The sequence below is a fragment of the Halichoerus grypus genome, chromosome 14, assembly GCF_964656455.1.
Source record: "Halichoerus grypus chromosome 14, mHalGry1.hap1.1, whole genome shotgun sequence".
NCBI lineage: Eukaryota > Metazoa > Chordata > Mammalia > Carnivora > Phocidae > Halichoerus > Halichoerus grypus.
This window is the reverse complement of record NC_135725.1, coordinates 79,680,613-79,752,701: the sequence shown is the minus strand read 5'-3', so window position 1 is coordinate 79,752,701 and position 72,089 is coordinate 79,680,613. Positions and strand designations below refer to the sequence as shown.

Here is a 72,089-nt window from a genome sequence, read left to right as displayed (position 1 = left end):
TATTTAAATATTCCAGACAATTTCAAGACTTAATAATGATGAATAAGATTAAGATTAGGGTTTAATAAGAGTGTTAAGAAAAGATTTTTCATGCGGATGGAGGTGGGCTGCTGTGAAAATTGAATTGGCACCAGGCTTCCTGGGCCACTCGGACCAGGATGGTTCCTCACCTTTACCAGTGTGTTAACTCTCTCGGTCCAGAATCCTAGGAGGAATCCGATGCATGCTTTCATATCCCTTGCAGAGAAGACCCTCTGCTACTTGCCCTGTTGGGTTGGCCACCCTCATGCTGGGCAACAAGGAGATCATCCTCATACACAAACCTCAGCTGGCCACTCCTTTGCTTAATCTTTGTTATGGTTTGTGCGGAAGGCTTTGACAGAGAGACATGGGAACCTGGACACTAGGAATATCTGTCCCAAACCAGACCCACTCTTCTCTACAAGGGAATCCACGTGAGATGTAGCGGTGGTGAACTACAAAGTAAAATCATTCGAAACCTGGTACCTTGAGCCTCCCTCTTAGCCCCTACCTGAATTAGGGATTTTTATGTACCTGGGCTTCACCATATGAGAGAGGTGAAAACAGAGACAAGCCCTGAGTTCAAGGGAGAAAGGCCTAGACCAGAGTGAGCAAAATTCTTCTCTACATATTTAGGCTTGGTGGACCTCATAGTCTCCAGGGCAACTCCTCAACCCTGCCCTTGACTGCCATGGACAATACCCAATCACATGGGTGCAGCTGTGACCCTGTACGACTTTATTTATGGACTCATGAAATTTAAATTTCATTTCAAAAGAAATATTATTCTTTTGATTTTTCCTCAACTTTCAAAAATGTAAAAACTATTCTCAGTGGGCAGGATTTGGCTTATGGGCTGTAGTTTGTAGACCCCTAGTCTAAACTTTTTAAATTAGAATTGCTTCCACCCACATATATATACAATGGAATATTATGCAGCCATCAAAAGGAATAAGATCTTGCCATTTGCAACGACGTGGATGGAACTGGAGGGTATTATGCTGAGCGAAATAAGTCAAACAGAGAAAGACATGTATCATATGACCTCACTGATATGAGGAATTCTTAATCTCAGGAAACAAACTGAGGGTTGCTGGAGTGGGGGGTGGGGTGGGAGGGATGGGGTGACTGGGTGATGGACACTGGGGAGGGTATGTGTTCTGGTAAGCGCTGTGAATTGTGCAAGACTGTTGAATCTCAGATCTGTACCTCTGAAACAAATAATGCAATATATGTTAAGAAAGAAAAAAAGAAGAAGAATGTAGCAGGAGGGGAAGAATGAAGGGGGGGAAATCGGAGGGGGAGAAGAACCATGAGAGACAATGGACTCTGAAAAACAAACTGAGGGTTCTAGAGGGGAGGGGGGTGGGAGGATGGGTCAGCCTGGTGATGGGTATTGAGGAGGGCACGTTCTGCATGGAGCACTGGGTGTTATGCACAAACAATGAATCATGGAACACTATATCTAAAACTAATGATGTAATGTATGGGGATTAACATAACAATAAAAAAATTAAAAAAAAGAATTGCTTCCACCCACTGGTAAATGTGGCCCATCTATTGTCCTGGAAACTGGAACAATCCAATTGGCAAGTATTCTTTCCTAGGGTTTGGGAGCTGCAGTGAGGTAAATGACACGCAGGGCTCCTGATCTGGTCTTCAGTTGCTTGGGCCTCCTGCCCCTCCCCAGAACCTAACATGAGCTCTGCCCATTCTGACCTGGCTCTTGATTCCCTAGACATTTCACCTGGATGACAACAGCCGCCTCTTGATGTCTCTCTTGTCTTTCTCTCTGATTCCCAACATCCAGCCCACTACCTTCCAAACAGTGTTCTGTGGGCTTCTTCCTTTCTCCAGAATCTACAAAGACTCCCCCATGTATTGTGGATCAACCATGAGTCCTCCTTCTGTCTTTCAGGGACCCCTGGACTGAAGACCTGCCTTGTCTACCCAACTATCTCTCCCACAGCTCTTGAGAGCAAATCCTTCCTTTCTGTCTGGTCAGTGTCCCTGATGCACGTCCGTCCGTGACCTTTCTCTCTATTGCACATACAACTCCCACTCCCTGCAATGCTCTTCCCTTCCTCCTGCCCATCCTCAGGGAAGGCTTCCTGACCACCATTTCTCCGCCTCGGTCTGCGGACCTCTCCACCTTTCTTGGCCTGTGCTGCTGCCTTTGTCACATGACCACACCTTTTGCTTTCATCCATCCACAGCTTAGCAGGGACTATTCTGTGCTAAGCATTGTGCCAGATGGCCAGACAAAATCAGCTATGTCCCCTGCTTTTCAGGGTCCTGAAATTGTCCCATATTTGAAGACCTGCTTAAAGAATAACCTTGTCCTGCCCACGGAGAAATCAATGGTCATGTTTTATGCTGCATTTGTATTCTCCCTCCTCCCTCACCCACGGTGCCTAGGGGAGGATTGTACACATGGAAAGTATTCAGTGATGATACATTAAATTGGATGGTTATTCTGTGCATACAAATAGGTGGCTTCCCACTGAGCTTAGTCAAAAGCCCCCACTCTTTAAAATGATCAATTATGAGACCTTTTGTGATCTAGTCCTTGCTTAATTCTCTGGCCTCATCTCTTTCACACCTTCCCTCTCTCTCCATCAGAGATTTGAAGTCGTCTCGCTTTGGGATTCAGAAAAAAACTGGATCATACCTACTAATTGGGTCAGAAAGCCTGGAGAGATTGTAGCACTTTTCTAGACTTACTTTACCCAGCTGGACTTGACCCCCCCCCCCCCAGGCTCCTTCTTGGTTGGCCCTTGATCCTCCATGATGGTGGAAGAGCCACACTGGCACCAAATCCCTTCCAGTTCTTACCCACCTTGTTTGAGCCACTACACCTCCCATGAGCCCTTGCACCAGTGGTCTTGAATGCCATGTCAAGACTTTTTTCTATAGCTGATAGCTGGAGGACTGGGTTCTTCAGCCCAGTACCATAGACATTTTGAACCAGATAACTCTTGTGTGTGGGGGGGGCTGTCTTGTGTGCACTGTGAGATATTTAGCAGTATCCCTGACCCACTGGATGCCAGTAGCATGCCCTCCTTCCCACAGCTGTGACAACTTAAACTGTCTCTAGACATTGCCAAACATCTCTTGGGGAGAGAGGATCACTCTACTTTGAGAATCACTGCTGGGAGTGATTCTGACACTGGGAGTCAATAGGCATTCTTTTCAAATCCCAAAATGTGCCGATTCTCCAGATCCTTTATTCACACCCCCTCACTTTGGAGACAAGGAAGCTATGAAGCCCAGCGAGGAGACAGAGCTTCCTCAGAGACTCCGCCATCTTACCGCGTCACTGCCCAATGTTCCCTCACACGTCCCACGGTTGAACCACACTCAGATGCTCACACCAGCCCCATTCCTTCAGGTCTTCATGGCTTTGCACATGCTGTTCCTTCCATTTTCCCCTTTTACCCTGCAGGTAGAGAATTCTAACACAACCTTCAAGACACAGCTGATACTGTGCTGTCCTCTTCCATTAGTGCAGCCATCGTGGTGCATCTGAATGACTGACTCGCTCTTCCTCTCTTCCCTCTCAACTGTGAGCTCCCAGGAAAGAGGGTCTATGTCTGACTCAGCTTTGATTTGGCACAGAGGCTGGTATGTAGCAGACACTCAGTAACTACTTATTGATTAAATAAATTAAAGGTCATATAGTTCAGCCACTTTCAAGCTTTTTAAACTAGAGCATCCTTTGTTCAAATGCATCCTGCATGGAAGCATAAATGAACAAAAGAGATAAAAGTAGGGTGCTCTGATTAAAATTGGGAGGTGGGGTCTAGACACTCTACTTTCCTTCCCATCACCACCCCTTTCCCCTACCTCCTGCCCCTTGCCCTCACCACCATCATGCAGCAGCCCCAAGGGAGCTTCAGGGAAGAGTTGGGTTTAAAAATCACTTATCTGGTCCAACCTCGATTTGATGCTTGAATTCTTGCCAATTAAGTTCATGATTCTCCAGCTTGACTGTCCATCAAAATCTCCTGGGACAGTGAAAGATACAGATTCACAGATCCTCTGGTTAGAGATTCTGATTCAATAAGTCTGTGGCTGGGCCTGAGAATATGTATTTTAAAGAATCTCAACCAGGTAATTTGACAACACAGCTAGGTTTGGGGAACCTCTACATACATATCCTATGGTGACTACTTCCTGCAGCCCATTCCTTTTTAAACTGCTCTGACGATTAGAAATTTCTTGTTACTGGGCGCCTGGGTGGCTCAGTCGTTAAGCGTCTGCCTTCGGCTCAGGTCATGATCCCAGGGTCCTGGGATCGAGCCCCGCATCAGGCTCCCTGCTCCGCGGGAAGCCTGCCTTCCCTCTCCTACTCCCCCTGCTTGTGTTCCCTCTCTCGCTGTGTCTCTCTGTCAAATAAATAAAATCTTTAAAAAAAAAAAAGAAATTTCTTGTTACTCATAAGGCTATAAACTTCTGAGCATCCTCCATGGCCCCTCGAAGTTCACACATTCTAGAACATACTGCCTGGTTGGTTGAACCTTGGCTGTCAGCAACTATAAAAAGGGAAGGCCAGAAGGAAGGGCAGGATTTCATTGGATGTTATTTTGGTTATCCTTCCATATCGTCTTTGTTCCACCCAGGAAATGAAATGGCTCACCGGCTTGGGAGAGATATGTGAGCTCTGGAGTGTTTCCATGAGGCAGAAGAGTCCATCTAGAAGGTGGCAGTTTGTCAGCAGCTCCAGCAGCCCCCAAGCCTCCACGTCTCTCCCAGAGGCTCTGACTTCCTTTGACAGCTCAATTCACTCTGAGGGCTGGTGAAACTGCTGCAGAGGGAAAAGTACCCAGAAAGAAGAAGATTCTAGCCAATGTGATCCTGTACCCAGGTGTAGCTGAAGAGCGAATGTTCACGGAAGCAAATGGATCCCAGGGGTTCTGGTTCGGGTTCCCTCATCAGCTGGCTGTGTGATCCTGGATTCACCACTTCACCTCTCTGAGTCTGTTTTCTCATCTGTGAACAAGTAATGATACACTTCCCTTCTAAACTCACAGGAAGCATGGGACGCGGTTGTGGACACGTCAGCTGTAGTGTGAAGCACAGAGGTATGGAAGCTCTTCCTCCGGGGTTCAAAGGAGAGGCCGATAATCATGAGAATGGCAGTAGCTGCTATTTATTGAACACTTATGTTCCAGATGCTAAATTCAAATATTCCCTAGATTATAATGGGATTGCAACAATCCCATGCAGGTCTTTGTCCCCATTTCACAGATAAGAAATAGACTTTGAAGGGTTAAGTAACTCATCTGAGCTGGTAAGTGACAATCTTTGGTTGGATTCAGAGGCTACCTATCTCTAAAGCTTAGATTCCTATGTACTACATGGTACAAAGAGGCAGGATTTTGACAAGGAGCATTCTAGTTGGAAGGAAGGTCATGGAGAGAGAGACTGAGGTGAGAAGGTAACAGATGTAGATGGGGAACAAAGGTCATTGGGGAAGAAGGGGCAGATGAGGCTGAAGAACAGGATAAAAGGAGAATATGGAGAGTCTTGATTGCACCATTAAGTATGGATTTGACCAAACATGCAGTAGGGAGCTACAGAAGGCTCTAACTGTTGCCTGACCAGTGGTGAGCCCTCAAAGATTTAATGGACAGAAGGATAGATGGATGGATGGATGGATGGATCTGGATTTTATCTATCCCTGTGTAATGAATCACTTCCTGGCATTCCTGCTTTTGTGTAATTTCCTCCCCTTAAGCATGGGTTGCCCTAGTCATTTGCTTCAAACAAAGAGAACACAACAAAAGTGATAGGATATTCCTCCTGAGATTAGGTTACAAAAACTTTGATATCTCTCTTGCTCCACTCCTTCCCTCTTGTTCTCTCACGTGCTTGCTCTGATGTTGTAAATTACCACACCAACATGGCAAAAAAAATTTGAGATCAGTCTGTGGCCAAATACCTGTGAAGGACAGAATCCTGCCAGCCTCATGAGTGAGCTTGCAAAGCATCTTTCCTCAGTCAAATGTTGAGATGAAATGGCAGGCCTGGCTGAGTCAGAGGATCTAGCAAAAGATGGAAAGAAGGAAGGAAGGAAGGAAGGAAGGAAGGAAGGAAGACAGGGAAGGAGGGAGGGAGAGAAAGAAGGGAGGAAGGAAGGAAGAAAGGAAGGAAGGAGAGAAAGAAAGATGGATGCAAGAGAAAGAAGCCATAGACTTCTTTTTTTTTTTTTTAATTTTTTTTATTGTTATGTTAATCCCCATACATTACATCATTAGTTTTAGATATAGTGTTCCATGATTCATTGTTTGTGCATAACACCCAGTGCTCCATGCAGAACGTGCCCTCCTCAATACCCATCACCAGGCTAACCCATCCTCCCAACCCCCTCCCCTCTAGAACCCTCAGTTTGTTTTTCAGAGTCCATCGTCTCTCATGGTTCTTCTCCCCCTCCGATTTCCCCCCCTTCATTCTTCCCCTCCTGCTACATTCTTCTTCTTCTTTTTTTCTTTCTTAACATATATTGCATTATTTGTTTCAGAGGTACAGATCTGAGATTCAACAGTCTTGCACAATTCACAGCGCTTACCAGAGCACATACCCTCCCCAGTGTCCATCACCCAGTCACCCCATCCCTCCCACCCCACCCCCCACTCCAGCAACCCTCAGTTTGTTTCCTGAGATTAAGAATTCCTCATATCAGTGAGGTCATATGATACATGTCTTTCTCTGTTTGACTTATTTCGCTCAGCATAATACCCTCCAGTTCCATCCACGTCGTTGCAAATGGCAAGATCTTATTCCTTTTGATGGCTGCATAATATTCCATTGTATATATATACCACATCTTCTTTATCCATTCATCTGTTGATGGACATCTTGGCTCTTTCCACAGTTTGGCTATTGTGGACATTGCTGCTATAAACATCGGGGTGCACGTAGCCTTTCGGGTCCCTACTTTTGTATCTTTGGGGTAAATACCCAGTAGTGCAATTGCTGGATCATATGGTAGCTCTATTTTCAACTTTTTGAGGAACCTCCATACTGTTTTCCAGAGTAAGAAGCCATAGACTTCTACTTCCCAGACGGGGAAGGGAGAAAATAGTCCTGTGCATGAAGATTCCAGAGAACAGGACAAGGCTACCTATAATTTAAGATAAAATTATTTGCTAAGAATAATATATGCTACAGGAATCCAGAGAAAGGCATTAGGTATCCAGAGTGTTGGTTAGAAATACAGGCTTCTAAGTCAGATGACATGGGTTTGATTACATTTCAGTGCGTATGCAATGGAACAGAGATGATTCGTTGTCTCCTGTCATCTGTTCTCTCTTTTCTTCTCTGTAACAGAACTCCCAAGTGTTAGCTAGTGAATTTTATCTATCACTGTGTAATGAATCACCCTACAACTTAGTGGCTTAAAACATCAACAATTACTAATTAGTTTTCATGGTTTCTGTGCATCAGAAATTTGGGAGCAGCCTGGCTGGTGTTTCTGGCTCAGGATCTACCATAACCATTGGAGCTGAAGGTATCGGAAAGGTGACTCTCTCTGCAGACTTAATGCTTCCAAGCTGGCTCACTTGCATGGCTCCTCTACATGTGGACATCCCTGCAGGGCAATTGGAGTGTCTTCATGGCATAATGGTGGGCTTTCCCTAAAGTAAGTCATCTAAGGGACCAAAGCAGAAGCTGCCTTTTATGCTTTAGTCTTGGAAGACACTTAGTATTATATTATATTATATTATATTATATTATATTATATTATATTATATCATATTATATTATATTAGTCACACAGACAAACCCCAATCAAGTGTAAGAGAGGACTGCACAAGGCCATTAATAGCAGGAGGTAAAGATCATTGGAGGCCATCTTGGAGGCTGGCTTCCCTCGGTGGACACATTCTTCCTCAGAATAAAGGATTGCATTTCCCAACATCCACAGAAGTTAGGTGTGGCCATGTGACCAAGTTCTGACCAATAGGGATTGAACTGAAGCACTGTGCCCACCTTCTGAGACTTGTCCTCACAGTGAGGGGGCATTCCATTCTCCTTCCGTTTTCTTCTTCCTTAAATTTAGAATGTGAACTCCATGGCTGAAGCTGAAGTAGCCACCTTGGACCGTGAGGTGAAAACCGTGTGTTGAAGATGCTGGAGGAACAAATAGAAAGAGCTAGAACGATGAACATGAAGCCACTGAGAATGCTCTGGATTGTCTAGATGTACGGAAGAGAAATGAGCTTATCTTACATTTAAGTCACTGTTGCATTACATTTTGTATCACACACAGGCAAATCCCATCTGGGCTAATACTGGCAGTGCTTACTTTCTCTGAACTTCAGTTTCCCTCTACAAAAGGGACCCAGCTACACAGAGATGTTGTGAGGAGTCAATGATGCCATGTATCTGAAGTGCATGGGACAAAACCAGGCTCATAGGAAGAAGCACCTGATACATTTTTGAGTTATTATGATCCCCATCTTACAGATTGCAACACTGAGCCAGGTGACAAAGCTAAGGCTTGAACACAAGGCCTTTCTTAAAACCTGTTCTCCTAACTATTACAATATAATGAGTCACTCTTTCGGTAAAGGTGGGTTTGGAAGAGGGAGGGTGAGTCTTTGGGGAGTGTGTGGGGGGTTTCAAATGCTCTTGGAAGAGGAGAGGCAGGATGAGAGCCAAAGCAATGAAGGAAGGCTCTGTGCCTTCCCTTATGGAGGTCCCTTCCAAGCTTAGCCTCACAGTCCTGGGATGCTCAAAGGACATATTTTTCGTGTTACTGGGTTCTTGATTTTGCCTCCCAAATATCCTCCGAGGGCAAGAGATGGGAGAGGCACCGAAGCAGTAACTTGAACGTGACTTACTTTTGACTGGACTCAGTGCCAACACTCATAACCAACCCTGAAATCAGTGTTTTCACCCTTGTTTGGATGATCAGGTGTAAATATACATTTTAATTATTTACATAATTAAGTCAGTGATTTGCTGCTGATCCGATATGTTTGACAATATTTCAGTGCCATCTGTCTCTAATTGGACTTAATCTCCAAAAGATGTTACCAAAATAGCCACCAAATAATTAAAAAAAAAAAAATCAAGCCACAAAAAACCTCCACTCTCCTCACTGCATTCATAGATAACACACACAACACAATCTATCCCGACATTTGTAGTGGTTTTAGGCATTCTGTGCATGTAACTTGATGGCTTACAGGAAAATATTGAAGGCATTGAGGGATATAGAGAAAAGCACATTAGCCCAGGGAGGCGAGTTCCAGCGCTGACTGTGTGACCTTGGGCAGGTCAATTTCCTTCTCTGGGCCTTAGCTCTGATGTGCACACAACCCTTGTCCCCATCTGATGCTCATTGCCTGCTACCCCATCATATGGTTGCTATTCCATTGTTGGGTACTTTTTATACCAAAAAGTTGTTCTTGAAATAGGTTCTGGAAACCAATATGAGGGCTGACTTTTGCACCGGGACCTTGGGTGACCCTCTTCCCTTCTGTGAACCTGAGGTTTCATGTTCTATAAAACAGAAGTAATGATGTCCAGTTGGATTAGGTAATGCTTACGGTGTGTCAGGGTCATGAAAGGTAACATTTGTGCTGAGAGTGGGTTGTGAAATCAAATTGTCTGGGTTGGAATCCCTGTTTCCCACTTACGAACCAGAAGCCTCAGTTTCCACACCTGACAAATGGCGTTCATGATAGTACCTTCCTCCTAGGAATATTGGAGGTTTAAATGAGAGAGCGTTTAAAAAGTCCCTGGCCGGCAGCAAGCTCTCAATTACGATTAATTGTCATTATTACAAGGTCATCATAAGGGTGTCACGTGAAAACCTGCTTTGAAGGACTATGAAAAATAAGGATTTTAAAAGATTTCGCACAGTGTGGGACACTTGTACCTCAATTTAGAAACACTGTTCTGTAGACTTTGAAAAACTTGATCCACATTTTATAGATGAAAAACAAGGCAAAGAAGGTTCAAATGATTTAGGTGGGGGGTGACTTTAGAAACTGCTTTTTCCACAAACCAAGCAATAGCTCTGGTAGTCCGAGAAGACTTCATTTCTGTTTGCCAGAAAATCATTCTCATAGGCTGCTTTGTTTTCGGCTTTTACTGAGGGAAGTGGCCCCGTCTCTGGAGAGAATTAATTAATTAATTCAACAAATAGTTTTGAGCACCTATTAAGTACCGGGCACTTTGGGCAAGGGGAACACGTTCTAATGAGGGAACCGCAAGCGCAGGCGCACACACACATGCCCACGAACCACGTGATGTCTGATGGTAAATCAAGGCACGGGATTAGATCGCCACCGCAAGGGTTACATTTGCAGCCGGGCAGCAAGAGAGGGACTTTATGAAAAGGTGCTTTTCAAGAAACTTGATTGGAGTAAGGGAATATGCATGTGGGTATCAGAAAGAAGAGTGCTCCAGGCTGAGGCCACAGCAAATGAAGTCCCGGAGGTGCAAGCTTGCTCAGTAGAGAGCCCCCAGGAGGCCAGTGTAGCTGGAAATGAGCGAGGGAGAAGTGGGAGTAAACGAAGTCAGAGAGACAGCCCAGGACTGGACTTGGGGCCATGGCGGGGGCTTACGACTTCATTTTACGGGAGGATGTGAGGCCTTTGGAGGGTCCTTAGCATGGGAAGGGCAAGGTTGGATTTATGATTTAACGTGATGATTCTGGCTCTTGTGTTGAGAAGAGCCAGTAAAAGCTGAGAACAGTAGAGAGACCAGGATGGATCTCACCGCAGCACCTTCACCTAAGCAGGACAATAGCAACCAGCCCCTGCGTGAGAGGCGGGTGAAGGTGGGGCCACGGTTGCAACTCTGGACGTGCTTTAAAGATGCATCTGCCAGCATTTTAATTGGATTGGTGGGGTGTGTTGAGGAAATGAGAGGACTCGGGGATGACTCCTGGACTTTTGACCTCAGCAACCCGGGGGGGGGGGGGGGGGGGCGGATAGCTCATTCCTGAGATGGAGGGTGCTAGGTGAGGGGCAGAACATTTCTTCAAAAGAGAAGATTTGTTTTTACGATGGGATCAAAGGTTCCATTTTGGACATACTGAGTCCATCTTAAATATGCATTGTGGACCCAGGAGCACCTAGGAGATATTGAAGCCAAGGTCTTGGTTCTGACCATTCTGTAGTAACTGGGCTACAACAGAGCTAAGAAAGAGCCAAGGCCGTCCACCTGGGGCACCCCAATATTTAATGGTCAGGAAAGGAGACTGAGAAGGAGCAAACAGTACTGAAGAGAAAAATCTGGTAGGCAAGTACATTGGATTCCCTGGGCTTGCCATAACCAAGTACCACCAACTGGGGGGCTTAAAACAACTGAAATTTATTCTCTCACAGTCCTGGAGATCAGGAGTCCACAGTCAAGTTAGTGGCAGTGCTTCACTCCTCTGAAGCCTCTATGGGAAGAGTCTTCCTTGCCTCTGCCAGCTTCTGGTGGTAGCCGGAAATCCTGGGTGCTCCTCGGCTTGTGGCTACATCCCTCCCATCTCTGCTCTGTTTTCACATAGGTCTCTTTCCTGGGTCTGCTCTGTGTGTCTTTAAGTCTCTCTCTCCTCATCAGGACACCAGTCATTGGGCTTAGGGTCCACCCTAATCCAGCATGACCTCATCTTAACTTGACTTTGTTTCCAAGGAAGGTCACATTCACAGATATCACGGGGTTAGGATTTCAACCTATGTTTTCGGGAACACAACTCACCCCACAAAGGAAGGTAATACAGTCTCCGGTTGACTGCATGTTGTGTCTTCTGTCAGCACAGCCTGACAATCATAGTGAATATTCAGATTTTAATTCCTCCTTCATTGGTTAATTCGGAGAATTCAGCATAATGACGTTTTTCAAATAGTAATTATGTGGGATGTGAAGAAGGTGTTAACCTGAAAAAAAGTTTTCTGTGATTAGATATAATGGAGCAATCCTGCGTTAAACACACATATTTTTAAAAATTGCAGGACTTTTCAGTGCCTTTATTAGGTGAATGGGCATTAGGAATCTCTAAGAAAGGGAACAGAACGTAGAGCATTCCCAGTAATTCCCAGAACCTTTAGGTCACAGAGCATATTATGCTGAAAAGGAGGGGAGAGCGTGGGTGACAAGAATGTGGGATTTTGTGGGAAAGTTAACATACTGAGAAATCAGGGGAGACAGTCTTACAAATGACATATAAATAACCTTCAGTCCTTTATCCTCTGGAAAATGCTCCTGTGCATATTGCACCATCTATTCAAAATCAGCAAATTCCATTATGCAGATGAAATCCTGTGGAAACAAATCTGACATGAGGAGAGAGAGAAAGAAAAAAGTTTAATCTACCTCAGACATTTGATTTCATTTTAACCTTCTCAGGAAAATGTTTCTTCTGTAATGTTTCCAATAGATTTGAGTTGATCCTATTATGCTCAATATTCATTCATTCTTTTCCAATGAATATTTGAAAGGAGCCCACCAAGGGCCAAATACATTATGTATATTATCCCATTTAATCCTCCCCATGTCCTAAAAGGTTTTCCTCCTTTTATCAGTGAGGAAACTGAGTCTAAGAGGGTGGGGACAACTTGCTGAATGCCACACAATTAGCGATAGCAGTAATGGTATTCAATCCTAGGGCTGTCTGTCTCTAAAACCCATGATTCTTCTACATGATGCAGAATATTTTTTGCTTATTTGTTCACTTGTTTGGAAGGAGGAAGGAAAGGAGATAACCTTACAGTGAACATCAAATACAGGGAAGCAAGTTATTAATAATGATAGTAGCTAATAATGATTGCATTTTTACTCTTCAGCAGACATCTGATTGAAAATCACCACTCTCCAACAGAGTGGACGTTTGTATTAATTACCAGTAAATGCTACTGTTGGGATTGACTCCAGAGTTCAGAATTTCACCCTGTTTATCTTTGGTTTTGGTAACTTTGAGTGGGGACTTCCATTCGATGGCGGGGGAGGTAGTGAATATAAATGGTGGTGGTTACTCGGGGCACTGTGTTGCGAAGGATCCTGAAGCTCTTTCTGGGCTCAGTGAGAGAGAGTGACTGATGTCTGCCTTGGGGCCGGACATCATAGGCACCTGCTCATCATCGTTACTCTGGATTTGTACCTCCTGGTTCTGAGGCACCTGCCTTATTTTCTCCTTTTTCCTTTTCTTGAAAGTGCAAAGCCCAGAATAGATAGTTCACCGAGGGAGGGCTAGGTTAGAATCATTATGAGCGTGGTTTTGATTTAAAGGTGTATCGCCATGGGAGATGGGGTCAGAGTGGGTTCCAAAGGCAACGGCAATGCGGCCAAACAACGCCTTGACTGGGCCCTATCATCTCAGGACACTTCCATACACGTTTGAGTTAGCTGATCCCCCACGATGGGCTGGTGAGGTGGGCAGGATGGAGGAAATCATCCCGCTTCATGCATTAGGCTCAAGGAGCACGGTGACTTCTTGGCGCCCGCACAGTTTCTAAGTAGCAGTAACAGGTTTGGACGCAGGTGCTCAGCCCTCCAATCCGGCAGTCTTGCCACTGCCTTGCCCTTTTCCTGGTGTGGTGCAGTCATAACTGCTGGTGAGGTCGGAGCTGAGATAAGACCCAGAGACAGGTGACGTTGGCCCTGGCGCTATTGTTTGGATGGAAGGAATGACGGGCACGGCCAGGAAGGAGTCAAGTTTGGAGATAAAACCATTTCAGTATCTTTCCTTCTCTTCACAGCCATCAATTCTTTCCTATATTGAATAATAACAATAGGATATTAATAACCATGAGTTAGGAGGGGCTTACTATGAACTAGGAAGTGTGCTAAATGGCTTGACTAGCTGATATAATTTAATCCTGCAAATGAAGCCCAAATTGCCCCCCTACACCCATTTTACGGTGACAAAACTGAGTCACACTGAGGTTTACTATTTGCCCCGGCTGGGAAGTTTCTGAGCTGGGATCAGAACGTGGGGGCTTCCACAGCATGCTCCTTTGCCCCTCTCAGCTCCACCGTCAGACTAGCTGGGAACCATGGACACCCTTTGGGTATCTATTTTAAGATTCTAAAGCTGTTGTTTGCTCATAAACATCAGATCTGCTGCGGATGTAACAGGCAAGCACAGACTCACAGCAGAGCACGGAGCTGAGTGCACCAGGCCGGGCAGGGCCCCAGCCAGGCAGTCACGCGCCTGCTATAAATACAGCCGTACCGGCTGATCCAGACGGAGACTCGATGTCTCCCTGTCCAGTATTCGGACTTCAAATACATTTTCCCCCCCCTTAGGCCTCTGTCTTTTCTCAAATATCCATATAAATCCTCAAATTTGTTGTTACTCTTCCTCGGATCTATTTCTTGTTTCCTTCCTAGGTAATGTTTTAAATAGGAAGAAAACTGCTTTTTTAACCCAATGTAATACCTCCTTTAGAGTTGTCTTGCCAATCAGGAAATGAAATACAACCACATCAGGCCAGGCTTTAAATTCAGCCCTGTCTTCCTATTTTGCCATTTGAGTCCTGAAATTTACACAGCCTCGTTCCCACTCTAATTGATTCTTCTAACCTGACCATGACTTTTACCATCCTGTGGTGAGGACACCCGGCTGGCCTTATTTCTCTGCTGTCAGGCCATAGATCACCTTTAAAGGGACCCACGCTGTCAGGAAGTTTATGTCTCAAATTTAAGATTTCTTAAATGAAACAAAAACTGCCAGGCAGTTTAAAGAACTTAATACGAATAATAAACATTCAAACATGAGGTTTGTTTTTTTTTTCTGAAAACTTTATAAAAAAAGACATTAACATTTCTCTGCATCACGGACACACCAAATGTAGCCAGCACGTGAAATGACCAAAATAGGACTTTCACCTTATGAAGAGAACTTGCAACTATAAAATCCACCCTACCTTGAACGCTGGTATCATTTGATGTGCATCTGCAAAGGGTGACACTTGCCCTACCTGTTAAAATAAGAAGAAATGAGCTGTGATGATTGAGGCTCTAAGAGGACACAGATAGTAGGTTTAGTCTGCTTCAGAAATCACAGTGTTTAGACTTAGGGAACGCCATGCACATTGCATTATGTCATTATGTCTGCAGATAGGACCACAAATTGCAAGGGGAGCTGTGTGTCTTGCTGGGACACACACCAGGCTGGGAGACAAGTATCCTGGACTCAAATTCAGTTGCGGCCCTAAGAGCCACCGTTTACTATATGAATTGAACTGTCACAAAAATCTACAGACAGCATTATTATCCTCAGAGGAGTGAGCTGTGCCCTTTACCAGAGTGGTTTCAGAATGGTTCACAAGGACGTGCAGCAAGAATATGCGAAAGTGGGATTTGAGCACAAATCTGTCTGAGGCTCCGTCTCTCCTCACAGCCATGGCGTGCGCTTGGACCAGTCACTTCCCGTCTGGACCTCAGCTTCCTTATAGTGGACCAAGGAAATTGACCTAGGTAATCTTACGGTTGATTACAAAGCTGAAATGGACTTGCATTCAGAAGACCTGCTCTTGAGACCCAGAATGCATTTACTGGTTGTGCAGCCTTGGGTGAGCTGTTCAACGCCCCCCCGAGCTTCAGTTTCTGCATCTATGAAATGGGGGTAAAATCCTTCACTAGAGATCAAATTCAATAATCAGAAATAACAGTACTCTTATTTATTATTAGTCAATTATTAATAACAGTGTTATTTTTAAGCCCAGGCTTATTTTTATTCATTAAAAATTATTGCAGTAGGACCTAAACCTGAAAAAATATGTCATATTCATCGTGCTGGTGGCTACTTGAAAATACCTGTCTGTCTTTCATCTTGCACTCATATCTAAGACACAGCTGTCTGGAAGAGGAGTATTGTGGAGTGATTAAAAGCGAGGGCTTCAAAATCAGACACTTATCTGCTCTGTTATGTACTAGTGATATTATCCTGGGCAAGGGGCTAAACCTCTCTAAGGCTTGGTGTCCCCTGTGAACAGCGGGGCAACCCCACGTGGCTGATGTCAGAATGACATGGGACACTAATCCCTGTGAGAACCACTAAGCTCAGTGCCTGGTACAGAGCAGGTGCTCAGTTACCGCTGGTGAATGAGAGAACACCCAGCTTGGTGGCGCATGAAACACGCTGGATCACTTTCTTTATTAAATTAAATAATCCACTTAACCTCCCAGGGCTGTTTGATTCCATGGCCCTCCCTGTTGTCCTTCCAGCTGGCAGTGATATTAAACCTGCATGAATTGAATCTTCCTGAAGGGAAGAACCAGGACAGGGCAGCTGGATGCAGCAGAAGACAGGGATGATTTAAATTTCAAATTCAGAGCTAATTCACCACTAATTAATTCTTAGTTTCATCTAGTCCTTTGCTCTATACGAGGTTGTGTGTGCAAGATCCCATTTGTCTGTAGAGGACCCCATGAATAGCAGGAATGACACTATGGACTCCATTGGATCAGCTGGAAGGCTGAGGCTCAGCGGAGGATGAGTGACTTGTCCAGGAGCATTCAGGTAATCAGCATTGGAACCAGAATGCAAATCCAAGCATTCAACCACACACACACACACATACTCACATGCACACATGCACACACACACACAATTATGTATGTATATACATAAATACACGCACATGCATACGGTTATGCATGTGGATACATATATATATTTCTATATAATAAGTCAAGCTTTCAACTGCACTTATATACATACATGTACATATGTAACTTATGTACATATGGTATGCACATACATATACATACATATATACGTGCATGTGTGTATATGTATGTATACATATTTTTCCCCTTTTTGCTTTTCACTTTTCCCCTGTTTGCTTGCTGGAGTGCTCCTCTCATTTAAAAGATGGGACTATAATGTAAAAAATCCTTGAAATTTTTGGAAGAGACATCTGGAAAAGTGCCTGGAATCTATAGCATACAGGAGATGCACCTCTAAAATATATACAAAATCTAACCTTTCCATCCTCATTGTCTCTGCCTGTAGTGGGCAGAATAATCGCCCCCCAAAGTTGTCAACACTCGGGAGCATATGAATGTTACCCTCTGTGGCAAAAGGATCTTTGCAGGTGTGATTAAGTTAAAAATGTTGAAGCAGGAGATTGTCCTGGATTTTCTAAGCTGGCTCCGTGGAAGCACAAGAGTTCCTACAAGAGAGATGTGGGAGAGTCAGAGTCTGGGAGATATGAAGATGCTGTGGCACTAGATCTGCGGATGGAGGAAGGGGTCACGAGCCAAGGGATGGAGGCAGCCTCTAGAAGCTGGGAAGTGGAAGGAAATGGATTCTCTCCTAGAGCCTCTGGAAGGAACACAGCCCGGCCCACTCCTTGATTTTAGCCAGTAAGACCCACCTCGGACTTCTGATCTCCATTGGGAACTAACCACCACCATCTCTTGCAGGGCGACTTCAGCTACATTCACACTGGTCTCTCTCCCTCTATTCCTCCCAGCCCCCACCCACAAAATCTCTTCTCCATGCAGCCTCCAGAGGGGTCATTTCAAACCTAATCTGCTAATGTCCCTCATGTGCTTAAAACCCTCAATGGCTTTCTGTCACACTTGTAATAAAATCCATGCCCTTTATGGTGGCCTCATTTTTCCAGCTGAGGCTTGAAGGTTAATGGACTTGCCCAACCAGTCCTGGGAGGACAGAGGGAGAGCTGAGCTCAGAACCCCAAAATCTGGCCTAAGTTCCCCCACTCTGAGGTATATATATGTCTATATACTTTGATCTGGAACTATCTCCTCAAGAGAAAGGAAGGGAAGAGCTTTCCCAGAGAAATGTCAGGGTGATTGCCACAATGTTTGAGGTTTTTAGAAGAAAGGCTGGAAGAAGTTGGAACACTCTTTCTGGAAACTTCTCTTTCCTGCTCTCAGAATTTCCTGTCCTCAAAAGTATACAAAGTGTTGCAAAATCAATGACTCAGAGGAGTTCTCCAGGAAAAACAAGTTTGTCCATTTGAACAAACTACTCACTCTCTAAATGCATGAATAGGAAATAATGACAATAAAATATATACTTATATATTTTATATCAGGTTATAAACTCAAATGCCTGCAGGACCAGACTGGAAACATATGGGTGGGGATTCAGGCCAAGTGTTGCTAGATCTTCTGATTTTTCAAGAGAAAATAGAAATCTGGAGTTATATGTGAAAACTCCCAGTTTTTAAGTACAGGCAATGGATTTTAACAATTATTTTCACCATGTGAGGACCAAACAACATTTCTGTGAGCTGGATAGGACCCATAGCCATCTGCCTGAGATGCTGGTCCTACATACTCAGAGCCACATCACCTCTGCCATGCTGGAGTTTTATGGTCAGGTATGGCCCCATTCCACTTAAATGTCTTTCTGGCCTTTGAACTTTTGTTAGAAAATGGTGGGTCCAGCAGAGCAAGCCGGAGCTCGGTGCCAGGGAATCTCCGAGTTAGCTTATGTCTGAGGAGTACATCATACCCATGCTGGGTGCCAAGAGGACAATGATGCTAAAGGCCAGGCTCTTTCCTCAGCTTAGGCCAATTTCTAAACTATCTGATGGACCTGCTAATGCTTTACAATCTATATATTCACTTAGCTAAAAGAGACAGGCTCCCCGCATGCAATGAATTCATGGTGGACCTGCTGATGGTTGTGAGACATACAGATAAACAGGGAACCCTCAGAATTTGGCCCATGTTGAAGGTGGATTTATAAAAATTAAATAAATCTGAGAGTGCACAGTCCTGGCTTGGAGGGCTGGTAAGCCAGGTGGAATTCCTAGACTAGGTGACCCGAGATGAGTCTTTAAAAAAGATTTTTTTTTTAATTGAAGTGCAATTGACATATAAATTATATTAGTTTCAGGTATACAGCATAATGATACAATATTTGTCTATGTTGTGAAATGATCACCACATTAAGTCTAGTTAACATCCAGGAGTCTTCAAAGATGGTAGAGTGGTTATTTTGCAAGGTAAAAGTGGATAAATGTGCTCCTGGAAGAGAGAACCTCTTGAGCAGAAGTCTTTGCTCAAGTACTATAGATAAAGTCTAGTTTGGAAGAATGAATGTACATTTGAGGAAATGAGATGATAAGGTAATCAGATAAGTTGAAATAGACAAGATAAGATAAGATACCAGGCAGAGCGTGGCAGAGAAAATATACAAAAGAGAGATAAGGTGGTGTGCCAGAAAGAGGGTCACAGGTCGTCATGTTAGTCTTCTTGGCTTTGCATTGATCTTGCTGAAAGTCTTTGTCTTCTCCTCAGGACAAGACCTGTGCTCATCATCACTGAGGCTCCAATAATGCCAGGGAAGGGACTTCTTCAGTCTCTTTACCCCCTATCAAGTGCCCACTGATCCTCTCCCAGAGCACAGAATGTTCCCTATGGCTGGCCTGGGATCAGACACTGGAGACTAGGTTATGGACGGCATCTATACTCAGACCAGCATGAACAAGAAACACGGTTCACACCTGCCAAGCCCGACAAGAAGGGGGCAGTGACAGGCAACCTTTTCCCTATGATCCATCTGGCCCAAATACTCAGAGATCCAAGGTTGGCTATCTTGAAATTCTAGATGATCTTGGTTTTAGTTGTCCTCCGAACAGAGAACAACGCTCTGACTTCACACACATCCACTGCATTTTCTGTCTCCTGACCCCCAAAGGTCATATTCTCTGGTTTACCATTGTCCAAAAGAAGCCCTACTCTTTTTGAACCTATCTTTCAAGTTCTACTGTTTATCCTTTTTTACAAATGGCACCCCTGTGAGGTCCATTTTGATGATCTTATTTACAATTGTAACAACCCCCACCCTGCCGCATCACTCCCTAGCTTCCTAATCTGCTTTATTCTCACTAGGATGTATCCTCCAAGAGGATGAGTATTTTTATTGGTTTAGTTGTTGCTCCATCCCAACACCTATAACAGGTGTCTGGCACATAGTAGGCTTTCAATAATTATTTGTGACAAGAATTAACTATGATATTTATTGATCCCCTATGATGCGTCTGAGGTCTGTACCCTCATAGAATTTAACAATCTACCTGCTATTTGAATGTCAGACTTATTCCAGGGAAATCACTGCATCTTATCCATCTCTGTATGCCCAGATACAGAATCCTGCACACAGAAGATGCTCAACAGCTCTTGTCAAGTGAATGGGTCTACTCGACATGATCCCCTACAGTCCAGCCCCAGTGAGCTTTATAATAATCCCTGAGAGTTTCCATGACTCCTGAGACCTTTTGACCGTTCTCTGCACACTGGCCAAGTTCTAATTCAAATATCACGTACATCATCTGTGAGGATTATGGTTAATGCATCCTAAAACAGTTGGTACGCCAAGAAATTAATAAATATTAGCCATTGAAAATACTTTTTGAAAAACCCTCAATGTGAACTTTTACCATATGACTATCTAATGCCTGCAGTGTGTCTTGCTGTATAAAAGCTTGCATATCAAGCTTTCTGAGTGGTGTTCCCCGTGTAGGATGGGTTTATGACAGAGGGGTGGGGTTAAGAGAGAAAGGCGGAGGCCAGACAGGTAAGGGGTCAGATCTGAACTCTGCTATGGGTTAGCTGTGCAAACAGGAGCAGGTCCTTTCATTTCTCTGATCGCGGCTCCCTCTGATAAATGGGCATGGTAATTTCCCAGCACAGAGTCAGTAGAATATGTAACAAGATCCCATTTAGACAGAGTCTGAAACACACTTGGGGCGTAATACCTATGAATGAGCATCTCATGGCTTTTAAAATTTCCTTGCTGGAGGATATGTGCATTGAAACCAGTGACCCTCCCCCCAATTCCCTTTGGGAATCTGAGCCTTTCACTATGTGTCCCTTTTGCATTTCATGCAGTCCTGCTGCAAAGGGAAAGCTTGATGGAAATATCTCCTTGCCTCGTGTGGGTGATTGGTTTACACCCAAATCACAAAATCTGATTATAAGTTTGTAAATGTCTTTGCTTGCAGAGAGAGACCCGTATTATTAATGGCCATAAAATTAAATTATCTGGTGCATTTCTATTCCAAAAGAAAAACTGATCCATGTTCACTAGTCAGCCCGCATAGCGTCGATGTATAAACAAAAATGGAGGGGGGGAGAACACCCACCATGTTATTTATTCAGTTCCAAAACATTTTCCACACACCATATGGCAGGATTTTTTTTTTTCTTTCCCAAGCCTTTTTCACAGATGTAATTATAATTCTTTTCACCTTCCCCAGAGAGATCATCTTGAGTATTGTAAAGATTGTATGAAACTTGAGACCTTACAGGGAACTTTATTATTGTGGCAATCAGTCTCCCCCCTCCTTTGCAAAGTTCGGCCACTGGCCTGTGGACAGTAGCTCCGCAGAGCCTGAGGTTTGCCCTGGGGACTGTTAATGATCGGTGAAGGTCAAACATTATCGTGATCATTATCTCATGTCCATCAGCATCTCACTAGCAGGGATGGAGTTCAGCTGGACCAGTGGGCTACACCATCAGCCTGAAACATGAGCCAGACCTCTCTTTCTCTGGCTTTTTTGTCATTGTTAGGGTGTTCTCCAATCCCACTAGAATGCAGAATTAGCAATGTTTCTGCACCACGTTCTGAGCATGAGGGATCTTAGCACTTACCTCTTGTTTATGTCACGTGGAACCAAGCAAAGGGACTGGACATGGGAGAGGTATCTGCTAAACACTTGTTAATTTTAATTTTCCTGGTGCATAAGAGTATTGATAAGGATTGATTCAAGTCAACTCAGAAAGTGTAGGCAGATCTAACCAGGCATCCCCGAGGCTGCAGAGACCCCGTGTATTAAACACACACTGTGTGTCAAGCTTTGTACTAAGTGCTTTGTGTATGGGATCTCCTACCACGTGTGTGGTAACCCAGTGAGGTAAATAGTCTCATAGTTTTACAGGGATGGAAACTGAGGCTTGGGGGTGCTTATGTGCTCTAGGCAAGGTCACATGCGTTTTTTTTTAACCGCGATGTTATAATAATAGCAGCTCCAGGAACCCCAGCACATCTATGAAAAAGGGGTCATTTTTAGTTGACCCCCTTTTGAAATGAGGAACGGGGACTCAGAAAAGCATAAGGAACTCAGACGTACGTTCCCACAGCTAGCAAATGTGCTCTCACCCAGTCTTTACCCAGTTCACTGTGCAAAACACAGTGTGTCATACACCCTCTGAGTTTTAAAACATGAAAACCTAACCTCCATTTATATCCTTGTTTCTATGGGGTGATGTGTTCCAAACGCCAAACATCTGAGTTACAAAGGAACTTTTGGCAACATAACCTGTTTATGTGTTGAAGACTGTCTGTATCTTCCATATTGATAGGGTGCGTCTGGCAAGAACAAAAATCATCTTGTGATTTACCAGATGGCGATTCTGTTCTCCAGCTGGATCGGGAATCCCACAGGACCCATATCTTCCTGCAGGATTCCAGCAGCACCACCTCTGTGCGGTCGCCTTACCACCACACACGGGGCTGCCTAGACCCCCGCACTGGGGCCCTATAGCTCCAGCAGAGCGAGGAGGAATTCACTCGGGTCAAGAAGGTCCCACACTTGGCGTGCTGTTCAGGAATTGCACAAATGGACATCCTCTGCGTGGGAATGCTCCCAGCCACATGCACCCCCGAAGGTTCTGACTCACAGACCATTGGTGCTACAAGGTAGGGAAAACCAGTTCTGTAGAAATCGTCCAGAGAAGAGCTATGCTCAGTGACTTACAGCAATGTTTTCCAGTTGTTTTTGACTCCAGCTTCCAGAAAGATAAACATCTTATGTTGTGACCCAGTGCATGTATATGAGTAGAATATGCATATTTGCTTGTAATTGAAATATAGATTATACATAAATGTGTGTGTGTGTGTGTGTGTGTGTGTGTGTGTGTTGGGGGGTGGGTGGGGAATAACTGAAATAAAAGTTTCACAAAACAATACTTACCCTTCTTGTGTGAGGTGCACACTTATTTGTCTTTTCTCTCTCTCTTTTTTTTAGAGAGATATCAAGTTGGGGGAGGGGCAGAAGAAGAGGGAGAGACACTCTCATGCAGATGTCTCACCAAGTGCAGAGCCTGATGTGGGGCTCTATCCCATGACACTGAGCCGAAACCAAGAGTGGACGCTTAACCGACTGCACCACCCACGTGCCCCACACCCTTATTTTTCTAATCCAATCAATTCCATTTCTTTCCTGTCCATTAAAAAAGTGTGCTGGTCACAATCCTCTAGATGGTTTCTACAGCCCATGGTTTGAGAACACTGTTTTAGGTCAGGTTCCATTTACAGCTCTGGGGTACTAGACCTAGAGTCTCTGGCCTCCGTTACCTCATCCGTAAAATGGGTATAAACCACTACTTTTCTCGTATGATTGTTGTGAGAATTAAATGAGGTAATGCTTGTCTGCAAATCCTCAAAAATGATGAATTATTATCTAATCCATATTGTTCACCTTAAAGACGGGAAAATGAGAGCCACTGAAAGAGAGGTTCACCAGAAGTCACTCTGGGAACGAGCAGAGTCTGGGACCACAATGCAAACTTCTGACCGACGCTATTACTCCAGGCCAAAGGGAAAGTGTCTTACTTGCAGAAACTGCATTAACTCCTCGGAGCGACCAGCGCAACTTCAAATGCATGGCTCTCTCTGTGCCTTTCCCAGCCTTGCCGGCGCCCATTCTTGCTAGGTTTCCCGGTGAGAGTTTTCAAAATGCCAGTGCCCCAGGGAGACCACAAGTGTTTGCACCTGCTGAGTGGCTCCTTTGGTCAGGGAATGAGGCCACGGGGATGTTCAAATGGGAGAAAAAGGACTCCCAGAGGGCCTCACTAACTCCTTCTAAGTCCCTCAGAGAGACTGGCCCCGGGAAGATAAGACAGCAGAGTGCACGCTTCAGTTCTGAGCCTGGTCTATTAGAATCAGAGAGGTGTAAGCTCGGGGTTTTGTGGTGAAGCTGGTAGCAGTGAGGAAAGAATGTTGTCAGCATCTTTGCATCTGTGGAGGCTAGGCAAGATGCTAGTTCTCCAACCCCATCATCCCCAGGATTACCCAGTGCTCTCCCCTCTTTGCCTCTGCTCAGGCATTTCCTCCCACCTAGAACCCCATCCCTTACTTTGCTACGTTTTTAGATCCTTCCCATCCTAAAGTTTTCCTGCCTACCCAGCTCCCAGCTCGTAGATACTTCCTGCTACCTGGAATCTTTTGGGGGGCATTTGCATTCCCTAGCTGTGTCATAGATAAGTATATAAAATTGTTCTCTCCTGCTAATATAGAAGCTCCTTAAGAGGCAGAATCTCTATCTGAGTTACCTTGGTGTCTTTTTGGGCACCTGACAAAGTATTTTGTTTGTACATATAAGGCCCTGAAATGTGTGTGTTAGGTGAATGAATGAGGGAAAAAATAGATGGGCATGTGGTAGGTGAATGCTGTCAGACTGCTTGGCATCACCAGAATACATTATTGACGATGCATTTGTAAGTGTGTGTGTGTGTGTGTGTGTGTGTGTGTTTTCCAAACTGAATTGTAAGCCTGGGACTCTCACCCTTGCGTGCTCATGAGAGTCCCATGGGGAGTTTACATAAAATACTGAGGCCCCACCACCAGAAATTCTGTTTAAATTGGTTTGGGCTAGGACCTGGGGAATGCATATATTTAATATTGTCTCTTGGTGATTCTAATGTGCAGCCATGGTTCAGAGGACTGCTGTTAGCTTTCTGATTAATAGGAAGATGGTATATGAAAGTGCCAAGTAGAGTAGCTGGTCCGTGGTAGTGCCCTATAAATACATATAAACACTTCCTCTCCTCCTTCCTCTTGAGAGTTGGGACTTTACATTTTGCCTCTTTCCATTGTGCAGGGAACTGAGCTCAAGGGACAAGTTAAAGAGAGGGCAACAGATGTTTCAGTGGGGAATGCAATCAAGGGTCCAATGAGGCAGTCCAGAGAGTGAATGCTACATGCTCACAGAACTTGGGTAAAATCACTGTGGACTTACAACATTCAGGGGAAAGTTTGTGAATAAGGTTAGATTGGAGTTGGGCCTCAGTGAATGGGCAGAGTTTGGCAAACTGGTGAAAAGCAACCCGAAGGGCATTCTAGAAAAGGACCATAGCATCCTTCAAGACAGGAAGATGGGGGAAGACTGTCATGTGCCAGGCACAGCGCTGAACACATTACATGTATGACCTTATTTAAGAGTCGTAGGAACTATTACTATCCCCACTTTACAAAGGATGGGACAAGCTTTAGAGAGGGCAGACAATTAGCTCAGGCATGCAGAGAGAGTCAGCGGTGGGGCTGAGATTTAAATGGGGTTTGTCTGAGATACTGCGTGCCGCAAAGGGGGGAGCGGGTCACGGTGTGTGGATAAGTCTGTCTGAGTAGGTGTGTTTGGAGAGGGAAGAAGAGGTCGCTAGACTAAAAAAAGCATGTTTGGGCTAGACTGGGTGCCAGTGCATCTCCAGATCTTGAAATTTACCTTGGGGGCCACAGGGAGTTGTAGAGTTCTGAGTAACATGATTAATGTGGCTGAAGCCACAGAGAGCCAAGAGTTAGCAGGGTTGACAAGAGCCTTGGGAAGTTATTTAATCCACAACTGGCCAAATGAGGGAATTTATTTTACCTTACCTAAATTATTCTTGCCGAGGATCAAACCCGACACTTCAAACCTTTCTTGGAAAAGAAGTTTGTAAGCATCAGCCCCAACAGGTTTAGCAACCTCATTGCAGTGTTTTTCTCTGGGGGCATCCAACGGGAGCGTTTTTTACTGAGCACCTACTGTATGGCAGAGCCCGTGCTGTAAGCTGCAGAAAAAGAGCTACAGAGGATTCTCTCCCTTCTCCTTTTCCTCCTATTGGTGATCCCTCGGAGACCAAGCTGGAATGGACTCATCAAATGCCTTCCATTATCTGCCAGCCATCTTTTTGCTGAGCTGAAAATGCACAGAATTACCTTAACGTTCCCAACTGGGTCTTATTTACCAAGCCGCTTTCATCCCTTGTCTTGCTTTCCTTTGAACTACATCCAATTTATCACTTTTTTCTTTTCTTTCTGGAAACATGATGCTCAAAATTGAACACAGCCATCCAATTAAGCCTCAACCACAGCCAACTAAGTGGCTGGCTTGTTTAACATGGTGAAATCTTATTAATAGGTAGATGGGGAGGGGGACGCGAGTGTACTTGGGCCATTTAGATTTTTTTTTTTTTTTTGGAAGCAGTAGATGCAAAGGTGGGTAGAAGAAACTAACATGCCATCAGCTGCCTTAGAAATATTCTTACTTAATTTTTGTGGCATGTTTTATTTGGGAGGGTTTTGTGTTCACTTATTTTATTACCTTGACATTTTTATACCCCCGGTAACAATTTTTTTATAAGTTAAGCTTTTACTTAGGTACAGTGTGAAGCTGTTCTTGAGATGAAAGCTGTTATCTGATTCAGGGCTTAATGTTGAAAAGTTCTCAAGCTGGTGAATCTAAAGACATTTCCTGCATAATTGTGTACTTAGAATTCACTGGCAGCGTAAAAGAGAGAAAGCTTCATGTTCTGTCTGGAATTACGAAAAAAGACAATTTATTTTTAAGTGAACTGGGGGCGAAGGGGGGAAAAAAGCCTGTGACGGAAGATGTTTAGCTGAGTTACTGAAATACCATCTGGAGGCTTGGCTGGAAAAGAAGAGAAATCCTAGAAGGAGCAAGATGTGGGGCAGCTAAGCCGAGGAAGGACCAGCACACCGGAGAGATGCCGCCTCGACCAGCGATGTGATTTGTGCAGCTCAGAGCGGGGAGAGCTAATTTACCCTTGGAAAGAGAAGACAAAACTTATTTAAATTTCTTAAAAGTGTAGCCTCGTGCGCATAACATAAAATGTACCATTTGTAAGTGTCCACAGTTCAGTGGTATCCCATACATTCACATTGTTATACAACCACCCTGTCATCCATCAGCAGGAGGACCAGTTTTCCTCTTCCCAAAGTGAAACTCCATATCCATTAAATACTCCTCCCTCTTCTTCCTTGTCCCTGGTAACCACCATTCTTCAGTTATTTTTAAAAACAGTTATTTTAAGATTTTATTTATTTGTTTATTTTAGAGAGAGAGAGAGAGAGAGAAAGAGAGCACGTGCAAGCAGGGGGAGGGAGGGAGGGAGAGAATCTTAAGCAGGCTCTGTGCTGGGCATGTGGGGCTGGATCTCACGGCCACAAGATTGTGACCTGAGCTGAAGCCAAGAGTCAGGTGCTTAACCGACTGAGCCACCCAGGCGCCCCTGAAAGATAGTGATTTTTTAAAAAGTTGGAGGAGAAGGGTCTGTCAGGCCTCAACTAATCACACCAGATTTATGAGACATTGTCAAACCACTCCTGCTTTACCATTTCCTCCAGCCTAGGCCTGGTCCTGTCTTCTATGGCGGCTGTTGTCCTGCAGCCCTGTCCGTCTGTCAGTCTGTCACCCAGACTGTGACCTCTGTGAGAGCAGGAAGCCTCAAGGGCCCGCCTTCAGTGCTCAGGGCCCGATGCTGGCCACTAACTGTTCCTCATGACTACTGTTTGCAGGGCACCGTGATCGATATTTTACATCTCTTATCTCGAGGATCCTCACAGCAACCCTGCAAGGGAGGGGGTGCTAAACCCATCTTAGGAGAGGAAGAAAAGGAACATCTGACAATTTAAGTAATTTGCTCAAGGACAACTGGTAGAACCAGGGTTTCAATAAAAGTCCATCTCTTGGAGAGCCTGGGCAGCTCCAGCCCCACATAGGGCTCTGTGCTCAGCGCGGAGTCTGCTTAAGATTTTCTCTCCCTCTCCCTCTGCCCCTCCCACCTGCGAGCATGCATGCTCTCTCTCTCTGTCTCAAATAAATAAATAAATCTTAAAAAAAAAAAAAAAAAAGTCCATCTCTCAGTTAAGCATCTGCCTTCGGCTCAGGTCATGATTCCAGGGTCCTGGGATCGAGTCCCGCATTGGGCTCCCTGCTCAGCGGGGACTCTGCTTCTCCCTCTGCCTGCTGCTCTCTCTCTCTCTCTGACAAATAAATAAATAAAGTCTTTTTAAAAAGTCCACCTCTTTACCATTTTCCAAAACTTTTTTTTCCCAAAGGTGGTCTTTGTCAGCATCTTTGATAGGAAGATGGGACCTTCAGGCACAGATGTCCCTGGGCTGTAGAAATCCACTTCCTTACCAAAGCTGTGTTCCTGGAACACTACTTCCATGAGATGATAGGAGGCACTTCTTAAAACTGCAAAAAAAGTTGGAAGAAGGGGCTGTACTCCTCCTGTGTTGTCTAATAAGTTTGGAAATACGGAGTTCAACACAGTTAAACAGAATCATCCTTGCAAAACATCTCAGAGGCTGGATTCTTCATTCAGTCTGCAAGCTTATTTTTCCTCTTTTTATAACGATTTGTTTATCCAGTACTCTGTAGGAAAACTTTAGTAAATGCCAGGGGTGACATGCAAAATATTTAATGACTGTTACAGCCTGGACAGTGGCCAATCCGACTGGAGAGCAGCCCAAACAGAAACAACAGGAGCCAAAAACTGGTGTGGTCACACCGACGTGAGCTGACGGGAAGGGCTACCTGCAGGTCATCAGGACCCACCTTAATCGATCAGGGCTCTTGGACGACGGACAACTCCGGGAGCGGGGAGCAACCGAGCATGCCAACTGTCCCCAGGAAAGAAGGAAGCCCATTTCCTGAAAATGTTTCTTGGGGCTGTCTAGGATGCTTGGGTTGGGAATAAGTTTTGTCTGCCTGATATAACCCCCTACCTCACCTATAAGCAAATGGAGGTTGGCACACTTCAAGGCTGTCAGTGGTGGCTGTCTGCTAGGCTCTATTGTATTTTGAGCAGAGGCGACATCACTCATTAAAAGGAACGCCGGACAGGAGCCAGAGGGTCTGGGCTCTGCCTAGGACGCATGGTGACGAGAGGCCAGTGGGCACCTCTCGATGGGCCTCAGTACCAGCTTCTAGTGCAGGGGTGGGCTATGTTATCAAAATTCTCCTCTCCCTGTAATATCTCACAACTCCCGCCTTCTGGGCTGTCCTTAGGTTTGCCGATTCCCATTTTTAGTAAGTAACTACACTTCTCCCTCACAGCCCCCAAGCAAGTCAAGACAATCTATGTTTCTTCCTTACCTGTCAGGTGATGTTGCTACAAAGATAAAGGCACTTGCCTTTTGAATTCCACATCTGTCTGAGTCTGTTCCACGCTTGATGCACAGCCAGGAGTGGAATGGGGGAATGTATCTTTAATATTTATTAAAGGACTCCAAATCTCTGTAATCTTCCATCTTTGATCCTGTTAAATATTCTAAACTCCTTTTTTATTTAAACATGTTTGACTGGTCTAATCATGGGTTGATGTGCTTCCCCGGCTCTTGGTGCATCTTCGGCAGCGAGCCGGGAGAGGAGGGATGGGGCTTATGGGAGACGTTTAATGCTCATGTCAATTCCATTTCTACTTTGTCCAAGTTGAAGCAATTTCACCCGGAAAACCCAACATTGTGATGGCTGCTCAGGAAATTATCACAAAGGAGTCAAAGACATTTATTTGAAGGTATTCGTCACCATGTTATTTATAAGAGTGCGATTATTAGAGATATACTTCCTGTATTATGAAGAGAACATGTTTCAGTAAGTTCCAGTAGAATGATAATTTTATGCAGTGATTGAAATTTTGGTCCTGAATATGACATCAGATTTTCGGGAAACTCTATGGCTAAGTGGCTACAAATACCTAAATTTTACAAAGGTTTAAAGGGGAATGTGGACAAATGAGCGTGGTTGATTTATTATGGGTAATGGGATATTGAGATTATGGATGATTTTTTTTTTCTGTCAGTTTCTGTTATTTCAGTTGCAATATTGTTTATATGGTACACAAGACATGAGAAATCATGTACTATACATAGTGGAATAAGTATTGACTTCGGAATTGGACAAATCTATATTCAGACTCAGATTTTGTTACTTCTTTATGTAGGATTTTGGGGGAAATCTTTTATCCTTACAGAGCTTCATGTGTGGAAAGTGAATTCTTCTTTTCTCCTCAAATCAAATCAAATCAAATCAAATCAAATCAAATCAAATCAATGAAGCTGCTATTTCTTGTAAAAAAAGCTAGTATTATAATAAGCCACAGACTTTGACCTTGCTCATTCCTGACGATCTATATTTTATAAAGCTACCCTGTTCTTGAATTTGTAGGAAACATGACAGCATCATAGTTCAGGTTTGAGTCTCAGCTCCACCAAGTCCTAGCTCTGTGACCTTGGGCAAGGGGCACCTGTTAGGGTTTGACCTGGTTAGTAAGCAACATTCCTCTTTTTCTTGCCTGAGTTCAGAACCAAGTGAGAAAGAGACACTTGAGTCAGAAAGATTGAGATCAGGATAGTACCTTTCCTCCTTTAAAGCTGTTTGGGGGATGTGACAGGGATGCATTAGCAGCCATCAGCTTCCTAATCCAGATTTTCCCCTTCAGCCACAGCACTCCTGCCTCAGGGGAGAGCAGGCTCTTCCAAGCTCACAGGAAGGGACAGCAGAAAGCAGCCTCCCTGTAGGTGGCAGATACCAAGAGAAACAAGACTTGAAGATCTACTCCCATCTTCCAAATATATTCTTAAAAATTCAATGGAGTTGTGCAAGTTGTTTTTTACACAGTACCTGGCATATAATTAGTACTCAGTAAATAGGTTCTGCTCTGTCTCTCCACCACCTTCCCCAGGTAAACCCCCACCACCACCACCCCCGGATATCTGTGGATGACCTGCCAGACCAGTGCGGCCACATGAAGAGAGGTATGGCATGGGGTCAAGAACATGGCTTGTGAAACCAGATGGTCTAGATACGAACCCTGGCCTCACCAGCACCTGGTTGCATGACCCTGGACAGTTTACTTAACCTCTGTGTCTCAGTCTCTCTCTCTGTAAAGTGGGCCTGGGGCAGTAACTTCTCTCTGAGCCCTTATGAAGATTAAACAAACAAATAGTTGTAAAGCACTTAGAGCAATCACTGACACATAGTAAAAGTGTTTGCTAGATATAAATAAGTAACAAAGACCTAGACATTTACTATAGGTCCACCCCATTCCACAGGATCAGTGAATTTAGGGTATAATGACATGCCGAACCATCCGCATTAATAGTATAGTAGAGGGATTTCTCATCCCTCTGAAATCTTTTTTACATTTCTCACCCCACCCCCATCCTTTTACTTTTTGGTTAGAAAAAAAAATAACTCTGCAACTGGCAATGGGAACGATTCTGCATTAAACTGCCTTCCGTGGTGTGTGCAGAGTTGGAGATCTTGGGTCCACAGCCTTCTTTTTCCCTCCTACCACCTAAATTTCTTGGTTAAATTCCCAGCAAGATGAGGATTATTTATAATTTGGCCCTAACTGCAGCCCGGCAGGAGAACATGTTAATGAGTTCATTAATTAATTAGCTTGCATTTGCATAGCGCTTTAGCATTTGCAAATCTCTTTCGGATTCATTATTTCAGTTTATGATCACAATCCCCCAGTGAGAGACAAGGCAGGGGTTATCTAGACTTTCAGATGAGGAAGCTAAAGCTCAGTGAGGTTACCTGGTCAGCCCCAGACAACTAGTTCAATGGCGGAGCTGGGATCATTCATTTTCAGCAGGGACTATGGGGCCTTACCGACCGTCATTTAAATCCGAGCTCCTATCTGTGTTACCTGTGTGATCCTAATCAAGTTACTCAGCCTCTATGGTCATTAGTTTCCTCATCTGTAACATGAAGTTAAAAATAGTATGAACTTCATTAGTACTAATATGAGTATTAACCAAGATAATACACAGAAAGCATACGCTGTAACTGCTTGGTCAGTGGTAAGGTCATTATTATAAAAAATAAAATAAGCTTCCACTAAGTATAACACGGTGTGGGCTATGGAAGCATCACATGCAAAGTGCATCGAGAGAAGCGAGCAGGAGTAAATTGGATCCACCTGATGCGGTGGGGAGTTGGGGAAATCTCTGAGGCATGGGGGTTGAACCTTGACAGCTGAAAATAAATTTTTCCAAGCAGAGAAAAATGAAGGAAAATTCCAGGGAGCAACACTGATGGACCCGAATCACAGTGGGGTGAACCTGTTTGCTGTCTCTTGGTTACGTGTTGACAGAGGATACCTAGTGGTGAAGGTGAGGTTGGGTGTGTAGATACGGATATATACAAAATAGCTAGGGGTTGCAGTGATTGTTGGGGTGTGGGCGTTGTGACAGCATAATGTGCCTTGTGCTGAAGATAATAATTGGGAGCTGGGCACAGAGAAGGCATGAAGTCCCTAGTGGTGGAGGTACTGCTGGAAGCGTGGGCATAGTGATGGCATAGGGTATCCCTAGTGGTTGAGATGGTGGGGAGAGAGTGGGTGCGGGGATGGGTAGACGATGGGTAATGAGATGAGCCAGAATAGCAAGGATTAAATTATGAAGGTCTTGGAATCCATGAAGAACACTTGTATTTTTATGGAAAATCATATGAATGATGCTTCTCTTTTTCTTTAAGAAGATGAAATGATTTTTATCTGATCCATGTTTCAGAAAGATTACACTGATTGTAAGTGCATGGGATGGATTGAAGATAAATCTTTCTCCCATAGGAGCAATATCCAGGCTTATCCTGGAATGTCTTTTAAAGAAAAACATGTTTGTTTGTTTGTTTTTTCCACTTATACATGTTACTCTGTATTTTCCGAAGATCTGTTTGATTTCTAAGCCTGCAGGGTAAAGTTTGCAAGTGCAGACTTGAAAACACACAGGGTCTTCCCATCACCAAAAGGCTTAAATTTGTAAATTCATAGAAATTAGGTTAGCCTGGGGCCTGTGGGACCTCTCATTCGAAATTTTCCTGGAACAGCTTGGTTAACAATAGTCTTCACACATTTCCTCCAGGCCACTGACTGCACACATGTGAATTGGAAGTTCTGCTACATCTTGGAGTCATCTGGCTGATCAGGTACAAATCACACTCATGGATCATTGGCTGTTAGATGCATGAAAGGCAACAGAGCCCAGACATCCCAACATCTCCTATACTATAGAATAGTACCTGGCCAAAGTAAGTTGGGGGCATGCTCCCAATGAAATCACCAACTCTGTCCCACTCCCAACACACATGCATATGTGCACTTGTGAACGTGCATGCATGTGCATGCACACATGCACACATTTTTATATTTTGGACAGTCATGATTCACAATGGAACATTAAAGCCTCTGCCTAAAAAGCAACAAAAACAGCAACAAAACCAGAACTTTAACACTATGTTTCCCAAACTTAACTGACATTAGAAATAACATCTTTTTTGTTTGTCTGTTTGTTTGTTTAGCAGAATACCTTTTACATCCCACTTTGGGACATTCTGATCAATCTATTCTTCTGGTAATCAGGGTAAGCTCAGTGAGTTTGCTAGGACAACAAAAGTAGTTATTGCTGGAGCTCAGACTTGAATTTAGGTTCAATGCCTGGATATTTTCTCTCTCTCTCTCTCTCTCTCTCTCTTTTGTATAAATATTCCAAGTTCTGAGTCTTCTGGCCCAAGTCTGCATTATAAAGATATATTTGGGAGAGTATTGGGACAACCAGAAGCACAGCTTTGTGTCAGTTATGACTTTATGTGTCACTGGAGAGTTTTTCTCTCTCTGAGTAGCTGATCTGCACTGGGACTCTCTTGTTATAAAATGTCTTGAGGAGTGAGGGTTTTATTTCTGTCTCATCTGTTTTTTGTATTTGTAGTTTCTGCTTTGTCCAAACAAGTTACTCTTTCAGAGAATGAACTACTCATCTGATTTTTTGGTTTTTTTGGAGTAATATGTTGTTCAATTGTATTTTAATAAAATCCACAGGAGGAGCTCAAAAAATATTTTAACTTTTACAAAAACAGAGACATAATGGGAAAGTCACCATCTTCTCTAATTCCTAGCACATTGCTAGGACACAACCCGGACACCAGTGTTTCGGTGGAGATAGGCTGGACACTAACTAGTCCCACTTCTTCTTGGACAAAAAGGAAGACTACATTTCCCAACCTTCTTTGAAGTTACTTTAGGATCATGTGATTTGGTTCTGGCTGAATGGATGTGGGGTTGAAGTGATTGTATTCCACTTTCATTCTTGGTTCTAAAATATCCGGGGTGCCTGGGTGGCTCAGTCGGTTAAGCGTCTGCCTTCGGCTCAGGTCATGATCCCAGGGTCCTGGGATCGAGCCCTGCATCGGGCTCCCTGTTTGGCGGGAAGCCTGCTTCTCCCTCTCCCACTCCCCCTGCTTGTGTTCCCTCTTTCACTGTGTCTCTCTCTGTCAAATAAATAAAATCTTTAAAAAATAAAATAAAATATCCTGCACAATTTTCCATTTTCTCTCTTCCTTTTTCTTGGTGACCATGACATTTCTTGTGTTGAAGATGGGGACACTTCTGGATGGAAATTCCTGAGTCACTACTGGAGGAGAACTATCAAGGAGAACTACCCAACCTGTATGTCTTGGGGTTGAACAAGAAACAGATCCCTGCAGTATAAAACCACAGAGATTCCAGGTCTATCACTTAGTGCAGCCTAGCCTCACCTGTTCTGACTAACACAAACAGCATGCCATTGACTTTAATTTTCCCTAATGTATCTGAGTATTGCCTACTAGAAGCAAATATTTATTCCTTGAACTCTAAGCACTTCTATAGCATCTCAGAAAGAATCTTGCATCGCTTCTCTCCTTTGAGCCTCCCAACACCCCCTGAAGAAACTTGGCAAAGTGTTCATCATACCCAATTTATAGGTGTAGTGGACGTAGCTTAAAGATTGTCCAAAATAACTCAGGAGGTCAGAGTCTCATCTGAATTCCAAACTCAGGATCTGTGTCTCCAACTCTGGTGCTCCCTCACTATACTCCTGCAAACTGATATGAAGTCTGTAGGATGGCAAAGCCAGCCTGAGACATCCAAAATGGCTAATTTCAAATTATTCGTATTCTCAAAACCAGGAGGAATTTAATTATCAAAACATTAGAGCCAGTGGCATTTCCAAGCTAAGGGAAACAAAATTCTTCCAGCTATTTTCTTGTATTATTGCACTTTTCCTGCTAGCTATACATTATTTTCATATATTTTGGGGGTTACTCTAGAGATTATAGTAAACGTTTTTGCCTTACTTAAAGACGAATGTAAATTTGTACTTTTCCATTTCCTGAAAATTCAAGGACCTTAGAATAGTTAATTCCCTTTACTTGCTTCACTCCTATATGCTATTTCATTGTGCAATTCTCTTTTTATAAATATTAAACCTCAATGTGAATCATTATTATTATTGTTATTGCTTTATCCAATCAGTATTTATGTAGACTTACTCCCCCTCTACTTGCATCTGAGTTAGTCAATATACTTTTTATTCAGCCCAAAGTATCTTCTGTAGTATCTCCTGTAGGGAAGATCTACTGTTGATGACTTAAGTTTTGCTTGTTTGTAGTTGTCTTTATTTTGCTTTCATCTTTTTCACTGGATATAGAATTTTAGATGGATAGTTATTTTCTTTCAGTCTTTGAAGATATTGTTCCATTTTCCAGTGCCTCAATTACTTCTGTTCAGCAGTCAGCCATAGTTCTTATCGATGCTCCTTTGAAGATAATCTGCATTCCCCCCTCTGGTTGTTTGTAGGTCTTTCTACTTTTCTTTGAATTTCTTGTCTATATGTGTTTTTTGTGTATGTTTATACTGATGGAGTTTGTAGTGCTTCTGGAATCTGGGGCTTGATGTCATGCATCAGTTTGGGAAAGTGCTTGGTCATTATTTCTTCAAATATTATTTCTGTCTCTTCCATGTCTAGCAATCCAGCTGTGTATACTTGGCCAAACTTTCTCAGGAGATCTCACTGTGTCTTATTTTCTTTCTGTATTTTCTATATTTTTTTGTCTCTTTGTGCCTTAGACTAGATATTTTCTTTTGTCTTATCTTCCAGTTTATTAATCCTCTCTTGAGTTCTATCTAATCTTCTGTTTACCCATATATTGTGTTTGAATTGCAGTGATTGCATTTTTCCACTCTAGAATTTCCATTTGATTCCTTTTTATGGCTTCTCACCCTCTGCTGAAATTATTCATCTTGGCATCATATTTCTTCAACATATTGATCCTCTGGAGAGGATCTACATTTGCTTCTGATAGGCAGATTAAGAACAGACTTTTTAAATCAAATCAGAGATTGAGTAATTTGAAGCTGGGTTTTAGCCTTTTAAAGAGCTTCTTGATTCTTTAAATAGACCTTATTTTTAGAGGAGTTTTAGGTTCATAGCAAAATTGAGAGGAAGGTGCAGAGATTTCCCATATGCCTCCCACTCCTGGCTCACATGCATAGCTTCCCCCCATCATCAGTCCCCCCACCAGAGTGCTAAGTTTGTTACAATTGATGACCTTATATTGACATAGGATCACTCCCCAAAGATCATAGTCTATATTAGGGTTCATTTTTGATGTACATTTTATAGGTTTAGACAAATGTATAATGATATGTATCCACCATTACAGTTTCATACAAAGTAGTTTTGTTGCCTTTGAGGGCTTCTTTAGTTCTTGCTTTTCCTTACATTTGGGATAGAGTCTTCCAAAAATCCCAAGGGAAAGCTCCTCCCTGGCAGACCCTGAGCTCCAATTTTAGTTATTCCAACCCAATACAATGACTCTGTTCAGCTCCTCGGAGCTGCTCAGATACCCATTTAAAATCATCAAATCTCTATAGGAGGAAAGCAGCACCAAATGTTAGGCTCACTCTCTGGACCTTCTTTCTCCCTGAAATTTCAGCCTTTCAAATCTTGGTAGTTCTCAGGTATGTTCAAAATGACTATTGTTTTTATAATCGATCAAATTGGTATAATTTTTCAGTTGAGCTTCATAGGATTGTTGATCTGAAACAGAAGCAGAATTCCCTTCCACAGCACTTTCTGGTAAATCTTTAGGTTTCTCTTATTCTTTTTTTCTTCCCAGAATCTCAGGCTGCATTTAAATGTAAACAGGTATCTTCACACAGAATTGGGCAGTTATGGCCCCAGAATAGAATTTCTGAGGATTGGTATAATTAAGGGAATGTATCTGGTCCTTAAAACTATTTAAGAGTATAATGTGGTTCTAAAAAATGGCTCAGATAAAAAAATTTTTAAAAATTAAAAATCGTTAAGATCTGGGAAAGTAAAGTGAACTTGGGAATAGGAGACAGAGAATCATAAGCTCAGTATCGGAGTCTTGTTCTGGTCCCCAGCTGTCAGGTGTTCTTCTATTCTCCACTTAGAAACCACCCCCCTCCTCTGGCAAGGGGAGTCGGAGCTGCCTTTTCATTGGATAATGTAGATGGGAATTGTTCATTAGGAAATACGGCATGCTAGAATTTAAAGGGATGAGGATGGAGTAAAGGGAAGGTTAGCTTTGCCTTGATTGGTGCTTTCCAGACAGAAATGAAAGAGTATCAAATAAGCCATTTTAGTGCAAATAAATGGTACCACTTTTATAGCAGTAGTAAATGCTAAGGCAATAAAGCCTAGTCCACAGGGTCTATGAGAACATCAGTTTTGGCTATTTTTTTCACAACTTATATCCAGTACTAGCATAGTGCCTGACACATGGTAGGTGCCCATCAAGTACTTTTTGCAAGGAACAATGCTTGAACCCTAGAACCCTACAATATTTTTTTCCTTTAAACTTAGAACCCTATAATATTTCTTTTCCTTTTTTAAAGCTGGAACTAAGAATTCTCTATGTTATCAGTTTAACCCTCTTTACAAATGAGAAAACTGTGGTTCATATTTTCTGGGTCATTGCTGAAAGCAGATTATAATAGCGAGCAACAGAACCTAAAAAAAAAAAGTTCCTTGTGACTTAGGCTTTGTTACAAAGTTATGAATGTAAAAATAGTTGCACAATACCATGGGCACGTAATACACAGAAATACAAGTATACAGCCATGCAAATAATTTTACCTAAGAAGCTGGATGAAAGACACTTGGGAGTCACCAAAGGAAATTTTGAGTAAATCACCCAGGAGCAGAACATGCTGCATTCTATAGTGTGTCTTCTGGTGTCCAGGAAGGATTACAAGAGCAGACTCTTTCCCATTTCTTTGCATTGGATTTGAGAATGTTGGCCGAAGTGATTTAGTACAGGCAAACCCTGCATTTTCCTACTGGATGGTTGCCTTCTACTGTTTTGATAAAATTTCTCTATCTCTACCTTTTAAGGAAGAATAGTCTGCTATCAATGTTTGGCTACTGTCATTTAAGAGCATGGAAACGTGGGCTTAAAAGAGAACACTATATTTAAGTCAAACGTCAAATCTAATTTTTGAAATGGAAACCCCTACTGCTGTCTGAGGTAATTATCAAAATGTGGATCTGAACAAAGTGATTTTATTTCAGCCAGCGCCCTTTAAGTTTGGAACAGGAAGTGGGTTAAGCCTGACTGTTTCTTTCTCTTTATTAGATTCTCTAAGGAGAAAAAATAAAAGCCCTCATTTTTAATTTGTATCAAATGATACTTTGCTGACATGTTATCTGCTGAAATCAATGCAGCACCCTGGCTAATTTGGAGTGGAGTTGTTTTGCAACAATTTAGAACATAGCTTGGGAATTAGCTATTCAGCAAGCCTACATTAAAATTAATTTGATAAAGTATACATTAACATCCTTGACACTTCTGTGAGCATAGATTTTAATAGATCAGTGTATGGGGGGCTCGACCAATAAAATAAAAGCCTCCTCTATGAGATGGAAAGAGAAATGCACCATCTCGCCCTCCCACACTGCAGGACTAAACCCTTCAGCTATCAGCATAGTACATCAAATTTAAGAGTCTTTAAATATTAAATATCAGTGTGCACCATGGAATGTAATAAACCCACTTTTCAAATAATGTTTCATTCCCCGACATAGAAATGTGTGAGGAGTTTTCTTTTAAATATACTGTGGAAGTTAATTAAGTTCACTCAAGTTTATTGCATGGATTCACTAAGACTACATTGGGATATTTACAACCCACCCAGAATGCAAGTCAGTGAAACTTTTGATATGTTGATAAGTGATAAGGATGTCATTTGAGGTTTATTTTTTAATAATAATTTAATTGTCATTGTAAAATGCCTCATAGTTAGGACAGATTAAATTGCCACCAAAACCATTACTAAAATTCATAACCTCTATAAATGTAAAGTGTTTGCTGCTGTGTCATAAATAACAGCACTTGTTCCAGGAAAATGAGGTGCCTGAAATAAATTAAGAAAACCAAAACACATAAATGCATTAGATTGCAACAATTTCTGGTTGCTGATGGGAATGCAGCTGAGTGGGGAGGTGGATTTTTTTACTGAGCAAGAGTTACTTATGATCTCAATAAATCTTGGGTGCTGGAGGATTTCTACATTGTTGTTTTTTTTTTTTTTTCCTTTTACCTTAGTGGTACTTTTGGAGGGTGCTGCCTTTCCTGACTGAGAAGGAGCAAGAGAATCTGGGAACTTTCGAAGAAATTATATCATGAGCAAGGTGACCTTATCCAAATTGCATGATCTTCTTGAGTTCGTGTTTCTTATCTGCAAAATGGGATCATGTTTTCCAATTGTTTTGAGAGTAGAGAGCCAAACTGGGTTTTCTCATGGGGTCCTTTCCTGTTTTAACATCCACTAGACTCAGGTGGACAGTTGTCAGCTTCCTTGGGAAGCATTTTCTGATTTCTCAAGTTGGATTGGACCTTCTCTACCTGCCATTCATCTAATGCCATTGATCTTGTGGCTGTTATTACATGCTCAGAGACTGGTTTTGCTCATCAGGGTAGGAGCCATTCAAGGTCAGAGTCTGTGCTGCTCCTATTTGCATCTCCTGTGCCCAGAATAAGACCAGACATATAGTGGATGCATAATAGAGCTTAATGGGATAAATATATCAATATATCATTTGGTATATTTGAAAAAGAATGTTTTCATATGCTTAAGGGGAATGCACAGGTTATATGAAAGAAACTTTCAAGTTTTTTTTATTTCACCTTTTGGTACTTGGCAATTGGGTGCCTGGGGCAAATTTGGCTTGGTGTGGAATGGGTCCCTTTTAGGAATGGATGGGGTGGAAGACTGAAGAAAAGACTGCCTGTTTTATCCACAGAAATAGCATCTGTCTTAAACATATTGAACTAATAAACAATGCAGCTGCTATGGAACTCACACAGAGAAGTAAACATGGAACCATATGTAATTCATGGTCTGCGTTAATGAGAAATTTTTAAAAAATTATAAAAGAAACAGAACGGGTTTCTGATCACTGTAGGCATGGGTCAGTAGATACATTTGGCACTCACCCTGGCTAAGAGACATAGCCTGGGTTGATTTCTGTTCTTGAAAAAACTCCAGGGTTTTACACAGTGGGAAGGAGAACCAATGTTGGGTTGAGAGCTGAAAGGTTTGCATTTTGGTCCTGACTCAGCAGCTTCCTCTCTCCCTGGTTTTGAGTAAATCCTGTTCTCTGTCTTGGTCTCAGTTTCCTCACATGAGAGATGAAGGTCGTGATGATCCATACGTCTCCCTCCATCCCATATAGACCCTGCCTCATGTCTGGATGGCCAGATGGCTCCAGGGATGGAAGTGCTCTCTGGTCAGAGGTGTGGCCAGTTGCAATCCCAGTTCTGGCAACACGGACTATGAGGCCATCAAAATTGGGGGGTGGGGGATGACCCAGCATTTCCACTTCCTCATGGCTCACCTCTCATTGTTCTTTTGAAGTCAGAGCCAACCTAGAGAATGATTATAAACTTGCAAGATACCCAGGATAAAAGGGGACTGAGCAAGAGTGAGGAGGTTTAACTTTCTGGCCCTTCCAGCCAATTACAGCACATACCCTCCAAGTCAGGGTTCCCACTGCGTTTAACAACCCAGCAGGAAACAGCCTTGTAGAGAGTTCACAATTCCTCTCTCCAACATGAAATAAAACCAAAGATTCCTTATTAGTGGGCTGAAAACCTAGGGACAGTAATCAAGAAAAAATAATAAAGTTGTAAAAGTTCTTTCCTGTTTAATAGAATTTTGTGTTAGTATTGTAAATTAATGTAAATGTCACTTTAAAAGAGAATACAGAATAAAATCCTAATAAAGTTGGATAGCACTGCAGGGGTGGTGAGTAAATTGAGAGAATATCTGATTAGATTTCAAAATGCTGCTTTTTAATTCATGGGACTACTCTCTTCCCCGGTTTATTAGATATTCAGGTTCAGAGTGAGTTTCTTGGGCCAAAGTGGGCTGTATCCCACTTCTAACTCCATGTTAACTAGTAGATTACAGGATACTTACTGTTTAGCATTTGTGTAGGTTCTGTTTTTGCAAGTGTTTCCAGTTATCAGTCAATCCCTTTGAGAAAGCCAAGTGGAAGGTTTGGCCAAAAATGAACAATGAAGGGTGCCTGGGTGGCTCAGTCGGTTAAGCGTCTGCCTTCGGCTCAGGTCATGATCTCAGGGTCCTGGGATCGAGTCCTGCATTGGGCTCCTCGCTCAGCAGAGAGTCTGCTTCTCCCTCTCCCTCTGCCCCTCCCCCCTACTCATGCTCTCTCTCTCTCTCTCTTCCAAATAAATAAATAAAATCTTAAAAAAAAAAAAAAAAAGAACAGTGAAGCCTAGGGAGGTTAAATAAATTGAGATCCCACCAAAAACTGAAAGCTGATCCATTTTCTGGTATGTGTTTAACAGTGCTGGTTCAGTTTCTGGAAGGTAGAGATTGACCCTCAATGATATACCCGATCAGGCATATATCTCCGTGATGGCCATGCAACAAATGCTGATTGAATTAGAGTTTCTGCCAGCGTTAGTTTTAGAAACATCTTTTACCGGGAACAAACAAACTTTATTTATTTATTTAGCTCCACACCCAGTGTGGAGCCCAAGCAGGGCCCGGACTCGACCCTGAGATCAAGACCTGAGCTGAGATCAAGAGTTGGATGCTTGACGGACTGAGCCACCCAGGTGCCCCTTATTGGGAACATTCTAATAGCAGAGAGATTCACACAGATATCTTTTGTTTGAGACATGGCTAATCCTACCCTTACTTATATCTCATTGGAGTCTCCAACAACCAGAAGCCTTGGGAAGGAGCCTTCTTCGTAGTTACTGGAAACTATGCCTGGCAGCAGAGAGAAAACACTGGAAGTGTAGTTCTGACCTATCCATGCACTTGGGCAAGTCCCTTCTTTGCTCTGATCCTCATTTCCCTTCTCTGGAGGAGTGGATTAGACTTGATCCAATGTGTTCCATCCAACACTAGCTCCATGAGCTACTTCATGATAAGAGGCCTCCATGGCTATGTGTGGATAAAGATGTGAACCATTCCCACCTCTAAGAGATGCACGGCACACCCCAGTATGCTAAAACTATGAAAAGACCTGAAATAAGGAAGTCTGTTGAACTTCAAGCTCTTGCTACCAAAACGATTATGATTTAAGGACTCTGTTTCTGAGAAAAGCCCATTAACATCGTTTAGGTGTTTTGTGAAGCATTCTTGGGCAAATATTGGAGGAGGTGTTCTCAAAGAGCTTCAGACTCCATGATTTATTATTGGTGATTGACCACTTCTCCTTGACAGGTGAGAAAATCGGACACTCAGAACAGATAACCAAATCAAAGTGCCACACAATTGGGTAGTTAAGCCCCTATTTTAGAATCTTAATAGGAGTTCCTTTCTTTGACAGCTTTTATCCTACCAATGATGGGGACTCCCATGGCCTGTCTGGTCCACGTGGCCACATTTACACTTAAAACTGTATTCCAATGTGTAAGAGGCCCAAGTTTTCCTCCCAGAGCTTTCTTTGAGGAAGGCCATCCTGGAAATAGGGTAGGACTAGGGCAAGAATGGTAGCTAGGGTTGGGATAGGAAGCAGCCCTTGTGTGTCCAGAGCAGGCTTTTCTGACTTCCCCCTGTCGAGTTAGGTGGACTTTTGTACACATACTTTTATCACGACCCTTCTGCATTTTCTTTATAAATTATGTGTTTCAAATGTATATGTTCTTCAGACATTTCTCGAAAGAAGACATAGAAATGGCTAACAGACACATGAAAAAATGCTCAACATCACTCATCATCAGGGAATACAAATCAAAACCACAATGAGATGCCACCTCACACCTGTCAGAATGGCTAAGATCAAAAACACCAGAAACAACAAGTGTTGGCGAGGATGTGGAGAAAAAGGAATCCTCCTACACTGTTGGTAGGAATGCAAATTGGTGCAGCCACTCTGGAAAACTGTCTGGAGGTCCCTCAAAAAGTTAAAAATAGAGCTATCCTAGGACCCAACAATTGCACTACAAGGTATTTATCCAAAGAATACAAACATAGTGATTCGAAGGGGCACCTGCACCCCAATGTTTATAGCAACAATGTCCACAATAGCCCAAATATAGAAAGAGCCCAGATGTCCATCGACAGATGAATGGATAAAGAAGAGGTGATACACACACACACACACACACACACACACACACACACACACAATGGAATATTACTCAGCCATCAAAAGAGTGAAATCTTGCCATTTGCAATGACATGAATGGAGCTAGAAGTATTATGTGAAATATGTCAGTCAGAGAAAGACAAATACCATATGATTTCACTCATATGTGGGATTTAAGAAACAAAACAGATGAACATAAGAGAAGGGAAAGGAAAATAAAATAAGATGAAAACAGAGGGAGGTAAACCGTAAGAGACTCTTAACTGTAGGAAACAAACTGAGGGTTGTTGAAGGGACGGTGGGTGGGGGGATGGGGTAACTGGGTAATGGGCATTAAGGAGGGCACTTGTTGTGAGGAGTACTGGATGTTATACACGACTGATAAATCACTAAATTCTACCCCTGAAACTAGTAATAAACTATATGTTAACTAAATTGAATTTAAATTTAAAAATGTTTATGTTCTTTAGAAACCTCTTTAGAATTCAGTGCTTCTAGCACAGTGTCTGGCACATAGTTGGTGTTCAGCATCATTTTGAGACTGGATGAGTGAATAAGTAAATGCATGAATATATGAATGCATGAGTGAATGAATGAATGAATGAATGAATGAAATACTGATTGAAACTCTAAACATCTTAAAGCCATATGTCTATTGTCCCTGCTGTGTGGGACAGGATTGAAACAACTTGGCTGGTGAATCTGAGCCTACACTGGCTTCTTTCATCTCAGTTGTCCACCTCTGGATCCCCCAGTCTTCTGTTATTTTTCAGTTTTGTTTTTCACTTTACCCTGGGGCCATATTTTACCTTGGAGATAGTTTCCATTGACATAGTACATTGATCCTAAGGACAGACAAGGTCTTTCTTGTCCGTGTCTCTTTTTTCCTAAGGAAAAATTTGTTTATGTCTTTAAGTAATTGAAGCCATCCCCAAAATATTTCTGGCGGGGTGACATCATGTCAGGAAACACTACCAGGTATGGGAGAAATGGTGATCAGTGAAGTAAGTAGAGGAAAGCAGAAGGTGCTAGAATTCAAACTCAGTCTTGGAGGTCAAGGAAGGATTTATGGAGGAGAGCTCAACTGGGATCCAAAGGATAAATAGGAGTTAGCAAGAAAAAAAAAAAAAAGAAGAAGAAGGTAAGCAGAAGTGTTGCGGACAGAAGGAAGAGCACGTGAAGAAGTCTGCATTTGAGAACAAACAAGCTACATTTGGGGAATGGGAAGGTGTTCTGTTTGGCTGGAGTAGAGCTAGTAAGAGAGCTGGGGAGGAGGGGTCTAGAGCTGTAAGCCTGAGCAGATACCAGAGTGAAATGCATGCCAGGCCTGTGGGTATGTCTGTGGGCAATAAGGACCCTGGAGAGTTCCAAGCAGGTACGCGATGAGAACAGACTGATGCTTTAGAAGCTTGGCCAGATCGGCAGTCTGGCTGCAGAGGGAAGAATAGGTGGAGGCAAGACAATACTCAAGGAGCCTAATTAGGAGCTTGCTACAGTCATTGAAGAAATTATTGTGTCATGGGCTGGGGAGGGGCAGTGACAGTGGGAATAAAAAACTGTTTGGCTTTGCAATTTTTTAGGAAGTTGAATCAATTTAATGATTAATTAAATGTGAGAGATGAACAAGAAAGATGAATTAAATATGAGTCCCAGTTTTGTGGACTGACAACCGGGTGGGAATTGATAGATACTACTCATTGATAATGGGAAAACAAGACAAGGAGGAGGTTTTTACTGTTGGGGATTTCATGAGCCAGGATCTAAGTCATATATTTTCTTCCTCTTCAAATCCATTGTCAGGGACTATAACTACTTATTTGTTTACTGAATTTACCAGTCAGTATACATAGCACAATATATAAAAAGGAATTTGGATTCTATAGGTACAAAAGAGCCCATTTAAACAACTCTATATCTATCTACAAATATGTTGGTGGGGGGCCACCCAATTCAAGCAAAGGATTAGCAATATTTTGAAATAACTAATGGTTCATCAAGTTTTATAAGTGAGGCCACTTGCACCTTTGGGCAGTAGAATAAACGAAATAATAAAAATACTTTAGAAAGTACTTGTAAGCTATTTGTATTTTATGTATTTTTGATGAGTTGGAAAAACAGTGGAATCGCTTCTGCTTCAATATGTTACCTCATAACTAAAGAACTGGTTTCAGGGAGGGACTGGGTTATTTGAAATGTATCTAAATGAGTGTGACCAGAAGATTAAAAATACCTAGGGTAAGTGATACAAGGCACTACTGCAGGAATATGGAATATTTTCTTCTGGAAAAGAGAAGGTAGCATTAAGTGTTCATAAACATACACTTGGCTCTTGGAGGCATATGAGTTGGACATGGAAGGGCTCTTGCCTCAGACATTCAATAATCATGTGACCTTGGCAGGTCCTTCAACTACCTTGAGGCCAGTTTCTTCATCTATAAAATGGAGATATTAATTACTTCTCCTGCAAAGCCCAATTGGATAATAAAGAGAATGTGACCACTTGTCAACTCCTATAATTTTCTTTTTCTACCTCTCTAATCTAATTCATATCACTCATCTTCTTTCTGACCTCATTGCAAGCATCCTTATGACAATGGTTCAATCTATGGTTCAATCCTACCCTAACTGAACTCTTGGACTCTTGTCTTATTCTCTCCAGCCACCAACTATGCTGTTCATGGAATAATCTTTCTAAATTCCAGATATAATCATGTTTTCCATCCTCCAAAAGCTTTCCATTAGCTGTATAATGAAGCCCAAACTCCTTAGTATATGTTCCAAGTCCCTAAATTATCTGACCCCTCAACTCAATACTCAAACCACCAACTTGGGCTTCTGCCATATTAAATTATTTGTGATTCCCCGAATTGACTAGTATATTTCAGACCACTAAGCTTTTGCTCAAGTTTCTCCCTTTCCTTGGCATCTCCTTATCCCCTCCCCATTCCACACCCACACTAACATCAAAATCTACTGTGACAGAGAAAATATGAGTGTTCACCATACCTTTGATGTAGAGATCCAGTAGAGGACTCCATGATGATAGAAGATGGGGGAGTCATTCGATGCAAGAAGCTTGGGTATGTGATGATTACATGGAGCCCAGACCCTGGCTAGTCATCAATTAACTTGAAGAGGAGTAAGCAGTAAACCTTTATTATCTTAAACCAAAGATATTGGAAGGTTATTTGTACAGCTTTTAGTCTGCCTTAAATAATGATACCTACTTGGCTTTCAAGACCTCTTTCAAGGTCACTGTTTGGGCACAAATCCGTGATCTAACACTTTCCCCTTCTGAGGCAAGTCACTGAGCCCCTCTACATCTGGCTTTGCCATTTGCCAATCGGGAATATAATATCCTTTAGTTTATGGTGCTGACTAGGGATTAAATAAGATAGCCCATGCAAAATATCTGGACCAGAGTGAATACAGAATAAATGCCGGCTTTTGTTATTATCTCCAATATCATTCCAACTCTGAGACTCTGTAACTGATGATTTCCAAAACTCAGAGCCAACAATACTGAGACGTGGCCTTAAACGTTTCCCCCACAGTTATGTTGAAACAGTTTTTAGAATACAGGCTGTAAGAAATCCATGGAATGTTAGTGAATACAAAAATCACCTGGAATGCCTTTCATAAAATCAGTCTGATGAAAAGATAATTTCAGTTGAATGACCATGTTGGAGGAGATAAGCTAAAGCGGCAGTTAGGAGGAGTCAGACACTGAAGATGACAAACATCACGAGACCAAGTTTTATTGTTACCCTTAGTCTGCTCAAAACTTTGTCACTGAAATAACACAGACCACTAACCATCTGTTCCCCAAAAGCCATGACTCATGTGTTTCATGCTCTGCAAATCCAGTGCTTAAAAAATCATCAAGTATGCACAGTTGTTCCTACCTACTAATTGTATGTAGCACTTCTTTTAGTTGTCTAGTCTTTCAACACTTATTGGGGTGTTTTGCTACCTGTCCAATCAAGGTTGTAATTAACCCAGTTTCCATGGTGTCACGGAAAGGGCACAGCCATTGGTATAACACATTTGCTTGGAATTCTGGATCCATCCCTTATTATCTATTCGGACTGGACCATTTACTTTATCTCATTGAGCCTCAGTGTCATTACCTACAAAATGGGGGTTATGGTACCTATCTTGCTGTACCTTTGTAATAATTGGAAATAATTCATACAAAATAACTGTCACATGATAGGCACTAAGCAAAGATAGTATGATATATATCCATAGATATTGATAAATTATCTTTTTCTCTTCTCCCATTTAGATTCTATAGGTAGCTAAATATTATAAGGTTATGCTCTAGACAATCACACAAAGTTGTATTCACAATATCTTCCAAAATATTTCAGAACAACATTCTGTGTATTGAGTGCTTTAATGTGAATAGTGGTATAAGCTCTCCTTTACACATCTCTATTTATTTATTCCCCAAGGAAAACAGGTTGAGTTGGCTTACACATGAACTAGGAATTCAGGTTATCTATAAGTAGAAGAGACCCCCAAAGTAATGGTTTAGATTAGATTAGATTAGGTTTTTACTTTTTCATGTAAAAGAAGTCTAAGTATAGATGGTTTTTATGCCCGGGATAATGGCTCCAAGGTGTTATCAAGAATATAGGTTTCCATCCTTCTACTTTACCACCCTAGGTTGTTAATTCCATTTTCAGTCAATTCCATGGTTATATATGGTGTCTAGGTCTTCAACTATTACATTCATAACGTGAGTTGTAAAAACTCAAAAGGTGGAAAGGCTGAGAGAGCAGCCTTCAAGATGAGCCAGCTCACTTCAAGCAGCCTTTCTGGAACTTCCACATAACACTCACTTATATTCATTGGCCAGAACTTGCTCATATGGCTACAACTAGCTGCAGAGGAGTCTAGAAATTATAGGTTTTTATTTCTGGGTGTCAACGTTCCAAACTAAAAAGTTGGGTTTCTATTACTAAGGAAATAAGAGGGGCACCTGGTTTGCTCAGTTGGTTGAGTGTCCGACTCTTGATCTTGAGAGTGCAAATCAAGATGGGTTGAGGCCAAAGAACACATCTTATCTCACATAACGAGAAGTCCAAAAGTAGGGTGGCTTGCAGGTGCTCCTGGCCCACTTCTCTACGATGCTTTGGCTCCATATCTTGGCTGCATTCTCTGAATGTTAAAATGCTGTAGATGTTCCAGGCATCACTTTCAGACATAACATATTCAGAGGCATAAAGGTACCGTCCTCTTCTCTTTCCTTCTCTGGAATAAGATATTCTTGTCTAGAAGCCCCAGGGCAAAGCATCCTACTCACATGCATGTTGGTTAGCTAATCATGGGCAAGGAGAATTGGTTTCCTGATTGGCTTATGCTAGTCAGGATACAACAACTAGGGTGGGATGTGGTCAGCTTCTCATGAAGCATGTGGCTGTATGGTGGGTTCTGTTAAGAAGTGGGGAGTGCATATATACAATGGAGTATTACTCAGCCATCAGAAAGGATGAATACCCAGCTTTTGCATCAACATGGATGGGACTGGAGGAGATTATGCTAAGTGAAATTAAGTCAAGCAGAGAAAGTCAATTATATGGTTTCAATTATTTGTGGAACATAGGAGTAGCATGGACGACATTAGGAGAAGGAAGGGAAAAATGAAGGGAGGGAAATCAGAGGGGGAGATGAACCATGAGAGACTATGGACTCTGAGAAACAAACTGAGAGTTCTAGAGGGGAGGGGGGTGGGAGGATGGGTTAGCCTGGTGATGGGTATTGAAGAGGGCACGTTCTGCATGGAGCACTGGGTGTTATACGGAAACAATGAAGCATGGATCACCACATCAAAAACTAATGATGCATTGTATGGTGACTAACATAACATAATAAAATTAAATTAAATTAAAAAAAAAGAAGTGGGGGTGGTGTTACAGATAAACAGCAAGCAATGGACAGGAAATCTACAGGTGGATTTCTGCTGACAGCTCACTTCCCCCTGCCTTACCCCTCTGCACCTGTATCAGCACAGGAGTCAATTTCCAGCCTATTGGAGCCTTTCAGTCTTGTTACAGTGTGTGTGTGTGTGGGGGGGGAAGTGTGAGGAGGGGAGAGAGAAAGAGGTAACAAAAAACTGCTGGGGATATTATTATATGGAACCAACGTTAGCCCCACAGTGACAACAGTGTTTGGTTTTCTTACTATAAATAAAATTAAAATCCCACCTGAAAGTCATTAGTCACGAATCTCTGTATCTCTCCATTCTGTAAGACAGTTATTCCAGTAAAACAATTATTCCAAATCCCAGCAAGGTCAAAAAGAAGGAATTAGTTGGTTTGGGATAAAATAATATAATGTATTCAAGTATTTTTTTTTCACTATGTAAGTTGCAGAATAAAGTTGCTGTATAATTAGTGCATAAATGACTCATCGTAGAGGTTGAATGTTGTTTTTCTTTTTTATTAGGACTTTCCAGTGGCTGGTTGGTGGGAGGCAAAGGTTTCCAACAAGTTTTAAAACAATATTTTGTGGGTTTTCACTTAGTGCTGACAAAGGATGGACACAAAGCAGTATGACGTCCTAACAGATCAACTAGCGACTCAGCATCAGCTCTTGGACTGGGGTAGTTATCTTGATTCACAATCCACTAATCTAGTCTATTCTCTTGGTCACTTTCAAAGAGTGTTCATCAGTATGAGGGCTCCTTGAGCCATAGCAGAAGCTATGTCCTATTAATCTCTGTGTCTCCAAGCAATGCCTACCATAGTAACTGGTCCATACTAAGTGTTCAGTGAATATCTGCTGAACTGAACTTAGAAATGTCACATAGGTGTCCTTGGTACTTTAAGTTTCCATGTCTCTCTTATCCTTAGTGTATCTTGCATATATCAAAATACATTTATTTTCCTTATTTTCCACTCCTGTCCTTTTCACTGGGTCTGCCTCAGGTAATATAGAAAGTCAAAGCAATAGAGAATCTTGTTATTTGATCTGAATGCGTAGGGGACTATTCATTTTTATGCAGCTGGGTAACAAAAAGATTTCTGCAAAGACCAACAATTACCCCATTTATGCTGATAGGAAGAAATTGAGTGATCTTGCCCAAAGCCACCAAGGACACATTGGCCCTAGACCAGAATTTCAGTTAATAAAGAAGGATGTTCTGTTACTGGCGTTATCTGGTGTGGTCTGAGATTCCCAGGGAAGTTCTCAACTAAAAGATGCACCTTGCCTAGTGATGCCTGAAATTTCACTGTTGGTGTTGGGTCCTTGGGCACCAAGTTTCTGATTTGACATTATATTTTTATAACACTTTTTAGTTGACAAACTACTTTACACATTATCTCATTTGATGCTCCCAGCAGCAGGGAGAAATGGACAGGGTGGGCCTCATTAACCCTGTCTTGGAGATTAGGAGACTGAAATTCACAGAGGTTAAATAAGTTGGAAAGCCAACTTATTGAAAGCTACAAATATGTTGACTTCAAATTAACCAAAGTTTTGTTCATTGCCCCCCACACTCTGCAAACCTTCCCCTTCCTTCCTTATTTCCACTATTTGGAATCAACTCTTCATGATCTGTGTTCTATCCAATGCAGCCAACAGATCGTGTCATTACGGCATTTGACTGGCTCTGCTTTATTTTTATAGAACCTTAATACTTTCAGGGAACTTAAAGTTAGTCAGACCCAAACAGACATCTGCTGCTGGAATTCCATCTATACCATCCTTTACAAGGAGTCATCCAGACTCCTTGTCCTTCCATTAACAGGGATACTTCCATTGACAGGGATCTCACCACCTCTCAAGGCAGCCTGTTTCCTTAAGAAGCCCTCTTATAAAGTTCTCCATTTTGGAGAGGTTTCTGCCTTCTCTGGGAGAATGTGAACTCTTTACAGATAAGACTAGGTGTCCTTGTCATCCTTGCATCTTACCCACCTCCTCCTTTTATAGCAGAAGCTCAATAAAAGTTTGTTGAATGAATAAATCAGTGGATGAACGGTTGGATGAGTTTCTAATCAAAGCTTCAAACAGCTCCATCTAGTATCTTTCAGAAGCCATTGACTTGCCACCCAAGGTGTTTTTAGTTGCTAATTTGCTTTCCTCCAGTTGGGGTTTTGGAATCCCTAATGCAAATATTTTTGAAATACAAAGCATAATCCATCGGTCTGGCCTCTCATAAACTGGGTGCGTATCATAAGTGAGCACAAGGATATGCGAGATAGTGTAGTAATATATGGGCAGCCAGAAAAGGGAGATATAAACTGATAACTGCCCGCAGGGAGATAACAGTTAAGTCAGGAGGAAGACAAGGATGTTGTTTCATACTGGAAATGCGCAAGTAACACAATGATTTGTTGGAGGCAGCAGAACATGGTGGGAAGGCAGAGGTGGGACCCCTAGTGGTTAAACTTGTGCCCACTGTCACTGACTGCATGTACTTGAATACTGGCTCTTTGCTTACCAGCTCCATGACCCTGGGGAAACCACGTAGTCCCTCTATCATCCAGTTTCCTATCTAGGAAGTAGAGATGAAATGAGCTAGTGCATGAAAAGCACCTCGAACAGTGCATGGCATATAATTTATCTTCATGACGGGATTGGTGGTCAGGCAGCCACAGTTCTAGCCCCAGGTCTGTCCCTAACTAGCTGTGTGAGTTGGTCCCATGAGTGCTTTTCTTGAATCATCAATAATATGGGGATGATAATGTACTGCATAGAGTGGTTATGGCCACTAAATGAGATGAATACATTATCCTGTTCTAATTGTCAACTGCTCTGAGATGCAGATAAAATGGGTTGGAACATGCTCATTCTGCATCCTCTGGATAGCCAAAGCTTTTCCCAGGGTATCTGGGAATTCACAGAGGTGTTTGCATCCTTGGCACCAACTGAGCTCAGGGTTCCTGCATCCTTGAGAATGGACTCTCTGTGGCATCATGCCTACCCCAATCATTTTCTTCTGTTTTTACAAAAATTGCAACTAGTTCTCTTTGCAGGCACTTGTGAATTAGGGAGACATTGCTCCTGAGTTGAAAGGTGTGTGTGTGTGTGTGTGTGTGTGTGTTCGGGGAAGGGGAAATCTGCATCCACAGCTCCTAGCTTCTCGCCGTGCATATGGCCTTCCTCTGCTATCTTCTCTTCACCTTGTAACCCCCAGATTGTCGAGGAAACCCCAAACTCTTCCATCTTCTATAAAGAGCCATTGATCTCTTCTCAGATATTTTGGCACTGGCTGATATTCGAGACTAAGGTCTCGTCTTCATCCAAAGCATTTATTAAGGGATTTTTTTCCAACTAAAGACAGCCTCCCTTCCACTGTTCTTCAAGTTAACTGGTAAGTCTATACAATTTGACTGGTCTTCAATAAATCCTACTTCACCTAGATTCACTTTCAATTTAATAACTCTCCCTCACTCCTGTTCTCTTTTTTCTCATGCGGTGACATGCCGCCATGTCTATGAATTCTGCTCCATGAAGAATGGAGATACATCACCCTCCACAGTGGCAGCAGAGCACAGTTCAGCCATTTCCCACAGGAAGCCAGGATAAAAGTCATCCAAACTTGCACTAAACCCTGACTCAGGCCCAGCTGACATTGATAACAAGGGGACTTGCTCTGAGCTTAGGATCTAAAAATGTTCAAGGAACAAAGGAACCAATCAGGCAATAAATACATGAAGAGGAGCTCTCCAAGTGCTGAAGGAAAAAGGAAGAAAAAACTAGTCTGAACATTTCTCTCCAGACTTCAACACCCCTCTTATCATGCTCTGGTAACCCCCCAAAGGCCATGCTTCCCATCCATGCAGGGAAAGAAAACCCTGGCCACTTTCTTTCTTTCTTTCTTTTTTTTCCTAAGGAGGAAACAAGATTTCCCCCAAACTGTTTTTACAAAAATTTTAGAAATTGATAAGCAAGTTACAAAATAAATTTTAAAAAATGTTTTTAGAATGACAGAGCCCCATGCATCTATTGCTGAGCTGCTACTATCATTCCTAGAGAACCATTGTCTTAGAAAGGTGAACTTTCAAGCATTCAACTAAATGTAAATGTTGAGCACAGAGAGCCAGACACAGCACTGGGCCCCATGAGTCCTGAAGAAAGAGTCTCATCATAATGGTGCTTATATCTTCAACAAAGACTTATGTAAACTATTATGATTATGATTATGATTTTTTTTAAGTAGGCTCCATGCCCCGTGTGGAGTCTAACTCGAGGGCATGAACTCATAACCCTGAGATCAAGACCTGAGCTGAGATCAAGGTCGGACACTTAACCGACTGAGCCACCCAGGCGCCCCTATCATGATTATTTTAATGCATATCTTGAAGGAGAACTGTAGGCTGCCTTCAAAGTACAATAGGAGGCCTTGAGTTTGGTTTGAAGCACCAGGGAAGGTGTGCTCAGGGAAGGAAAGGCTGAACTGACATCTATGATGGTTGATTGAATGTGTTAACTTCACTAGGCTCTAGTACAGAGCTGTTTAGCCAAACACTAACCTAAGTGTAGTTATGAGGGTATTTCTTAGGTATGGTTCACATCTATCATCAATTGACTCTAAGTAAAGAGATTAGCCCTGAATAAAGGAGATGGGCCACGCCCAATTAGTTGAAGGCTTTAGAAGCAAAAACTCCAATTTCCCAGAGAGGAAGAAATGCTGCTTCGAGACTACAGCACTAACTCCTGCCTGAGTTTCTAGTCTGTCAGTCTGGCCTATGGATTTTGGACTTGACGATTCCACAATTGCATGAGCCAAATTCCATGAAATCTAGATAGCTGGATAGCTAGCTAGAAAGAATAGACACACACACACACACACACACACACACACACACACACACACACACACATATGCACACAACGTCCCATTGGTTCTTTGGAGACCCGGACTGATACATCTAAAGGATTTGTATGTAGGCAGGTAAAGGAAAGAAGCTGAGGATGGTGTTCCAGACAGAGGGAATAGTGTGTGGGAAAGTCCTGCTCACTATTTTTCATTTCACACCTTTAATGACTTCAGCGGCTCCTGGTTCTGTTCTTTGAATTCCTTGGAGGATTTTCTCTACTTAGCTTCCTTGTAACTATCTTGATGCAACCCCAGGCCCGGCAGGTGTTGAGTGTCCTGTCCACAACTGTGGATCATGGAGGGGGGGCTCCAGGAAGACCCTTGCAGGCAGGAAGGTGCTTGAACTGGGAGTCTAGTGTCCTGGGTTTGGTCTTCACTTCTCCCCTAGGGATGCTTGGGCAAGTGCCTAAGTCTCTTTGGGTCTCAGGATTGTTTTTGCTGTTCTGTAAAATAAGAAAGATAATAATAAGATAATGAGAAGAGACTCCATGTATGATTCTAAGCATGAAGCATGAATTCAGCTAATCCCCTCAACAATCATATGAGATGGGAACTATTGTTGCCTACACTTCATGGATGAGGAGCCAACCATGTGAGCCTTGCTCAAGGCCTCACGGCCAACAGGTCATAAGAGCAGGTTTTGAGTTCAGGTGGAGTCCAGCTCTGCACCCTTTGTCATAATCACCACATTAGCGCTGGTCCTTGTGTGCCCCACCCTACGAGGCTGTTGTAAGCACTGGCTATCAAACGGGTTTTTTTTTAAATTTTGTTTTTATTCCAGTGTAGTTAACATACAGTGTTATGTTAGTTTCAGGTGTACAACCTAGTGATTCAGTAATTCCATATATTACTCAGTGTTCATCAAGGTAGGTGTCCTCTTCATCCCCTTTACCTATTTCCCCCATCCCCCCACCTACTACCCCTCTGGTAACCACCTGTTGGTTCTCTCTAGTTAAGAGTCTGGTTTTTGGTTTGTTTCTCTCTTTTTTCCCCTTTGTTCATTTGTTTCTTAAATTCCACATATAAGTGAAACCATACGGTACTTGTCCTTCTCTGACTGGTTTATTTCGCTTAGCATTATATTCTCTAGATCTATCCATGTTGTTGCAAATGGCAAGATTTGTTCTTTTTTATGTCTGAATTATATTCCTATATATATATATATATATAGGACATCTTCTTTATCCATTCATCTATTGATGGACACATGGGCTGCTTCCATAATTTGGCTATTGTAAATAATACTGTAATAAACACAGCAGTGCATGTATCCTTTCTAATTAATATTTCCATATTCTTTGGGCAAATACCCAATGGTGCAATTACTGGATTGTATGGTAATTCTGGTTTTAATTTTTTGAGGAACCTCCATACTCTCTCCACAGTGGCTGCACCAGTCTGCACGAGGGTTCCCACTGAAAGTGCACGAGGGTTCCTTTTTCTCCACATCTTCGCCAAACAACAAACTTGTTGTTGCTTGTGTTTTTGATTTTACCCATTCTGACAGGTGTGAGGTGGTATCTCATTGTGGTTTTGATTTGTATTTCCCTGATGATGAGTGATGTCGAGCATCTTTTCATGTGTCATCTGAATATCTGGCCATCTGAATGTCTTCTTTTTTAAAGATTTATTTATTTATTTATTTGAGAGAGAGAGAGAGAGAGAGAGAGATAGCACAAGTGGGAGGGGCAGAGGGCGAGGGAGAGAGAATCTCAAGCAGATTTCATGCTGAGCTCGGAGCCCTATGCAAGGCTCGATCTCATAACCCTGAGATCACGACCTGAGCCAAATCAAGAGTCAGAACTTAACCGACTGCACCACCCAAGGACCCCCGGAATGTCTTCTTTGGAGAAATGTCTGATCATGTCTTCTGCCCATTTTTTGACTGGATTATTTGGGTTTTTTTGTGTTGAGTTGTATAAGTTCTTTATTCAAAGGGCTTTTAAAAACCCATAAAGCTTCATGAATGGAGATGATTATTATACTATTTTCCAGCCCTCTCTGCAGAAGGCTCTGGGATATCTTCCCAAATTGTCTTAAAACTTGTCTTATTTTTATTGAATGTTTATTTTCTGACTGTCAGGCTCTGCAAGGTCTCATTTAATTCTGGCATCAATCTTAGGAGGAAGATATTTTATCTTCATTGTGGGCACGAGGCCACTGAGGCAGGCAGTCAGGTACAGAGAGGCCAGTGATATGCCCTAGGGCACACAGGGGCGATGTGGACCTGGGTTTGCCTGAAGGCAAGTCCCAGCTGCTGGCTCCATCCCGTTTCTGACAACCGTCCAGAGTCTCCCCACTCACCCAGGCTGGGCGAGGCCTGGGCCAACTCCACTGCTGGACTTCCCACGCCCAGGGAAGAAACGGTTTCATCAGCTTTTTAACACATTTGCATGAGTCCTTTCTGAACAAAAGCTCTCCAAGTTATGATTGTGATTTATTGAATTTGAGTTGCCTTTCTTCCTCAGCCCGCTACGCAGCTCGCTAAGGCTCAGGCTCCTACCCTCCTGCCCCGACCCCCCAGGCTCCCTTCTTGCACTTGTGTTTCCGCTTCTCTGGATCTGTATTTTCCTCTCCCCACTCATGTCCCTGTGTGCCTGTCTTTTCTTTTGCAGCCAAAGCTTCTGCCACGATGGGCCTTGAGGTTCTGTGACGTTCTGTTAGTTGTGGAAATGCACTCTCCCTCACGCACTCACACACAGCTCGTGCTTCCCTTGTGGAGTAGGTGGCCTGCATTTGTACGCTGCTCTGGGGCACAAAGGGCCCAGGAGGGACCCAGGAGGGACCCAGGAGGGACCCAGGCAGCTGTTCTCATAGCAGAGGTGTTTACGTGGAGAGGGCATCTTGCAACTCCTTCCAGTTTTGTTTTAACCCAGTACCGGTTGACTGCCTACTGTGTGCTTAAATCCACAGATTTTTTGTAACTTAAATATTGTGTAGCTCTCTCCATATCAGAACTAATAAGGATCCTTGGGAAAAGGTGAAGGGATCAAGGATGAGGAGAACAGAGGTAAAGGAGATGGGTTTTGTAATGCATTCTGGAAAATGCACAGCTGGGTCATGTCTGCAAGTTCCAGGGAGTGTGGGCTGGTTCTGGGGAGGTGCAGGGGTCTGAAGGGGCTCCTGGAGAAGTAAGGTCTATTGAGGGTTACAAAATCCCACCTACTGAGAAATGGGAACAGGACACTTTGAAGTGATTATTTTAATGTTAGGAGTTTGCAAACATTTAAAGGTGGCCTGAAATAGAAACCTTCAAACCTTCAGCTTTTATTTCTATTGTCAAGTGATATGAGCAGACATCATCCTCAGCCCTTCCCCAAGGTTGTCCTTAAGCCTCAATCCATGCATGAGATTTGCCCCCCTTCCCAGGGCGTCTATACGTGTCCCTGCATCCTTGTGTCGTACTTCATCCGTCAGCCGGCAGCTGCCAAACCTCCAATTGGTTGTGCCAAAAAACCCTGCTCAGAGAATAACACCTGCATGAGCAGAGAGTTCTTTTATAGCAAGCTGAGATGAATAAGGTAAATAAAGATTTCCCAACGCTTTGCTCTACCTGAAGCAATTCAATGACTCCGGGTCTCTTAGCATACTGAGTCTTGCATGGGAGGCGTGAACAAGGCAGCCGTGACAGTTTCCTGACTTAAAGTCTATTTTGTCTGATCCAAGTACAGCCACCTCTGCTCTCTTTCCTTACTATTTGCATGGAATGTCTTTTTCCATCTTTTTACTTTCAGCCCATGTCGGTCCTTAAATCTAAAGTAGGTCTTTTGTAAACAGCGTTTGGTTAAATTGTTTTTAATCCATCAGTCACTCCTCATCTTTTGATTGGGGAGTTTCATCCAGTTACATTTAAAGTAATTATGGATAAGGAAGGACCTTTTATTTCCACTTCGTTAATTGTTTTCTGTCTGCTTCGTGGTTCTTTTGTCCCTTCTTCCTCTCTTGCTGTTTTCCTTTGTGTTTCATTGATTTCTTTTTTTTATTATTATTGATATGCTTTGATTCTTTTCTCTTTTGAAGGTTTTGTGTATGTTTTACAGGTATGTTCTTTGTAGTGACCATGGGGCTTACATAAAACATCTGATAGTTATAATAACCTATTTTAAGTTGATAACAACTTAACTTTACAAGAGTCAAAAAGAAAAAGACATTGTATAACGATAAAAAGGGTCAATTCACCGGGAAGATATAACAATTATAACTACATGTGTGCACCCAACATCAGAGCCCCTAAATATATAAAGCAAACACTGGCAGAACTGACAGCAGAAACCGACAGCAATAGAATAATGGTAGGGAACCTCAACACCCCACTTTCAATAATGAACAGAACATCCAGACAGAAAATTAATAAGGAAACAGAAGACCTGAACAACACTATAGACCAAATGGATCTAACAGACATATATAGAACGTTCCACCAAAGGACAGATTAAACATTCTTCTCACGTGCACCTGGATCAAACTAAGCCCAAAGTTAGCAGAAAAAGGGAAATAATAAACACTAGAGCAGAAACAAATGAATTCGAGAATAGAAAAACAGTAGAAAAAAATCAACGAAACAGAGTTGATTAAGCATTAAGAAATTCTACCACATGTAACAACATGGATGAACCTTGAGGACGTTATGCTACGTGAAATTAGCCAGTCACAGAAGGAGAAATGCTGCATGACTCCACTCCCAGCAGATATCTAAAATAGTCAAAGTCAGAGAAGCAGAGGATGGAATGGTGGCTGCCAGGGGCTGGGGAGCTGGGGGAAGAGGTACTTATTCGGTGGGTACAAAGTTTCAGTTATGCAAGATGAATACATTCTGGAGATCCGCCACACAGCACTTCCCACAGTTAACAATGCCATATTATACACTTAAAATTTTGATGAGAGTAGATCTCATATTACATGTTCCTATCACCATACAAAACAAAATGAAACAAGTACCAAACAAAAACAAGAAAGTCACATTGCAGTTAAATTTGTTTCTTTTGCAAGGGAAAGGCAGCCTGCTACAATGCAAAGATCTTTAAAAGGGTATGTGGTTACAAGTCTCCCTTCTGCTCCTTGCTAGTTCTGAGTCATTAGAAAAGTAATTTTATCTTTCCCACTTTAGATTTCTTCAATCCATAAGGTGGGAATAAGATGATCTGACTGGTCTGTGTCACAAGATTATTATTAATGAAGTTTACTTTGTAAATTCCAAAGTCTTTTTAAAGATCCACCATCTAATTTGGTTCAGAAATTATGTTCTCTACTTCCTTGTGAAAATTCCAAGGTTTAACGAGGTTCAGTGACAAGCTCAAGGTAACACAGCTAGGAACTCATGGAGCTGAAATTAGATTCCGGGTTTTCTAGTCTCTCCAAGGGTGCTTTTCTCAGTACTGGACTTCCTTATTGTATAATTTAAGGAAGAACACTGCCCACTTCTAAGACATTTTCTTAATCATCATGTCCTTATTTCTGAAATTTCTAATAGTAGCTTTCAATCTTGATCAGTTTTCTGGAGACATGTGTTTTCTTATAGAGTTAAGGCATTTGAGAAAGGGTGGAGGTTGGGTGCTGGCTTAGTGAGGTGCCCTAGAAAGCTCTGTGTGTGTGTGTGTGTGTGTGTGTGTGTGCGTGCGTGCGTGCGCACATGCCTGTAAGGATGTTGTTCTTTAAGGGGAGGATACAAGAGAAGTCGGTGGATTTGGGGTTTCCCCTCCCCTCAGTTTTCTTCAAGGTAATTACTCACCAAGGAAGGAACAAAATGACTGAGAAATATTCCACATGTAATGGGACATTTTTGCTTGGACATAGACTTCTGAGCAGTCCTTACACCTGATATGTGAGTCACAAACTAGCCTATACACCGAGAGCCCACATACAATAAGAGTGAAAATCACATCTTAATGGGAACAAAGAAACTTTTCTCCCAGAGACCCTTGAAACTGTCATCTTGGCCAGAGAACCCCATGGTTTCACCTTTTGGAATTTCTTGGTCTGGTGAGCTCTCAGAAGTAGGATCTTTTGGGTAGGAGTCAAAGCCTTGCTAGTATTTAAAAAATCAGGACCTATATAAAGATACTAATCTTATCAGGAAAACAGTCCGTTTATTTCATCCCCTCATCCTAGAAAATCACACAGAATTCACAACTTTCCATTTATGGTGATCTCAACGATACTGTTGACAAAATTTTTAATTTTTCCCTGAGCTGGTCCTGTCGTGAAGATCTGTTTTATTCCTAAGTCTGGACATCCAGCTCCAAGAGTTGCCCATAGTGTCTGAAGCTAGAGGATGGGTGGGGATGGATGAAGCAATTCAGAGCTTTTCATGGAGGGCTTGGGGTAGCTGGTGAGACATCAAAAAGCTCTTAGAGAAAAGCTGAGAGATGACTTCAGAATAAATGAATCCCTTAAAACTTTCTGGGTATAGAATATTAATGGAACCGGCGCGTGGCCCTTAAAGCATTTAAGGACTTTTTTACTGACGCCACAACATTTGAAAAAAAATAGTTAAGCAATGTTTAACGAACTGGAAAAGGTGCACAGTGCACCCAATCCTGCGTTATTTGTGAAGTGCCTGGAAGAACCCCTGACAGAAAGCACATCTGCAGGGACTCCATTAAGGAAGGCCCCTCAGAGGATCTTATAAAGGGGGGTAGGAATGAAAATCTCAGTGAGAGTCTCATCAGGGAAATGAAAAACGACAGAAGTGTTTTCATACTGAACTGAGTTGCATTAGTCAGTCTCCTGGAAAAGCCTCCAGTGTTATCAGCCGAACAAAGGAAGAAAGTGTCTAAAATATGTCTAAAATATGAAGATTACAGTGTATTAGAACAACTGCCATACAGAGAGAATTGCCCATCTGCTTTGATAAAGGAACCACATGGTATAGTCTAGAGTCTCAGAAACAATTATTAAAGTTGGGATATACTGAATCCACCTAGAAGTATCAATGGGGTGCTATAGAAAGGAAAGGGCCAGGCCAGAGAGATTAGCTTTGAGAGCCTACTGTGTTTGGGGCACTGGGCTGAATGTTTTCAGACACTATTTCATCTTAATATTAATTTCTGTTAAACACAGTATCTATTTTCCAGATAAGCAAATTGAAGATGACAGTGTTGAAGAATTCGCATAAGGCCATACTGCTGATAAATGCCAGCACCTTGACTTGATTCCTGGTCTATTTGATTCCAAAGCACATGCCTTAAAAAAAAAAAAAAAAAAAAAAAAAAAAAAAGATTGCATGATGGATTCTCCTTTTGTGAAAATCTACACATTCTTGTAAGTTCAGATCCTCCTATGTGGAGCTTCGTTTAGATCTCTTTCCAGAAGAGTTGTAGACCAGTCTCAGATGCCAGAACGTATGAAGCAAGACTGAGAAATCTGTAATACTGTGTTCTAGGGTTATAGATCTCTTAGCTTTTTCCTTAATTAATGTCTTTTTTTTTCCAAGATAAAGGAGAAAGAACCTCTGAGCTGGGACCCATATCTTTTTCATTCTAATACTGGCTCAGCCACGACCAGTCTGATGAGTGTGGGTAGTTCACATAACATTTCTCAGGGAGAATTTTATCTATCTGAAATCTCCCTACTCTGGTAAGCTTGCTATCACCCTCCTCTGGATGCTTAGTCTTTATACTGAACTTTATTTATTTATTATTTATTTATTTATTTATTTATTTTTATTTTATTATTTTTAAACTTTTAAAATTTTTTTAGTTTCAGGAATAGAATTTAGTGATTCATCACTTGTATATAACACCCAGTGCTCATCACAACAAGTGCCCTCCTTAATGCCCATCACCCGGCTGCCCCATCTCCCCACCTATCTCCCTTCCAGCAACCCTCAGTTTGTTCTCTATAGTTAAGAGTCTCCTACGGTATGCATCCCTCTCTGTTTTTATCTTATTTTATTTTTCTTTCCTTTCCCCTATGTTCATCTGTTTTTTTCTTAAATCCCACATATGAGTGAAATCATATGGTATTTGTCTTTCTCTGACTGATTTATTTTGCTTAGCATAACACACTCTAGTTCTATCCACATCATTGTGAATGGCAAGATTTCATTTTTTTGATGGCTGAGTAATATCCCATTGTGTATATATATACCACAACTTCTTTATCCATTCATCAGTCAATGGACACTGGGCTCTTTCCATAGTTTGGCTATTGTTGATAATGCTGCTATAAACATTGGGGTGCCTGTGCCCCTTCAAATCAGTATTTTTGTATCCTTTGGATAAATACCTAGTAGTGCAATTGCTGGGCCATAAGGTAGTTCTATTTTTAACTTTTTAAGGAACCTCCATACCTTTTTCCAGATTAGCTGCACCAGTTTGCATTTCCACCAACAGTGTAAGAGGATTCCCCTTTCTCCGCATCCTCGCCAACATCTGTCATTTCCTGAGCTGTTAGTTTTAGTCATTCTGACTGGTGTGAGGTAGTATGTCATTGTAGTTTTGATTTGTATTTCCCTGATGCCGAGTGATGTTGAGCATTTTTTTCATGTGTCTGTTGGCCATTTGGATGTCTTCTTTGGAGAAATGTCTGTTCATGTCTTCTGCCCATTTTTTGATTGGATTATTTATTTTTGGGGTGTTAAGCTTAGTAAGTTCTTTATAGATCTTGGATACTAGCCCTTTATCCAGTATGTCATCTGCAAATATCTTCTCCCATTCTGTAGGTTGCCTTTTAGTTTTGTTGACTGTTTCCTTTGCTGTGCAGAAGCTTTTTATCTTGAAGTTTCAATAGTTCAATTTTGCTTTTGTTTCCCTTGCCTTTGGAGACGTGTCTAGCAAGAAGTTGCCTGCGGCCGAGGTCACAGAGGTTGCTGCCTGTGTTCCCCTCTAAGACGCTGATGGTTTTCTGTCTCACATTTAAGTTATTCATTCATTTTGAATTTATTTTCATGTATGATTTAAGAAAGTGGTCCAGTTTCATTCTTCTGCATGTTGCTGTTCAATTTTCCCAACACCATTTGTTGAAGAGACTGTCTTTTTTCCCACTGGATATTCTTTCCTGCTTTGTTGAAGAATAATTGACCATATAGCTATGGGTCCATTTCTGGGCTCTCTATTCTGTTCCATTGATCTATGTGTCTGTTTTTGTGCCAGTACCATACTGTCTTGATGATTACAGCTTTGTAATACAGCTTGTAATACAGAATTGTGATGCCACCAGCTTTGGTTTTCTTTTTCAACATTCCTCTGGCTATTCAGGGTCTTTTCTGGTTCCATACAAGTTTTAGGACTGTTTGTTCCAGCTCTGTGAAAAATGCTGGTGTTATTTTGATCGGGATTGCATTGAATGTGTAGATTGCTTTGGGTAGTATAGACATCTTAAAGTATATTGAACTTTATTAGTAATAAAAACAAAAATTGCATGGTGCTTACACTTCTTAAAAGCACTTTAATACCTATTAACATATTTAATTATCTCATTAAGCTAATGAAATTGGAACTGATGACTTCACTTTCCTTTACAGGTAAGGAAATTGAGACTTCAAGGTTAGGTGACATGCTTAATAAGGACACGTTTTTAAATGACTCATCAGGGACTTGAACCCAGGCCTTCTAAATCTAAAGCCTGGGATGTTTCTATTTTATGTGATTACTGTAGGGACTAAAATATTCAGACCATGTGACTGCTCCAGTCATGATTATGAGCCATGGTGATGTATATATATATATTGAGAAAATAATCTCTGGTTCAAACATATTTGGGAAACACTGCATGCCATATTCCCATCTTTGTAATTCATAATTCATCAAATCAGAATATCAAAGACTCTTAAAAGACTTGAAGAAAAAAAATACTGTAGTTTGTTTGTTTGAATCAAAAATGTTCGGACCATACATTATTCATTAGTATGAAGTGCCCATTTATACCAAATGGGATACCAGTGTTCCATAAAACACTGGGGAAATAGTGTCTCATCCCATATTCTGACCCTTGACCTTTCAGAATCAAAACCGACTTTCTGCTTAGATGGTCACACAGCAGGCAGGAGTATTCAGGCCAGGCCGGTGGCGAGCTGAAGGGATTGTCCAATCTTGGCGCCACCTCGCCGCACCATAGCTATCTTGTCACCAGGCTCAGTGCCTGGGGAAAATGAATTCCATACTCACAGAATTACTTTGTAGAAAGATATCCAGAGCTGATCATCCAAGGTGATTCTATCTATCTTATGGCCCATATTTTGTTTTTAAATTACAAGCTTCTAAATGCCCTGCAGCGATTCATTATTTATCAAACTTCGGCGCACTCAACGGCTCCCTCCTGTAAAATGGCCAGCTTTGAGTCAAGTTATTGGTGGCATGGTGATTATTGGTAGTGGTGCAACTTCAGAAACATTAATAAGAATTAATTAGGCAACAGGGCTGGAAAGAAAACAGAAAAAAAATCCTGATGGCCAATAATAAGGAAACACGGGACACATTTCATCCCATAAGAGTGACAAACATTCTGATCTGCATTATTTTAATAAAAATCTCGTCTCTGTATTCTAAGTCACTTAGACTTTCATGCTGTATCTCAAAAAGAAATGCAGCAGACATGCATTGAATAGTCATTTTGTCCTGGGCATTTGTAAGAAGGAGCGGAGGAGCAGAGATGAAGAATATGAATTCCTTGCCTTAGTAAGGTTCCTTGTGTTCCAGTAACAGGGAGATAGACATGCAGAACATTGCCCACATACACTATAAAACAAATAAAACGGAGATCTGCCCTCCAGAAGGACAGTAATTTCTCATGGTGGGGGGTTGGCGCAGCCTGGGAGAACTTCCCAGAGGAAGTGACATTCAAATTGTGTTTTGGAGGTGATTAAGAAACCTCTCCCTGGAATCTCTCCCTCTCCAGGGTCCTCTTCTGCCACTGTGCCCTCTGCCCACTCCTTTCTAGCCTCAGTTGCTTTTTCTCTGGCTCCATCCTCAGGGCCTTTGCACATGCTGTTTCCTCTGCTTGAAACCCTTGCCTCCTTCCTTCAACTATCTGACTCTACTTGCCTTTCTGGTCTCAGCTTAAATGTTACTCCCCAGGAAGTCCTTCTGATACCCTCTCCCACCCATATACATTGCACCTCCCACATGGTTCTCCTTAGGACATTTGGGTGGTTTCATTTATAGTGGGTATCACACCTTTTACTTCTGTATTTTTCCCATGTTTGTTTCTCTCTCTTCTACCTTGTTTTCGTAACCTCCCTGAGATCAGTAACTGCATCTATTCTATTCAACGTTGTATCGTCCCATCTCATTTAGGGCCTTCCACCTAAGAGAGGCTCAATAATCATGGGTTAAATAAATGAATGAAAGAAAGCTGGATGTCTTAAGGTGAATGAGAATCTCTAGCAAAGAGGTGTTGACATAAACCTGCCTAGTGTGAACCTTAGTGGCAGGTTCTAAAACTGCGTGGTTTAGGGGCAATGGAGTTGGGGGGATCCAGCCTTCTCTCCACACAGGAAGAGGAGGAGCTCAAATGTGGGGAAGGGTAAAGGCATTATTATATCACATACAGACAAGGGAAGCCTCCTGCGGGTCGAATGGTGGTAGTAAGTTCCTGGCTCTTGAGTGCATATTTGACTTTTGGATACATCCTCTTTTGGTTCATACGGCTGCTGTGGGAAGCCAGACTTGGACTTTCTTCTTACATAGAGGCTCCATTGTTCTGGAGTCGTGGCTCTACATCTTAGGAACAACCCCCTTCTCTTTACCTATTAGGTGAGATTTGTCTTGGCTTTAGCTTTCCATGCTTCCCAGTGCCATTGGAATGGTGGGTTGTCAAGGGATAGGATTAGGGTATGGACCTGGAGAGGGGCTCAAGCGTGGGCTTGAGTCTGCTTTGAGTTAATACACTAGGCCCAAAGTAGACTAGAACCCTTCAGACTTTACATTAAGTCTGGCACGTTCACCAGAGCTGGGAGTCCACAGAGGATCTGGAAGCAAATTCTTATAAGAGAAGCATAATCCTAGCTGACATATACTGAGCTCTAACCATATGTCAGGCACTGGGCTAAGCATTTCATATGCATTTTCCAATTTAATCCTCACAAAAACATCCTGTGAGTTAGGTCCTATTATTATTCCCATTTTATTGAGGAGAAAACTCTAGGTATTGAGTGAGAGGCAGTCTGAGGCTTACCTGGCCAGTGGGTAGTGGAAACGTCGGACTCTGCAGCCTGAGCCCTTAGCCTTTTGTGCTTCTGCTTCTGGAAACTGCAGTCATAGTAGGCAGGTGCCGAGTCAAATATGCACTCAAGACTCTGGGCTTGGAATCCCAGCCATCTCTTCTTCTCTTTCTAGACCCGAGGAATAGGACCACCAGCTGGTCCACAGAGAGTGGGTGAGTTGAGGACGGTGTGCTTGGTGGGACTGGTTGTGAAAGATTATGAACACCAAGCTGAGAAACCCGGCTGCCATTCTTGGAAACCAAAGGGATTGTTTGCACAAGGGAATGGCATGCGAGAGATCAAAGTAGCAGAGTGGCACTCAGGCATTGGGTGCTGAGGAGACCAGGGGCAGGAAGCTGCAGTGATAGCTTAGCAAGTCAGAACCAAGACTGTGGTACTGAAGATGGGCCAGGATTCCTCTCAGGGTACAAGCGATGGGAGTTGGCAACCGATTGGTATGGAAGAGCTGTCTGTTGTCACTCAGCGATGGGACACACATTCCCCCATTCCCAGCCATGCACAGCATCTCAGCAAATACACTTCTTTTGATTGGTCAGTATTTACTTAACATCCTCACTTTACTGAGAAATCTGACTTGGCTCCAGCTCTGAAGAAGCATGAGTTCCTGGGCTTCTCTGGTTTATAAGACTGCTCTTAAGCAATGGTCTTTGATGTCAAGAAATGAAATCACATGCATAAAATGCTACACATGTGCTTCCTACACACTAGGACTTGTGAGGTCAAACTACTCTTCTTCCTGCATCATTATGATGTAATGGTATGACTTTGCTCATTTAAGGTTGATGCTCTACCAATTTCTTCTAAGTATTTTAGGGACAAACTTAAGAAAGAGAACAGGCCAAATAATTGTAAACACAGAGTTAGACAAATTAAAATGAGCAGATGATAAATGTTTGTCAGGCTTCTAGTGGATCTACTTTGCTAACACAGTGCTTAGCAAAGAGTTTTATGCTATATATTTATCTTTGTATCTATGTACCTGTGTATAGTTGTTGCTTTTGTTTTTGCTGTTACTCATTACTGAATGAATGAATGAATGAATGGATACACTTTCTAGGAAGAGATATTGAACTTCATTCTGAGTTCCCTGGTAGCTAAGGGGAAAAGGGAAAGAAGTATATAGTATAGTCTGTATTATGTGACCAAAGGAAAGATATGTTTATCTGAGTAAATGTTTATCTTGGCATGGCAAGGAATTCCATGAAAACATTGTTTTCTTAGACCCTTACATAAGACATCTTGAAATAAATAATGTTAATTCCTCCTCTTTCTAAAACATAGTTGTTTGATGGATACAGTTTTTGGTTTTGTGTGCTTAAAACTTGGGATGTGGCCAGACTGGGGGATAGAACTCAGTCAACAGAAGAAGCAATGTAGACTGCTGTAGCTAATATAATGGGTTTTAGAAGTGAGGGACTCCCCTCTTTACCTGCACAATGGAGATGAAGATGAGGAGGAGGAAGGGGAGGAGGCCTAAGTGCTTAGTAAAGCAGCTGTCATGGGACAAATAGCCCCAACTTGGAGGGAGTCTGACCGCATGCTTGTGATACAGGTGACACTGTTCTCAGGAGGCCTTTTCCATTTGCACCATCTCCCTTCCCTCTACCGTTTATGTCCCGTTAAATAATAAGATGTGAGTAGCACCACTGGTAATAAATATATGTATTTTTTGTCTTGGGCCCTCTTGTCCAGATGGAAAAAGACAACGTGACTGCACAAGGTGCACACACCAGTGGAGCTTGGACAATTGACTTTGCCCATTTCCCATCGCATGGTATCATGCCTCATTTAATCTGAGCGGAACGTAGAACCTCATCTAGATGGCAACTTTCTCCGGGAAAGCATACTTCCTTCTCCTCTGTCTCCTCTATTGCCCAACTCAGACCCCTCAGCACCCGTATTTGGAGCAACCTAGGATGTCCCAGGCACTGGGATAGAGCACTGAAGAAGCACGCAAATTTCCTGCGCTCAGGCAACTCCACTTTCAGTGGCAGAGACAGATACGACAAATAATCAAATGAGTAAAGGTGACAGGTTCAGATTATAAGTGTCATGCTGAAAATGAAAAAAGGACCAGGTGACAGAAAGGACTCAGGACATTCTTGATTTGGGCATCGGGGAAGGAGGTTCAAGGAGGTAATAGTCGGACCAGGCTCTAAATGGTCCAAAGGAGCCAGCCATGCCCTGAGCTGGGGGAAGGTGATCTGGCCCGAGAAAGAGGAGCAAGGGCAAAGACCTTGAGGTGGAATGAACTGGAAGTGTTCAAAGAGCAGGAAGAATGCCCATGTGACTCACGTGTGGTGAGAGAGAAGGAGGCTGGGATAAGCAGAGGCCAGAATCCAGAGCTAATTATGAAGGGAGCTCTACACACATCAGCAAGGAGACTGAGTGGCTATGTGTTCCCTGGGACAGAGTGAAGTTTTCATCTCCATGGCGTTTTCTCTCCTCTGCTACCATCCAAGTCTTGAAAGATAGAACTCTCAGTGCAGAGATTTCAAAACCATCATTGAGCTGAGTCCTCAAATGAACCCCAGGAGGTGAGTGATTGGAATTCCAGCTTCAAGGATGATCAATCTACAATTTAAAGAACTTGTCACTTTTAAGTGGTTCTGTTCGGGTTTGAATCTTCCTGCTGCAGGCCCTGGGTTTCCACCATCACCATGAAGATGCTTCTCAGTTATTCTTGTCCACCTCAACTCCTGTCTAAAATCTTAGAAATGGGTCTGCAGAGACATGGAGTATAGGTATCAACACTTGGAATCAATGCAGTGAATATGCACTATCATCATCATCATCAACAACAACAATCATCAGAACAGGACTCAAAGTAGTTACAATTTATTTAGCACTTACTATATCCCAGAAACATGCTAAGCACTTAGCATACACCATTAAATTTCCTTCGCCCAATAATCCTAAGGGGTAGGTGCAATTATTATCTATAACTTTGTAGATGAAAATAAAATAACTGCTCAGAAAGGTTAAGTGACTTGCCTAAGGTCACACAGCAGTGAAGCTAGAATTGGACTCAGATCCAAGGCTAAATAGACTCTGAATGACTTTGCTGTTCACCTCCAAGTACAGGAACCAGACACTGGATCAGTCATGGGGGCCATATGATTGAATAAGGTTTAGTTCATGACCTTGAAAAGGGCAAGGTATAGACAGGGAATGTCTCTTAAGGGAACACAGCCTTTTTTCGCCTGCCCAGCCCTCTCAAGCAAAGTGATCACAGAGCCCAGTTCTGTTTGACAACTCAGAGGGTTAGCATCTGGTTGTGAAGGCAGGAATGGAGGAGGAGCCAGGCGAGAGGAAGCCATCCAGCGCTAAGGATTAGCACTGGCATCTGGGGAGGGAGAGGGTGAGAACCTGGTGAGCAGTTAAGAGGCTTCACCTTGGCATGGGAGATAAGTGGAAATTCTGATTTCCCCAGACCAGACGATTGAACCACAATCCAGGCTGTGGTTATTTATATTCCCCTAACAGCCTTGTTTACACAACCTGCCCGGATGCAAATCAGCGCAGGGAAGCGGTGGAGGCGGCGAGGTGTGCAGCCGGAAGGGACTGGGGGATTGGTTTTCCTCGTGTAGTGTTAACACAGCTACACATGACTGCCCGCACTTCTGCAGCAGAGGGAGAGAATGAGAACACGCAGTCCCCAGGACACTTGCCCAGTCCTTCTGCCTGAGCGAGAGATAACAAAAGGAGTGGAGTGGACTGTGATTATTCCAATCTCTTCCTTCACAATCTGCCCCTGACCTTTCTTTGCCAGCTTCATCACCGAGCGCATCTCCTGCCCGCCCTCCCGCGAGCACCCTGTATTCCTGTCACTCTTGGCTCTGAATATAGCCCTTGCCCTCAAGCTTCTGTCCTCCAGCTCAGGCCATTTTGCTCAGAATGCCCTTTGCCCTCTCTCTCTCTCTCTCTCTTCTTTGCAAACCATGTTATGTGTATGACTGATGGGGCACCAGATGGCTTTAGGTAGTACACAGGCAGAATTCTTATTTTATGCAAATATTTATCATCTTAGACCCAAGTCAATTTGAACAAAGACCCTGAATATACAATAATAGAGGTAAGCTATAGATAAGGCAAATGTCTTGATGATCATGTAGAGATTATTGTCATTTGGGAAACACTCCTCTTATTTATTGGACATTGTCTGCATTTTATAACATGGGAGACAGGATTGGAATTCTCTCCTGCTCTAAGGTACTTTCCCCAACCTATGGAGTCCATTCACATCATCTGATTATGTGGCCTTCCTTCACTCTCCAGGATGCCATCTGTCATCCTGTAGGGCATTGTCCCTAAAGGCTATAGCCCTGGAAACTCTACCTTTTTCCCAAGCTCAAATCCTGCCATCCCCAGTGGAACATACCAGTCTCCAAGGAAAAACCACCAAATAACCAGGCTCCTCTGTCCCTCCATCCCTCTCCCCTCTCTAAACCGTGGCAAACCTTAACCTGTTCTCTGTCACTGTAATTTTATTAATTTGTCTAAAATTGTATAGGATGTCATCTCAAGAGGTTGGCTTCTTTTACACAGCATAATTCCCCTGAGATCTATCCAAGCCATTGTGTAAATCAATCAATAGTATTCCGTGGTATGGCTGTATTAGAGTTTTTTAATCATTCACTTGTTGAAGGACAGTTGGATTGTTTCCAGGTTTGGACTATTATGAATATGTAATAATATTAAGAATAAAACTGTTTGAGCATTCATATACAGGTTTTTGTGTAAACTTGTTTTCATTTCTCTGAAATCAGTGTTTAAGTTCAATTGCTGGGTTGTTTGGTAAGCATAAGATTAAAATGGTAGGAAAATTCCATACTCATTTCCAGAGTGACTGTACAATTTTCATTCTCACCAGCAAGGTATAAATCATCTAGTTTCTCTACATCCTTGCCATCATTTGGTGCTATCACTTTTTTTGTTTTTTTAAATTTTAGCCATTTTGGGTGTGTAGAGATATCTCATTTTGGTTTTAATTAATACTCCTTTAATATTTAATGATGCTGAACATCTTGTGTGTTCAGTGATATGTCTGTGTATGTCTTTTGCCCATTTTCTAACTGGATTGTTTTGTTTTAATTGTATTTTGAGAGATCCTTATATATTCTAGATACAAGTCCTTTGTTGGCTATGTGGCTTGCAAATATTTTCTCCCAGTTTGTACCTTGTCATGTCATCCTCTCCCCCTGGGTCTTTCACAGAGCAGGATGTCTTTCCATTCATTTAGCTCTTCTTTGATTTCCTTCAGCAGCATTTTATAACTTTCTGTGTACAAATTTTGTACATGATTTATACCTAATTACTTCATTTTATTTGGAGCAATTATATATAGTGTTGTGTTTTTGTTTTCTGTTTCCACATGTTCATTGTTAATATATAGAAATATGAATGATTTTTGAGTGTGGATCTTGTCTCCCATGACTATACTGAATTCACTTATTAGTTCTAGTGTTTTGTAAATTCCTTTTTACGGGAATTTTTTTTTTTGTAAATTCCTTTTTACATTTTCTATGTAGACCATCATGTCATTAGCAAATAGAGAATGTTTTATTTATTTTATTTATTATATTATTTATTTATTCCTTTCCAATCTGTAGAGCTTTGAATTTCTTTTATGGCCTCACTGCACTGGC

At 42.3% G+C, this 72,089-nt stretch overlaps 1 long non-coding RNA gene across 2 annotated transcripts; it reads left to right on the top strand.

Moving 5' to 3' along the window:
* Positions 1 to 22,342: 22,342 nt before the first annotated feature.
* Positions 22,343 to 71,238, top strand: LOC118523896 (uncharacterized). 2 transcript variants are annotated; one of them, XR_013443822.1, is made up of 7 exons: positions 22,343 to 22,657; positions 29,454 to 29,538; positions 30,706 to 30,778; positions 32,894 to 32,957; positions 38,210 to 38,342; positions 39,420 to 39,505; positions 68,134 to 71,238. It is a non-coding gene; the product is annotated as an uncharacterized LOC118523896 (long non-coding RNA). The 2 variants fall into 2 exon arrangements; XR_004911309.2 differs by lacking the exon at positions 29,454 to 29,538 and having other exon boundaries at positions 22,347 to 22,657; positions 68,134 to 71,237.
* The last annotated feature ends 851 nt before the right edge of the window (positions 71,239 to 72,089 follow it).